At 43.2% G+C, this 62,891-nt stretch overlaps 2 protein-coding genes across 6 annotated transcripts; one reads left to right on the forward strand and one right to left on the reverse strand.

Moving 5' to 3' along the window:
* The first annotated feature begins 7,515 nt into the window (after positions 1–7,515).
* Positions 7,516–26,970, forward strand: lingo1b (leucine rich repeat and Ig domain containing 1b). The gene is made up of 2 exons (XM_086193684.1): positions 7,516–7,794; positions 23,516–26,970. Exons 1-2 carry the CDS (start codon positions 7,783–7,785, stop codon positions 25,373–25,375), a joined length of 1,872 nt encoding a protein of 623 aa, XP_086049810.1. The 5' UTR covers positions 7,516–7,782; the 3' UTR covers positions 25,376–26,970.
* Positions 26,971–49,456: 22,486 nt separating this feature from the next.
* LOC147269061 (uncharacterized) lies at positions 49,457–58,616 on the reverse strand. Of its 5 annotated transcripts, XM_086193704.1 has the most exons (6): positions 57,926–58,381; positions 57,653–57,806; positions 57,129–57,517; positions 53,706–53,897; positions 50,387–50,460; positions 49,457–49,751 (listed from the first exon to the last, which is right to left on the reverse strand). In XM_086193704.1, exons 1-3 carry the CDS (start codon positions 58,009–58,011, stop codon positions 57,359–57,361), a joined length of 399 nt encoding a protein of 132 aa, XP_086049830.1. In that variant the 5' UTR covers positions 58,012–58,381; the 3' UTR covers positions 49,457–49,751; positions 50,387–50,460; positions 53,706–53,897; positions 57,129–57,358. The 5 variants fall into 5 exon arrangements, 3 of the variants coding, with proteins under 3 accessions (XP_086049830.1, XP_086049822.1, XP_086049838.1); XM_086193696.1 differs by having other exon boundaries at positions 49,457–50,460; XM_086193712.1 differs by lacking the exons at positions 49,457–49,751; positions 50,387–50,460 and adding an exon at positions 50,948–50,968.
* Between the last annotated feature and the right edge of the window lie 4,275 nt (positions 58,617–62,891).

Raw genomic sequence — 62,891 nt, forward strand, 5'->3', positions numbered from 1 at the left:
ATATAAGACATTAGACTGTGAACGTTTAATTAAATCATAAATTATTCTGACAAATGCTCATTGCACTGTTTGTGCAAGTCTGCAGCAATGGCTGCTGTTATGTAAACACTGAATAAATTAGCCCTGCATGCCTGGCTGTCAGTTATCAATCTTTTTTTATGAGACATCCTCACTCGCCATCTCTTAAAACCTGAAGTGACCACGGTTCACTCCCGGAACACGAGCCTGCTAGCGTGGCGCTGATCACCATTTTTCATGCAGGTTCAACAATTACGTCTCTCTCTTCCTGGCTCACACTACCCCCGCAACTTCCTCCTGTCTGCTCCGTACTGACTGTTGGCACATGGTTGATTGTCATCACAAGGCGTTTTGTTCTCAAGTAGTCTATTTCTGGAAATGCCCTAATTAGCCAGAATGCTCGTCTTTGTTGTGAAAACATGTATTTGTGTTGGATGTCAAATAATCCTCTGATTAATGGAACCTGAAAAAGCAACATGACACCTGCATCATGTTCATGTCCAGCGCGTCCGTGACATCAGGCTCATGAATTCTCCACTGTGGTCATCAGCTTAATCGTAATACTTCACCCAGAAAGTGTCCTTTGGCCTTCAAGTACTCACAAATAGGTCCGCTCCCAAAACATTAATTCTCAAATGCATCACTTCTTTTGGACTCCAGAATACAGAAAGAGCCAGCTACGTGTATTTAGCTCGAAGCTAATAGTGCAAATTTGTCCAAAAGTTCAGCAGCACACAGTCCTCTATTATCCAACTCAGTAATCCACAAACACGTGGATTACTGAGTTAATAACGAACACATTATAACCCTTCTGGTTCACAGCAGCCTGCTGACACACACTTGTTCTCTGTACAGATAGACTTTTAGGGTGAAATACTGCTTTAGAATGCATATTTTACCCTAAAACCATCTGTAGGCAAACCTGCCATCTCATCCATGTTATTTCTTTTTGTTGATGTTGTTGTTGTTTCAGTGTTTTGGTGTTTAAGTTAGGTTAATGTGATATTTGGACGACGAGTGAGTTAAAAACAAAAGCGGCCAGTGGTGCCTCATAACAAGCAAAGCTGTACAAAATGGCTGGTTCAACTCAATTTCCTGACACACTGAATGCCAGGGAGGGAGTCTCAGCACCGTGGAGATTTTGTCACTGTCTGCTTGCTGTCACTGAGACCTTACAGCAGCATTTGTGACATTTAACGTCCATGTGGGGGGGGGGGGGGGGGGGGTATGGTAGCTAAGGCAACAGGAAACCAAAGATGTTTTCCACTTTTGGACATTCATATAATCATATATATATATATACATATATACATATATACATATACATATATATATAAGTGAGCGGGAAGGAGGAACGTGTATTATTCTGTCAATTTTGAAGCATAGAGACATTTTTTGGTCATTTTGGCATTTCTAATACATTCAGCTACATTAATGCTCAGCCTGAGGGTTCACAAAGCATGTTGTTGATTAGCTTGATATTAATTGGGTGAAATTGCTTTTTGTTTTTCAGATATTCATCTTTATGTGATTTTTATTGGAAAAAATATATACTTTTGTGCATGATTGGGGTTTTAAAAGTGTAAAGTACAGTAACCACAAGTTTACTCAATCACAACCTATTTTGAGATATGTAGAGTAGAACAAGTATCACACAAACTTCTTAAACATCCATCCATCCATTTTCTATACTGCTCATTCGTTAAGCATCGCGGGGGGTGGAGCCTATCCATCGCGGGGGGTGGAGCCTATCCCAGCTGACACTGGGTGAGAGGCGGGGTTCGCCCTGGACGGGTCACCAGTCCATCACAGGCCCATCAGAAGCAATTAGAGGTTCAGTATCTTGCTCAAGGACACTTGGACATGGTCACAGGGGGAAGTGAGGATCGAACCAGCAACCCTTCAGTTGCTAGACGGTGACTCTACCACTGAGCCATGCCGCCCCATTTCTTAACCATAGGCAAGTAAATGTTATTTATATATATATATATATATATATATATATATATATATATATATATATATATATGTATATATATATATATATATATATATATGTATATAAAACTGCTTATGTACTAATTTTCAATCATTTTCAATGAAGTATAACCTCATAAAAATATGATTTGGTTTTGTAATTTGTAATTTTTGAATCAAAGCTCTTAACTCAGAGTGTAAATGTGGTGATTGTCCCTGATGAGTACACAAATGGATCATTATCTTTCAGTATAATTCTGAATTGTTCACATTTGGTTTGTAGCTTGAGCATTTGATTCCTGAAAAAAAAAAAAACACACACACACACACACACACACACACACACACACACTCACACACAAAAAAAAAGACTCATCAGTCTAATATACAGTATATATCTTTTTAAATCAGGCTTTTTTTTTTTCCAGCTCACTCCGAGCCTGTACATCAGTGCCGGGGGATGAACATACAGCCAGTCGCAGACACCAACTATGCCTAACATTATGTAGGCTATTGTAAAATCAATGGTGAGGTGAACTGTAGAGCCCTCCCCCATCGGACCAACAAATAGAGAACTAATGTACATCAGGTGTGACTGACAGCCCAGCCTCTGGGACTGTGGGTTTACACAGGGAGAACCTGGTACTGTGTGTGCGCTCACCCTAGGAGAGGAAGAGTGGGTTTAGTGGTCCCAGTGATGGGTACGTTAGAGGGTTAGCGTGTTCCGGTGTCACAAGGAGAGCTTCTCTGTCACTGATACACTACGCTGTCGTCCGTGTTGGACTGTGATGGAGCCAGAGTTCCCCATCAATTTGGAAGGTACCACAAGATCAGACTGACAACTTTTACGCGATTAGGGTTCTATTTGTATTCACATCTTTGATTTTTGGTCTTTCCTTCAATCTGATATTACATTAAAATCCTTTTTTTGTTACTGTCTCCTGTTGTGTTCCCTTTAGATTAAAGTAGAACAAGTAGATTTTTAATATCACTCTTCAACCCCAGGGCCTATTGTCAGCCCTCCTGTTGAAAATGACATCCCCACATTAAATAAAGTACATCAACACAACCACGACGGTTAAATCGATAATCTTGGCCTCAAAATATACGACAAATGTGAGATAACGAAGTGTCAGTATCGATAGAGTTGTTACTGTTTCAAAATAAATGCAGCTACAAAAAAACAATGAAATAAACAAACAAACTCACTATTCGGAGTAAAAACCACCTTGAAATGATGAGCAAGCGGCTCACTCCATCTTTGGAGATAATCCAGTCAACCAGAGCAATTTCACACTGGTTTTAGTACAGTTGGGGCCATTTGACCTTACTCAGGTATAAGCCTGCAAAACTAATTTCATTTCCCAACCAACCAAATATAAATCACTCCATTTGTTATGATACCATACAAAATGATGCAATACAGTATGATATGATACGATACACTTAATTTAGATGATTGATAACTCACGAGAATCATTACCTCCAAACAAAAAAGAGCCAACAGAGAGATGGGATGTTAAGTGATGACCTACTCCACTCACAAGCTTTTCTAACGGCCCTAACGGTTACAAATGATCACTAAAAGGCGGACATGCATCACAGTAAATAAATGGTGGATTCTTGGCAGCTTTCAGACAAGTTGTGCAGCAGCTTGCAAGCGCTTGAACTTGAACTTGTGCTGCATCCCTTGTGTGAAAAGGTCACATTTTGCAGATATTTTGAGGGAGAACCTACAGGAGTGAGCCGTCTCTGTGGAGCTGGACAGTCCTTTGTGTTAAATCACCCTGAGGTCTCTGAGAGGCCAATCTGTCTCTGAGACAAGTATAAATGTCTTATTCAGTTTGAGGTTGTGCAGGGACAGCGAGCGCTGATATCTTTGAGACATGCAGCGATGTGTCCATCGATTGTTTCTGAGATGTGAAAGGAGAGTGTCATCTGCACTGTAGTGACAGGAGAAGCCATAAGTGTAGACAGAATTAGTGTAGCAAGACAAAAGCAAAGGCCTCAGGACAGGACCCTGAGGGACACTGGGAGAAGGATTTTCAGGTCAAGTGTATCAAAAGTGGCAGACAAGTCAAAAAGAACAAGGGAGGAGGCCTGGCAGGGCCTCTGTAACAGCAAAGAATCATCACAGCAGACTTTCAAACTGATTTAAGCTGTCTCAGTAGACTGAGGAGCCTCAAAACTGGATTGACGGACAAAGTCTAGAGGGTCATTTGAGGAGAGATATAGCTAGTTGGTTGGAAAGTGCACACTCAAGGGTTTTGGAAAGAGATAAGATAAAGATACAGATCTGTTGTTCTGTATAGCAGTAGGGTTAAGGCAGACTTTCTTGAGGAAAGGCTACTCTGACAGTCTGACAGCCAGAATGAGACCAGCAGACAGAAAGGAACTGAAGAGCGTGGTGAGGAAGGGAGAGATGGCAGAGGAAATGGTTTGGAGAAGAGAGGAAAGGATAAGGTCAAGAGGGCAAGTGTTGCTTAGTTGGGTCTGACACTTTTAAGCACTTCCTCAAAGACGAGGATGGAGAAGGAGCCCTGCCCAGACAGTAGGGATGCAGGTTTGGAGCATGGATTCTCAGTGGCTGAATGATGGCTGGAAGAGCTTTTATTTGTCTTCTTAGCAGAATCTATGATGAAATAATAAGCTGAGACAGAAGACAGGTGGGTTGAGGAGGGTGGAAAACGTTTTAATTAGGTCAGAGGCAGACGACTGAATTCCAGAACAGAAGAAGTTGACAGAGCAGAGGTGAAGTTGCAGAGGAGATGGAGGTAGTAGGCAGTCAGATTCTCAGGGTGCTAGGATTTCTTCCACTTCCTCTCAGCGGTGCAAAGCTCTGACCTATTGGTTTGCAGAGATTCACACAAGCAAGGAGTGTAAGGAGTAGATCCAGCAGGCTCAGTGGTGAGTGGGCAGAGAGAGTCCAGGGAGGAGGAGAGAGAGAGGAAAGTAGAGGAGGTTTCCTCAGTGGACACGAGAGACAACTGCTGAGGAGAGGACAGCAGAAGAGAGCCAGCTCAGCGAGGGAGCTCATAGGTTACACCCTGTAGTGATGACGTGAGTTGATATTAAGTGAGAAGGTGAAGAAGTGGCCACAGCCTCGGTTTCAACACTTAGTCATCCATTTAGGAATTCTGGTAAATGATGAATTAATGGACAAAACGGAAAAATGCATACACACACACACACACACACACACATGCACTCACACGCACTCGCTTGGGATCACACCCAGATTTGCTCTCGTCAAGCCTTACAAACAGTACTGTATTTAATGTTTGTGAGATAGTTTCCCCAGTCTGTAATGGAAGTAAAACAACCACTAGCAGTCCTCAGAGTGTACTTGTTTATTTTTCATGGACATATCTTTATGCGATGTGTGTTTATAACACACACGTATCCTCTACATTAACTCATGGGCTACCTCCTCCTTGTCATCATAACTGAACATGACAGAAACAAGTCAAAATGACTCTTATGACCCTGAAGGCTTTCACGTGTAGTGGTGAGTGCAACCTGCTGAAGCCACTCGTGCTGTCTGTGAACAGCTTGGCGCTCCTTCGGTTGTATAAAAAAAAAAAAATGCCGCAGAAGAGTTCGTTGTCATATCCTCGCTTATAAGGCCAGCGTAAACTCATTAAAACGGATTGTCGCTGTGACTGTTTTAGCTTTGTCGCTGTGGTCGGAGTTGTCTTACCTCTGGAATAGATTTGCAGTAATTTTTACAACTAAACCTGAAATGTCACAGCAGAAATGGAGACTCATCTTGATCATGTCCACATGCCTACGTGCACTGACTTGCTGCCACAGATATTAACATTGATCAGCATTGCCTGAGAAGGACGAGTATTTATTGGCATCGGATTGAACAAATGGATCACCAACTTAACCACAAAGATGCTGACTCATCTCAAGAAATGGAACAAGAAAAGAAAATAGGTCTGAGTCATGAACTGTGACAACCCCGTCATGTACTGTATAAATGTCCGGATATGTACAAGATCCAAGAGGCACAAGCCGCCATTAATGTTGAAGGGACTGATGACATCAGCAGCCATAGTAATTATTAATTTCAGAGTCGACGTCGGTATATAACAGAGGAGGCAGTGCACGGGTGGGAAATTGGATCCTCAATGCCAGCGAGGAGTTGAAGCTGCTGTTTTTAATGCTGTGACGCGTCTCTGGTGAACCGACTCTCAATGTAAATGAAGACGTCATGAATCAGCTGTCTCTTCTTGTCTAAGTGGCCACAGAGGGACAGTAGCTTTCAAAATATCAAAATAATTAGAGGACATATCCTCAGCATCACTTCCCTTCCGCACACCTGTCACCTGCTTTTATTTTGCACATGCAGTGTAACTCCTCTCTTTCACATGAGCCTGTAGTTGATCAATGAGCAGTAAATTTCTTTTATTTGTATTGAGGTAGAGTTCTTCCTATTATCTGACTGCCTGAATAAATTCCTTCCCGTCTGTATATTTTATTGCGCAGCAGCAGTGTGCCACCAATAGCTGTCTTCAGCTCTGCGAGTCGCTGTTTGTCTCACTGATGGAGTACAAAAAGTGGATTTTCTTGTTGAGATAATTCGTCCTAGAAGTAATAAAAGTATACATGCTGCACTTACAAAGCCGCACTATCATTAATTCGCAGTTGTGGCTCTATACACATGTAAGTCAAATATCAATTCTCCTTTCGCTCTGTTTTGTTCTGAAGGTCTTTGCTCTTCTATAATTTTGATAAAATGTATGTGTATTTTTTTTGCCTTCGGTCAACATCATCACATGCTCCTCTCAGTGGCCAGGAGCCCTTCATGTTCACCACCACTCCTCTAAATCCTCGGCCCCCTAATCTCCCGTAAACACTCCCTGAGTGTGGCGCTTCCTTGGCGCTGCCAGGATGCGAGTGCCAGCCCTATACACCCATTAGCACTGTTAAGCCTCTGCTTCCCACCACAACCCCCACTCCACATCAAATGGGAGTTTCTCTCATGATTACCTTACTGTGTACAACGGGTGGCGTTAATCCTCAACTCTGGCAGGGAATCTTAAAGGAAAAGTATTTATCCATCCTCACCCAGCAGAGTTCCCTGCCATTACCAGCGCAGGTTGGAAAAAATTGCATAAATTGAATCTCATTTGCTGTAGAGCTTCAGCGCTCCCTCCACCCCTTCATAACCTCCCGTCACTTTTTTTTTCTTATCTTCTGCTTTACTGGCGCATTCACACTTCTCCCTCTCTAACCTCCTTTCCTCTATCACTGCACACCAGTCTGTTATTCTTCCTCCCTGCGTTCCATGTCTACCATATCACACCGGTCCTGCCATAAATAGCAAAACTACAGAGCACAAACATCAGAAGATGCTGCTCCCGGAGCAATCAGATAATGTTTCCCTGTATCTCTTTCCAACTCTGCTTGCTGCCTCTGCTCTGTGCCTCTCATTCTTCTAGTGCACTGCTGCAGCTCCTCCTTCCACCTCTCATCAGCCGCCCCTCCCTCATCCTCTCGGTCTCTGCTAGGTGCAGCATGTATGTGAGCGTGTGTGAGCCAGTCGAGCCGCCTGTGTGTTTACATGTCAGCCTATCAGTGCTGCTGGATTTAGCGCATCTGGAGAGGACGCAGGCATCTCTCAGATGCCCCACTGACAAGGGATTCTCATCGCTGCATATATCCCTCTTTCCCATTTGAATCTAGCCCTCCTTGTGTCCTGCATCCCTGTCTCCGTGCTTTTAGAGGCATTTTGAATTTCCTTGGCAACATGGAGCTGCCTGAATTAGAATTCTCTGCATGACAGTCCTGGTAAGTACTCTGTCTCTATGGTGGGCTTTGAGCACTGAGGCATTGGATCAGATTTATTATGGTGCAGTGCTGGGGCCATGGGATAGCCAGGGACCAAATTAATCTCAGGAATAAAATTGTATGGTAGATAACCGTAGGGATAGCAAGAAAATAATTATACTCTGAGGGGGCTCCAGATCTTATTTATGCTTTGTCATCCAGATGGGTTTCATCTTGTTCTGTGCTGTGCAATAAAGGCTTTGCACTGTGATTTGATCTGTATGTGTAGCGTAAGCATTTAGTGTCATATTTATCTTGGATATCTTTCACGCTGTCTGTATAACTACAGCTATTTAATATTGCATGTGTGAACAAGAGGGCATGCAAGCACACACGCCTATGTCCTGCCTTTTTTTTTTTTTCTTTTTTTTAATCACAGCTTAAGGTGTCAGGCTGGGCAGGAGAGTGGCTGTTTTGTGTTGCTCTCGCTGAGTGTTGTGCCAGGGTGGTTGTTGATGCTTCCTAAACTGCCATCTCATTAACATTCGTGCTCCTTCAAGACTTCCAGACTTATTTATTCCCTTGTACCTTTTTATCGGGGGTTTATATCCAGCACTGATCCGTGAACCTACATGCAGGTGTCTGCTGTGCCACAGCTCGGATAGATGGGTGGCAGCGGCAGAGAGGATAGACTTTATTTATGTGTGATGATTGATGCAGGCCAAATGAGTGATGTCTCATGCTTTAATTTCTATTGCCTGTTATATTTGCATAATCGTAATCATGGCTGCAACGCTCCAGCAGACAGACAGCTTTGAGGTGGCTCTTCCTTTCTTTTCTTTTTCTTTTCTTTTTTTTTTAAACATTGCAATAACAACCTCTGCAAGCAACAGACCCCTGACAGCCTCTGAGAGAAGGGTCTGCTCACCATGTCAGAAATGTCTTCCCATTGTGATGGCTGAAAGGATTTTTCTGTAAGTCATTTATGAAAGTCGATGCACGCACGTGTCTTCTGCTCAACACTAATTAAATGGACTACAATGAGCGCTGGATTCTTACGACTGATTCCGATTACATAGTGACACAGCCTTATACTGGCAGTATGAAAAACAGCAACAGTTTGCCCAGTAACAAGCACAAGTTGGTGATTATGCAAAGTGCAGACCATTTAGTTGTCTATTTCAGGCTGCATATAAAGATAAATATGGTGTACCACTATCATTCATATATATATATATAAAAGCGCAGTGGCTCTGCGCTCGATTATGCCACCTGCACTGTCGATTCACTGAGCTGTGCCTCCTACATGTGAAGCTAACTCCTCGCAACGAGGCTAATGCCTCGAATACACCTGAAATGGAAGATCCTCCACCATCCTCCAGATCTGGCGAGTGGAACTGCTTTGGTTTTCGTGCTAAGTATGACTCTGATGGCGAGCGCGGCGTGGACAAAAATACAACGGTATGTCGCAAGTGTTACACAATGATAAACTACAGCTGTGGAAATACAACAAACATGACAACACATTAACGCCGACATCACCCCGATGCGAAAATAGGTAGAACCAAACAAAAACAAGGAACTACAACAACACAAACTTTAAGCGGGGCATTTGGAGAGCCAGTAGTCATTTTAATAAACCACACATACAAAAGGCAAGGAAAGTTCTTTTTTTTTGTACAATCAAAGAATAGTCACGCTTCCGTCAGCGCAGTTTTGCTGTGCAGTTTTCAAGTATCACATTATCCATGAAATGTTATAACTTGAAAAACTCCTTCAATATTGCAAAAAGGTTTTTACACTTGCTTTAGGTGGTTTTGGCCTCTTCCCCCCCAAAAGAAGCTGACAAAGCCAATCTTCGGCTCACGTCACTAACTAGCTGTTTTGGCCATGTTCCAGATATTCCCAAACTTTGCAGATGTGATAAAAAGTAATTCCTCCACACTTTTCTCCATTTTCCACAGTGAGATATCATGCTGTCTGTACTGTCACCTTTGAACAAAAACACACGTAGCATAAGCTCATTTTTCATTCCAAGCCATTTCCTTTTTTGCAGCGCTTCTAAAATCCACTTCCAATTTGCTTGAAAGTTCCGCTTGAAGCCACTCATCGACGGCTGTGGCCACATGTAAACACGGCAGTCACAGGTCAGATTATCTCTCAACCTACAGCTTGTTGGCTCCTTTTCAGTGCAGTCAAACAAACCTCATGTGCTATTTGGTTCAGATCTAACTCTGACAAATGTAACCAAAGGAAAATGAAATCCAGCCTCGAATGGAGATCGTTAAAGCCGCACTTATATGACAGAGTTTTAAGCTGTCCCCTGTTTAAATTAGATCATAATGAAACGAACAAATCATGTGATAATGTACTTGATTGTATTATATTTGTGGAGACATTCAAGGGCAGTGCAAGTGTAGTAAAATGAAAGCCATACATGGCCTTGTGCTGTGTACACAGCTTTTTTTTTAATGTCAGATTTCACTGCGTCTCACCAGGAGTAACAGCAGTGATTTACAAAGAATCGTTACAGCTTGTCTGAAGTCTTTTCATGCTGTCTTACTGAGTATTTTTCTCGTTAAAAACGGCACAACATTTTATGCACACGGTGGTTCATTTTTTGATGTTCCGGGAAATGGTGCAGTGATAGAATTTAGGGAGCAAAAGTGAATGAGAAACATCCAAGGTGTGACTATTAAAGCTCTCTTTCTGGAACACAATCCATCTGCGGTGTATTGTGTAACATCAGCCGTCTCGGAAGGGAAATGGTTAAAGTGATTGTGGTGAAGATTGCCAGACCACGTGTTTTACACTGCTGGTTGGCGATGATGACAGAGGGAGGCAGATCTGTCACAGGATAGTCAAATTTGCCTTCTTCAAATGTATTCAGAAGGTCACAGTGCAGCAGCCTTTCTCATTTAAATGGAGTAATGACAGCTCATATGCACGCTATGAAAGTGGAGGGGCCAGTAAGATGGAGGACTGAGGTTGCTTCATGTTCGTGCTCCCAGCTGGTTTCATGCTCCATCATAGCAGAGTTGATCAAAATGAAATTTGCTACAATTCAGTTTGTCTATCACACCCTTTTGCAGGATTGGTACATATTTCTTGCTGTCACCACTGGCCTGGTTTCTCATAGCAGGAAAAATGTTCATGATTAATATTCGTTTTATTTCCATATTCTTAAGGATTGACGTACCAGCTAATTAAATTTTTCCAATAGAATCTTGATACTATGATTATCAACCCGAACAAAGCTTTCATACACGGCACGATACCACATTCAGAATGATGAAAAGTAATTTGGACACAATACTCACCTGAATGGTTCAAGTTTCCTTTGTGCGGTGTGGAAAAAGGCGCTCACTCTAACATTACGCCTCTACTACGACGGCTGGCAGAGGGACTTCGTATGAGAAATCCGTCGTCATGGAATCTGGGAAGTGCTGCAAGAGGCTGAATTGGCTTCAGTGTGGCGTTCGGCCTTTTCTTTTAAACTCCCGTCCAAAACATTTTTTATTCCTTGATGGTAAGAAAAGGATAAGGGTTTGTATAATTTCCATCTTCTCCTCCTTGACTTTCACCAGGAACAGCTATTAATGAAGAATGGAGCCTCTTTTATAGTGTTTTTGTTACACTTTGTCAGTGAGCCAAGAAACAGATTTGCATAGCAAGCCTACACATGGTTTGCAAGTTTCATTCTATTCCAAAAAAAAAACAAAAAAAACAAACACCACACCATTATGTGGATTATGATGAGTGAGCTGCTCGAACGTCCTTTGTCATGAATTAGACTGATGGCGTTAATTATGAGCTGGGAACAGACAGAGTATGACTTGAATATCAACGTTGTGCATTTGTGAAAATGGCATCATTAAAGCAATTGTGTTACTGGGCCAGACAGACACGAGTAAATTAGGACAGTTTCTGTCTCACTTATTGTACAAAAAAAACAAACCTCTAGATGCTGAATTAAACACCTTTAAGCGCCGGCTGATCTCAGGGAATGAGCAGTCCTGTCTGCAGCTCTCTGCAGTTTTTTCGGCCTCTTCCAGTTAATTGTTTCGGCCTGCTTGATTCCCTCTGGCTCTCGCTGACCCCCTCCGTATACAACCACGGGCACCTCCAAAGCTTCCAGCGCAGAATATCCCACACATTGTTTGTACTCTACCTTCAAAGTATAAAGTGTAGCAGGAGCTGGTATCTTTTGGAGAGGAAAGCCCAAGGTAAAAGCAGTCGAATATCTAGGAACTGAAACACACTCTACAGCAGCTGGAAGACCAAGCTGGCAATAGAATAGAAGTGATTACCGCGCGCTGAGAGTTTCCATTAAAATTCAAATACACCATCAAAGTTTTTCTTTTGTATGACCAAGAAGTACTGGGGCATCAGGTTGTGATCATGTTGCTCTCACATGTGGAGTTGGCAGTGGTTTTGCTGTACTGCAGCCCACTCAGCCATGAACACTTCCTCTTCTCGTACTGTATGACCAGGCCTTGTGATGGAACATAGCTCTTCATTCCCTGCAGCCACTCACTTAAACTACATATTCAATATTACAATGGTCATTATTTTACATTATAATGAATCATCTTAAAGCGCAGTATGTTACATTCTCTCCGCTGCAGCCTGCTCCCTGCTCCCTTGTAACAGATGTGATCTTTTCATTTATCCACATTCACTTTAGCGGAAGGCTAAACTTACAGTTGCGGCTGTAAAACACCGGATTTATTTATTGGACCGTAACACGATGTCTGCCTCATGACTTGTATCACTGTCAGGATTTGGTCTGATAATATTTTGAAAGCCTTGACAAGCTGCCCCATTAAATTATTTATCTATATTTAAGTTAGCAGACGGCTAACTGGAAGTAGCCTTCTCAGTCGTGGTTACTGTGGCTGTAAAAGGGTGGATAAATTGTTTTGGCCATCACACAATCTCTCAAATATGACTTGTTTTGCTATCAGTATTTTTGCGCCATTTGGTCTGAAAACATTTGAAAAGTCAAGAGGAGCTTAACGCTTAAAAAGTTTATCCACATTCAAGTTAGCGGAGGGCTAACTGGAAGTCTCTGGTAAACATGCTCTGCCATAGCAAGTCCATGTACTGGGAATAGAAACTGAACTAGTGGCGATGAGCCTTATGAGCTTAAATGTAAGACATAACTTTATATGAAAAAATGATGCAGTACAGCTTAGTTTCCCTGCTGTTGTTTATTAGGACGCTTTTAAGATGTTACCTCGGTAGCAACTCCTCCTCCCAGGGTCCAATAAGATAACGGATGTCCTCTAAACTACACAAATTCATCAATATAGCGACGACAGCATCATAGATAGATCGATACATGGACTGATAGATTATATGCCTTGTTTTACAGCCGTGAATGTGTGGGATTCTTAGTTCATAGTATCAAGAGTGACAGATCTGGAGAGTGAATGAGAATAAGTCAATGTATGCAGCTTGATACAAAGATCGAGGTAAACAGTAAAAAAGAAAAAAATGTCAATAATTTATAACATGCTTTCAAATAGTACAAAAAATTAAGTTGTAAAAATGTTTTATTCAAGCGTGGATGACACCCACATTTTTAATCTTAAGTCTTCAGGGTGCGACACATAGGTGTCAGCTCGGAACTCTTGACTGCTTTTGATTTTCTTTTCACTTCCCGGCATTTTTCCTACCGTGACTTCAAAAAGGAATCACGCTTGCAAATTGAGATGTTTCATTTGTCTTTTAAAATAATATTTTACCCCTTTTAGTTTAAGTCAGCATCTCTGAAAAAGAAAACATTTCAATTCTTGTATGCCACATTTATCTGCACGGATGGTCGACGACTGAGATGCTCTGCTGAAGATTGTGCGCAGACACTTGACATTGCTGTATTGACAATTTCTAAAAATTTGAAAAAGCGCAGGCCTCAAAGTGCAAACCAGTTCAAGTCTGTCAATATTTAGTGCAGCACCCTGATGAAATACGACAAAGAAGAGGTGAATAAAAGTGTCATGGGCAGTAGCCTTCACCTTTCTGTGTGAAACAGGCCTGAGAGAGACCTATAAATCCACCCTTTCCACACAGCGCTCCTCTTTTTTTTTTTACTATGTTCACCTAAATCGCCATGAATTCTGAGTAAATCCAGTGTCTTTCACTCCTAACTTAAAAACACAGTTAACTTAGCAACTGGATAAAATGACTCAATTCCCTTCTCTCCCAGTAAATGGTGCCCTCTGGATAAAATCCACAGTTACAATAACATTTGGCAGTTTGGGTTTGACAGTGAAGAGTGTAGCAACACTCTCAATATCATAAAGTCTCAATGCAGTCCCGGGATTATTGCAGTATTTAAAAACTGTCTCACCTCGGTCCGGAAATGTTGAGGCAGCAATTTGTGAGCTAATGCTCATCCGGTCAGGATAAGGTGAGTGCCGCCCACTAAAAGGCTCCATTGAATTGTTTTAGTGCTCTACAGAAGATATAAAGGATCAAAGATGATTAGCTGAGTCTTGTTCACTGACTAATCAGGAGATGAAATGGGCCGTCTGATCTTGAGGCTGCTTATTTCCAGATCACTAGTACGGAGGATGAGCTTATGAGAATGGTGCAATTCTTACTAATAAGCTGTTGGCCCGCACCCTTGAAGGAAGGAGTGGTGGTGTTGGGGGGGGGGGGGGTTGAAAATAGCACTGGACCCTGCAGGAATAAGGCTCCAGCAAACTGTCTTTAAAAGCACTTGGTTGCGCCAAGGTGAGGCCGGTTGAGCCCAACGTGGAGAGAGTTAGAGACATCATGTAGATTTGGGATTAAACAAGTAGGACATAAAGCCTACAATCGATTTCACCACCTGAGGTTAGAAGATAATCTAAGATAAATGGCCGGCCTAATGGAGGCGTGCATTAACCACAGCTGCTGGTGGTGCTGGAGTGCAGCTCTCTTAGGATCAGTCGCTGTTTCACTTTTCTTGGCACAGTTGTGAATATTTGCCTTTTGCAGTGGTTCCTAAACTTAAGTCCTGACACTTTCAACCTCTTGCTGTTTACCTCTGCCTACACAGTTGATGCAAGCACCACCAGTGGCTAGGCTAATGCCGCAAACATTAACGCCAGCTCTGTCTTACCCTGAGCTGATGGTTTGGAATTCAGCTATCGATCGGCACCACGACTGCTCCCATGGGTGTGCAGCCAGAGCCTTTCAACTCTTCATTCATATCTTAGCAAGTTAGCCAACATACTGGGTGCCTTTTATTTTCTGAACCCGGAGGAAAATAAACATAGGCCTTGATGGGTGAATGTCCCCAGAAGACCCGCCTCTTTCTCTTGACTGAGATGGATCAGGGTCAGAGCCAATCTGAGGTAGGAGTGGGTCTTGGCAGAATGTGGGTGGGAAAAACCTATTTTTACTGAAGATATTGAGAAGCTACTACAGATGTTTTGGAGTACCCCGGGGGTACACATACCCTGGTTTGAGAATCATGGGCCTGAAGATGCTCACATCAAACTGAAAACTGTTCCGTTGGATGCCACACACTGTGACTACAGTCAAGCCATCAACCTACAAGTTGAACACGATGTAGTTACATTATATCATATCTAGTGTTCTTCTGATGATTCATTCTTCTGTGCTGTTTATGCCCGACAACACAGCTGTTACCTTTTACAAAGACTCCCCCTTGTTTTCCCTAGTTAAATTGTCAGACACACGTCTTCTGGGTTCAGCGTACATACCCCCCTTGTGGCGGCGGTTATTGTGCTTCAGTATCTGTCTGAATTCTATTAAGATGCACAAAGGCATTTTTGTTCAGGCCCGTTATTTGAACAAATTCTTGTATCTCAGCTACACATCTCCTAAAGATCCTCCAAAACCTGATATTACAGTGAATTTTAAGCCTTGAAATTGTTTTTCAACACTGCTGGAATGTGTGCTTAAAGACCTGGTGGGTGAATGTAAATATATTTCTGTTAAATTCCCCCTCTCGCTACCTTACCGTGTGCCAATGCAATCTTGTCTGCAATAATATACAGCCGCTGCTGTCATAGAGATCCCCACAATGCCACAGAGCTCTTTATACCTTTTCACCTCTTAAGCTTCCTTGAACAGCTTCCTGAGGAGACCAAAACATCATTTTGCAGATCCCTGCAGGAAGGTAGTTTTCAGTGAAACGTGGTGCAGCAAATCTTTGGGCTTTGGAACACTCATTATGCAGTATAGGGTGCTCAGAGCAGATCTGGCGTAATGTTCCTCTTATGGAATGTTTTACTATCAGTCACTGGTCTGTTTTCAGTGTATAACTATTTTCAGTGTATAACCCTCTAACCACCTATTTCAATAGGTGGTTAGAGGGTTGTACACGTCTTGCAAATCAATACTGTCCTCTACATCTTCACCGTTGGGTGAAGAATTCCTTCAGAAAGACACCCCTGTGCATAATAATCCTGCACACAAATGACCAGACTCCTCTAATTTCTCTTGACACCATCTTCAAAGTAAGTATTGAGCATTGTCTGAGTAGAAACGTCTGGGGCATACATATATGCCAGCTCTGGCTGACAGCCATGCTAGCTAGAAGACGGTGCTGTCCAAAAAAAGAAAGATCAATAGTTGATTGACCTCATGCAGGTGAGTCTCTGCATCTCAATAAGGGAAGTGGGAGTATTTTGTCCGTCTCAAATCATTTGATGGTGCACATCATCAGGCCATGCAGTATTATTTGAGTTTTGCAGGGGTTAGTCCCTTTAGTGCATGCTTCAGTGGAGGGATACTTTTTATGGGATTTCTCATACAGTATGTGACTGTTGGTTCTTGTTCAGAATGTAGATTAGTAGGCGAAGCTTGCTGCAGTACAGTTCTGAAGTGTGCAGCTGCACTTTTTATAGACTCTACCGCCTGATTAAATATTAAAGAAAGATTATGCGTTATTGTAGCAGTATGACTTTTGATATAATTGTAATTGCATGTGTATCTGCTGTTACATACATACTCTACGGCATCCATCTATATATTTTCACGCCAGCAGTGATGCAGTCTAATGTATCTTCGACACACTTGGCACACTCACTGCAGGTTTAATTCAGTCTCCTTACAGAAACTCTTGACATTCACTCAAGTCTTGTTCGCTGTGATTTCTTCGTTTGTTTGCTTTTTGACTTTTAAATGTTTGCTTAAATTTTTCAGTGGAACACAAACACACCGGTGGAAACAGTCACTATCTCTTAAATCCTGCACACATTTACTTTGCTACTACGTTTCAGCTGTAGTTTTTTAAGCTCAGCTGTATCAGTTAAAGTTTTGATGCTGGCGTGTAGAACCAAGACAAATGTGCGTTCAGACAATCGACCAACGATTACAACAACTGCTGCACAGATGACATGATTGATCACAGTCAATATGGAGTATTTTTAGCTATAAAGAAGAAAAATTAGACATTTGTGCCTAAACTGTGGACATATCTGTCAAAACAAAACCCTAAATCATTCCAGGTATCAGGTGATGTTCTCTCAGAGCGGAGCTGCGTTCATGATTTATTACAGTAGTCAAAGGACGGTACTGAAAGCCATGTGAACAACACACTTATGAAGTCGTCTCACGTGTCAGCACAATGCATTTGTTTGCTTGTGCTGTACTTTTGGTGACTTAATGAGTCCCTAGCACATTTTCAGCTGTGTTTCTGGTGGCAAAAGTGGGTGTTTTAGTGAGATGTTGCTTCATTTTAAGCTTATTAATCCTATCAATTATTTATTTCATTCTATCCCAAAAAATGTTTCTTTCCCAACACCCCCCACGCACACATACACACACACACCTCAAGAGGTTACTTATGAATCGATAATTGTGCATAAATCTTTGCACGTTATCACATCGCTGATGTTTCATGTAGCCTAAATACATTCTATCAGTGAATAACAAGTTTAGAAAAAAATGATGATAAATCAAGTTTTCTAAAACACAAAACTACATTAACAATGCATGATGCAGCTAAACCAGGGATTGACTTTTTATTCACACTGTTTTCATGGCGCTAATTGCTATTATCATGCAACCAAAATAAGGGTAATTTTTATGGTAATTTCAGGTGTTTCCATGAGATCAGTTCATTGGGACTGAAAAATGATGCTGATTGGTAAGCAATTAATTAAAACATTTCCTGTCTTACATTCATGTTGATACTTCAGATTCAAGTATTCTTGTTCTTTGGTCTGCCTCCAGTGTAAAGAAAGGGTTCAATAATCTTTCTTGCCCAATTTGACTTCGCTTTATGAATCCCAACAGAAATGTCACCACAATGCAGCAAAATGAAACATTAAGCAAACACTACTGAAGGGCATGTATGCATTGATGCATATACATGAGCTCATTTGTCTTCATGCTGCATTCAGACATTCAGTGACCCAGTCGCAGCTCACACCTCCATCTTGAATCAAGCAGAGTGCAAGAGCACTGAGAGAAGAGAGAGAGATGATGCTGAGATTCCAGGCAGCCAGAAAGTCATGGCGAGCAGAGATGTGCTTTTGAGAGAGGACAGCGACAGGAAGAGAGAGGTCCGTAGAGAAAATGCAAGCAGTCATACAGTCGAAGAGCAGGAGGGAAATGTTGCCCACTCATACTCGTCTCCTGCACAATAAAGAGGAAAGAAACAGCCATACGGGTGCAAGGTACAGGTTTAGGAGCAATACATCAAGATCTTCAACCTTTCCCATTATCCTGTCTCTACTTTTCCAACATCACAAGACTTTAAAACCCATTTTTAATATGCAAGTTTATGGAAAACTGAGTCAACAGAGCACGAACTTCCTTTATTTCAGAATTTTAGCTCAAGGTCAAAACAATGTGTTGGTAGACTGAGTAGTTCTGAGCTGTAAGGCCAGATTACACAGATAGTAGCCCTGCCCTTACAACACTGAATCATAAATCATGCATGACACAAGTGCAAGAAAATCACCACAGCATTTGTTGTTGCTTGTGTTCGATTAGCGGGAGCGTCTTGTTCTCATTCATATTTCTGATTTCACACGCGATAAACACGTCACCTGTTTTCAGCGTTGAATATCTTTGTAATATTATGTTGCCCTCTGAGCCTTTTTTTTGTTGTTGCCACAATGGAGCTCACTCTATTTAGAGGGGTTTTGTCTTGAATTCAATGAAAAAAGTCATACTTCATCATCCCTTTGGAAGAGCTTGATACGAGCTATTGTAATGTCACGTAATTAGTTTGAGACAGAATAGAGTGGGAGGTCACAGGGGAGCGACGGATTTACATTTTTGCTTTCATTCCATCTGTTTTTTTAATTTTATTTTTCTATTTTTTTTTTTTTAACAATGCCCCATACACACTGGACTCAAGCCCAACGTTTCTGATGTATGAAGGCAACTGAATTTAACAGTTCAGCAAGAAGTGAAAAAGGAAACTGCAATTAGTGTTCCACTGGAACGCCTCAATCCAAGCGGCCACAGTCCCAAGGCTTTAATTCAGTGTGAGGGAGGCATTACTGGTGCTCGAAGAGCACAATCAGCCTGATCTTCACCATCTACAGAAATTCTTTTTAAGCGACAATAGTTGGCAGACAGCTTAAGAGATGGCTTCCTAAAAGCACTGTACAGACAATCACAAGTGTTCTTTTCAGGTGACCTTTTCAGTGCCAATTCATAAATCCAGCTTGATGAGTATTTGAATGGAGACTATTTACCACTTAAAATCAGGTTACATCAGGGTTTCAAGGATTCATAAAGTAATTTCCCAGTTGTCAGGCAATATCTTTTACACTACTATGTTTTTTTCCCAGCCTCCGGCCTTTAGATTATCCTACAGGTAGAGCTGTGATATAAATCACTAGACTGATGGGAGAGATTGATCCAGATTGTTTTAGCAAGTTAAAGGGCCCTGGAGCCAAAATCAAATAGGAGTTTAAAGTCCTCTGACGACCAACCCCCCCCCCCCCCCCCCCCCCCGCCATTTATCACCTCCTGGCAGCAACCACTGTACTACTTCGCTGCAAGGTCAACAGCTCCGCCATGGCGGGCAGTCACCACTGTATGGGTTGTGTTTAGTTTTCTGATGTTTTTCTGGAACCATTTAAAGTTTTACTGTGTCACTCAATTTTATTACGTTTCATCCATCCATCCATCTATTTTCTACTGCTTATCCTGTTAAGGGTCGCGGGGGTGGAGCCTATCTCAGCAGTCTTCAGGTGAGAGGTGGGGTTCACCCTGGACAGGTCACCAGTCCATCACAGGACCAACACATAGTGACAGACAACCATTCACACTCACAGTCACACCTACAGTCAATTTAGAGTATCAATCAGCCTCGTCCCCTCTTGATGTCTTTGGACTGTGGGAGGAAGCTGGAGTACCAGAGAGAACCCACACAGGAACAGGGAGAACATGGAGACTCCACACAGAAAGAGCCTGTGCACCACCGAGCCACCCTGTCTCATTTATAGAGGTATTAATTTTCAGTGTACGTTGTTCCAAAGTGCAGTTCAGACACTGTTTGAGCCAGTCTGCATTTATGTTGAATGTACTAAACCTGTGACTGATGATGTAATCAACGCATGGCACTGCCCGCATTCAAGGGTGCACTTGATTAATCACACTCAGTTGTGTATTCAGACAGGATGTTCAAGTTCTGGTTATGTTAAAGGACACTAACTCTAATCTTTGGTTGTTGCACCGGACATTTTAATGTGTTGTCCAATAGAATGCACAGAATCTTCACAATAGCTGTTTAGATCCTTCAACAACAGTCCGCAATACAACAGTGAAATCAGTTCATCTCCAGAGTCATAAGAGCAATGTATCTCCTTCAAGAATAGCTACCGTAGCCTTTTAGCAAATATGCAGAGCGTGAGCCAGAGGCTGTAGCTTGCTATGACTGAAAACCCTGCTAGCTTCAGGGCTAACCAGATAATTTCAGATTGCAAGAAAACCTTAGAGCTTGGTTTGCCTTTTGAAGAGTTTTAGCCTTCACTCACCATCAGTACACTGTACTGTACAAATTCGTGTCTGTGTCGGCCGGGGGTGTCCATAATGTTATTTTAGACCAAAGAAGAAATCTCCACTTCAAATACATACCGATAACCATCACACACACTCTTAAACAGTCTTGCTCATGCTGCTGCAGCACAGCAAAGTCCGGATGTGTGTTTTCATCTCTGAAAACCCCCAGCCAGACCAGTTGCTACACCTACTGCTGTCATTCTGTTGTCCCGAACCTGAAGCACCTGTGGTGTCGGTTCAATAGAATGGCAAGCACTGTCAGAAATTTGGAATGAACTTGATACCAGTTTTGTTGACCTCCTTTGTCTTATCTTTCAAAGGCAAAAGTGGTGGCGGAATATTGCTGTCATTGTTTGGGACATGTCCCCTGTTCACGTGTTAAATGTGCAATCTGGATTACAGCCACTTTCAAGAGGTGGGGAAATTTCAACGGGAAGCAAACGTGCGTGTAGAGAATACATCATCAGTCTGTGCATACTCATCTCCTCCCATGTTTTTGAACCAAACTTCAACCCTCCTATGAATGCAAATGCACGAGTAGGATAAGAACATTTTTCACTCCTTTAGGAGACAAAATGCAGTTTTAGCCATGTAAATTTGTTCCCTTTGTGCGTGTACAACATTTTTTCCTCCATGTTGCCCGTGCAAATTTGCGCTGATGTGTTAAAACGTCTTCTGCCTCAGAATTCAGAAGTGCAGCATAGTAGTCATGATGAATTGTTTCCCACAGTCTGAGAATACACTCTGTGTGCCTTGTGACCACACTCAACCTGACCTCCCCAGGGCCCTGAGCATGATGATCCAGCATCTCCTCTCCTGACAAACCCAAGCATAGCACCTGTGAATTATACATAACAGGACTATCTTTAGTTTCATAAGCTGTAGCTGGGTCAGCCTTTCTGATACATCCTCAAATATAAAATACTATTTACACGAGGGCTTGGCTGAATACTAGATGACAGAGTTGTAACTAACATTTGACCCAGACGCTAGATCAGCTTACTACTGTCTTGTTTAAAAATTTTGTCCACTTTTGAGGTGTGCCATCATGCCCATGTCTCATCTAGCCTCACACATGGTGTAGTCAAAGTCAAAGCTCACAACTCTGCAAAGGTGAACATGTCTATGTGCCCACAGTTCTATGCTCCAACACCCCCATCATAAATCAAGCTTCCATGAAAAGCAGCCATCTGAACAAGCACTTTGGACCAATCAGTATAGATGGGAACGTGGCCTCGAATCCAGGTCAAAATTTGAAGGGGTCTTGCTCACAATGCCTCTTTATCAAATTTTGTTGAAATGCATGCTGTGGTATCTGCCTTTTTGTGCATTTGGTTTTTCAAATGGTAGCAATTGTGCCACCTATGGACAGATCCTGGTCAAAATGACAAGCGTTCTTTCCCTTCACATGCTACACACCTCCAGCAAATATGGTGCGAATCGGGGCAGTACTTTTGCATAATCCTGCTTCCTGATGTGCACACAGACAACAACAAAAAAACTCATAGAAATGTTTGAACACAGGGCTGCAGGAACATAGGGATGATTCCCTGCTTAAGGGAAAAGCAAAGACATGGACAAACCAGGAGATGCGCTGCAAACTAGCAAATCTACTTCATGTTGCTTTTATTTTCCTGACATCTTGGAGAGAACAAAGTTTTATATGATTGTTTTTCCCCCAATTTGATTTATCTGCAGTTTTGTGTGCAACAGCCAGGTTCAAGGTCTTTATATATCATTTTACAACAGAGTAAGCATAGGGTCAATATATGCTACACACACACACAAATGATATGACCAGATTGATACATATTTTATATTTATGTCTGATTCTAATAATAGAGCACAGAGGGTGAGTTCAGGAGTCTCACAGCCTCAAGAGAAAAGCTGCTCTGTGTCCTGGCGGTCGGGCAGCTGATAGAAACCTCTGTAACTCTTGCCAGAGGGAGCAGGGTGAACAGGCTGTGGCTGGGATGGGTTTTGGCTTTAAAAGGACCACTGTATTTACAGCTCTCCCTCTCTCTAAGAAGAAATAAGTAATATTCAAATACCCATTTGTACCTTCGATTATGGCCACTTGGAGCATCAATGACCCCCCCCCCCCCCGAACCAACAGACTGTGCCAGGGGGATACTGCACGACTGCATAAGTTGTGTTGATTTTTATCTGTCATTTTGGTGGCTGTAATTTGATATATAAAAATGGAATGGGACAAAATACATCTGTCAGTAAAACTCAGTATATGTCAACAGCGCCACAAACTACTGCCATCAAAATCAAGTGACCATTAGAAGAAATCAACTCCTCCCAAACAGATTTAGTTTAAAAAAAGGAATATTTGGGGAAAATGGAATAATATGAGGAAGATTTATCTCAGGCCTGTTGTATTGTTCTCACTCCAAAACCTGTCAGTGGTTTTAAAATCTTTGGCTGATGATGGCCGGGGCAGTCGAAGGGCGGTATGGCCCAGGAGGTAGAATGACTGTCTTCAAGCTCTAATTAGTCCTAATAAGCTAGTTTGCACCTTGCATGACAGTCTTCATTGTGTGTGTGTGTGTGTGTGTGTGTGTGTGTGTGTGTGTGTGTGTGTGTGTGTGTGTGTGTGTGAATGAAGCAACTCTGAAAAGGGTTTTAAGTGCAGTGAAGGTGGATTCTGGTCTAATCTGTCACTGTCTGATCTAAAATCTACTGAAATGCCATTTGGCATTTTGTAGCATCTTTCCACACCATCTCTTCTTTTCCTGTGTCTCCACAGGTAAGCAGTAGGATGGTGTCGGGGGAGGCAGGAGGGCACAGCTACTTGGTGGCATGCTGGCAGCCCATCCTGATCCTAATGCTCGGCACCGTCCTCTCTGGCTCCACCACCGGTTGCCCCTCCCGATGTGACTGCAACGCCCAGGAGCGGTCAGTCGTGTGTCATCGACGGAGGTTGGCTACGCTTCCTGAGGGCATACCCACTGAAACCAGGCTTCTGGACCTCAGCAAGAACCGACTGAAAGCTCTGGGGCCTGAGGAATTCATCAACTACCCTCAGCTGGAGGAGCTGCAACTGAATGAGAACATTATTTCATCCATTGAGTCTGGGGCTTTTAGCAACCTTATGAATCTAAGGACTCTAGGTTTGCGCAACAACCAGCTGAAGCTCATTCAGCTGGGGGTGTTCACAGGCCTGACCAACCTCACCCAGTTGGATATTAGTGAAAACAAAATCGTCATTCTGCTCGACTATATGTTCCAGGAGCTCTACAACCTGAGGGCTCTGGAAGTTGGTGACAACGACTTAGTATTCATCTCACCGCGATCATTTCATGGCCTCAGCAATCTTGAAAGTCTCAACATTGAGGGATGCAAGCTTGGCGCAGTGCCCACTGACGCCCTCAGCCATCTGCATAACCTGCTGTCACTTCGATTACGGTATCTTAACGTCACTGTCATAAGGGATTATTCCTTTAAGAGGCTGTATAGGCTCAGAGTGCTAGAGATTTCAAATATGCCTGCCCTGGACACCATGACCCAAAAATGCTTGTTTGGGCTCAACCTGACATCATTATCCATCACAAACTGTAACCTTACTGCCATCCCCTATGAAGCCATCAGTCACCTGAGATTTCTTCGGTTTCTGAACCTGTCTTTCAACCCCATTAATACTGTCGAAGGGAACCAGCTGTACAACCTGCAGAAGCTCCAAGCATTTCATTTGGCTGGTGGGAGATTAACTGCTATTGAACCCTACTCTTTCCGAGGGCTCAACCATCTCCATGTTCTCAATGTTTCAAGCAACAGCTTGAGCACCCTGGAGGAGTCCGTCTTTCACTCAGTGGGAAACCTGGAGACCCTGGCTTTGTATGACAACCCCTTGGCCTGTGACTGTCGCTTGCTCTGGGTTTTCCGTCGCCGATGGAGGCTCAACTTTAACAGACAGCAGCCCCTATGTCACTCACCTGAGAATGTGCAAGGAAAAGAGTTCAAGGACTTCCCGGACATCCTCCCCTCGAAGAACTTCATCTGCCAGAAATCAAAGATTGTTGATAATAAGGTTCTAGAAAGCCATGTGGATGAAGGAACTACGGTCCATTTTGCTTGCCAAGCTGAGGGTGATCCAGTCCCTGTTATAATATGGCTTTCTCCTAAGAAAGAATACATCACTACCAAAACTGCAGGCTCAAGACTTTCTGTATCTAGCGAGGGCACATTGGAGGTTCGATATGCCCAAATCCAAGACAACGGCACCTATTTGTGCATTGCTGGCAATGCAGCAGGCAATGACACCAAAGCTGCTCACCTTTTTGTACATAGCTACTCCCCCAATTGGCCCCATCAACCAAACAAGACATTTGCTTTCATTTCCAACCAGCCGAGTGATGAAGGTGCAAATGTGACACGGGCCACGGTTCCATTTCCATTTGATGTAAAGACACTTATCATCGCAACCACCATGGGATTTATCTCTTTCCTGGGAGTTGTCCTCTTCTGTCTTGTCATTCTGTTTCTGTGGAGTAGAGGGAAAGACAATACAAAGTCAAGTATAGAGGTTGAATATGTGCCACGTAAAGAGGAAACGGAGGAAACCAGCCCAACTGAGGCGCCAATACAATTCAACATGAAAATCATGTGAACCACGTAAGATGGCCATCTGAGCTTTCCCGTCAGGATGCATCCAGTACTATCCTTTCTCCGAATACGTACTCAGTTTATGAGTGATAGAAAATTGCACAGCAGCAAATGCATCTTGACACTATACCCCAGACTTTTTTTCTTTCTTTTTTTTTAAACTCCTGGGATTGAATCTTTAAAAACAAATGTTGAATTTCAAAATTTCTGTAAATGTGTTTTGGCAATAGTGATTTGGCATGTTAACATGCACACGACAACTGGATGCGTGGATGTAACCAACATTAAGATTGAACAACAGCACAGGTCACATCAATGCGATTCCCTGATAGTTTACCTTCGAGTTCGATTGCAGGAAGTGAGGCTGTGGTTGAGAGGAATCTTCTTTTCCACCACTAAATGGATTTACAAAGCACAATAACCCATTATGTTCGCTGACAGCAGGTTTCCCATTTTCTTTCATTTCATCAGAAGCAGAAATTAAAGAGATAAGAACTGAATATCATAAATGTGTCATTTGAAGTCATAATATTTATTACGTTTTTTTTGAGTCACCCCATTACAGGATCTTAACTTTTAAGACTAAGATCATACCAGCCAGCCAGCCGTTGTCATACAAAGACACACGTTTTAATTTCATGGTTTGTGAATTTGACACATTCAGAATCAGTGCAGCTCGCTGCCCTCCGTGTGTCATCGAGAAATGTTGAACTTTTACAGTATCTCTTGGGTTTCTATCGGCCCATTTCACCACTCATGTTCAAAAGTTTCAAACTCCGGTCTCTAAACTGGTTTTGTTAGGATTATTGGATTCATTAAAGACCATATTTGGAACTCTTCCTTAATCTGGTTACATCAAAATGAATAGAATGCATGTTAACACGCTGAATAAGAAAAATAAGACAGTCCTACAGTACAGTATGTGCTCCTTTATGCCAACAAAGGAAGTTTGTCATTAAATGTATTGACTCGTTCAGCTATACATATTTTTATTTCTGTATTTTATTCTTTTTTTTAACATTATGCTATTGCACAATAGTAATGCTTTTTAATGGCTGTGGGTTTTGAACATATTATAATCTAAAGAGCAGCTAAAATATTCAGCAAACGTATTTTTGATGTAAACCAAAAGAGAGACTAAGGTTATTGCTCAGAGTCTGTAAGAGTACCCCGAAAAATTGTCATCAATTTGAAACTAAGTTGAGTTCCTTGTATTTGGTAGCTCAATGAGCTTGAACACAAGCCCTGAGGTCACTGGTGACAAAATGGTGACGTTAATAATTTGTTGCCTTAAGTACGTGTTTGTCCACCTTTCAGCTGAGCAATACCCAGTTTTCATGTGTAAAAAGGAGTTTTATGCCTCATGAGGATTTGTTGTCTTCTTAATTTCACAGTCTACTCTGAAGAAAATGTGTTCCAACTCTTAAAATACTTGTTTTAAATGGGATGGGTGGATGGAAATTCTATTAAATAAATAACATTTTATACTTGGGGTGCTTATTTTATTCTAATCCACTATAAAAATGAATGTAAAGACATTTTCATCCTTAAGAGAGATGATCTTGTGTGCAGCATAGGCATAAAAAGCTCTACACAAAAGGAATAGCCCTCAAATTAATCATCTTACTGCAGGATTTTCATGTCGGCGCAGTTCTAAACTTGTGTATGGCATCCTGACCTAGAGTTAAAGCCTACGCGTATCTAAAGTCCGAGGGAGATATAGAGTATGTAATTGTGTGCTCTAAACCACAGTGGCCTGTCAGAGGAAGATAATGTTGCACCGTGTCCCAAGCATTCCACCACTATGACTGTTAATGTTCACTGCACTCCGCTCGTTTCACAGCTCTCCTTTACTTCAGCGGGGCTCTATGAGCATGATGCTGCGGAGGCGTGTGACTAAGATCAGCCAAATGTATAGATGCACTAAAATCAGGTCTCAACCTCTCTGGGAGTACTGACCATCACTGTCAACAGTGAAAATATGACACCTGTGGCAGCTCATGTCACAGAAATATCATAAACTGTCAAATAAATCATTCAGTGACGAGTTAAAGTATAACTCGTGTTTTCTGTGGCGTGAGTGTCTGGTTTGAACAAAAGCCAGCAGTGATACTCTTCAAGTCAAGTGGGGATACTAGAGGCTGAAGAAGTTTTTTTTGTTGTTTGTTTCAAATAAAGAAAAAAAAGCATTAAAGGAAGTCCATGGAGGGGAGTGGAAAAAGGTCCGAGGTAAAATCCTTTAGATAACAAACAGCTGTTTCTGCTACAGGAGTCTTCATCAGCGTGTTAACGCATTTAAAACTTCTACCAATTCTGAAATTAACCTTCTAAATGACAAAACAATAAACCTATGAAAGGCCGCAATAATCTTTATATTTCTGCCTCTTTTTCAGGCTACAAATTCACTGTGGTTGTATGTCACAGTGACCTTTGACCAACAAAATGTTTCCAAATAATTTCTTCCTTCAGACCTGGAGAGGAATTAGGCCTGAGGGTGGAAGTGGCTACGTTTACATGGACCACAATATTCTGATGGTAACACAAAGATGATAATCATCTGAATAAGACGCTCTTGTGTAAACTGCATTTTCTGACCAGCTCCACCATAATAGGATCGTCGTAGAATGAGTTAATAATATGGTTTAGATGCGGTTATTATGATCATAGTTGCTTCTATGTTCTGTGAACACGTTTTTATTAAGAAACACTTAAAGAAACGTGTTTTGCTTTACGACACATGGCCCAGGTTCCAGCGAGTGTTACCAACTCATTATGACCAAGAAAACACTCCAAATGAATATGAATGGAATTCTCTATACTCACCTCATGCAAACACCTTTATCAAAATATAGTTTTATTTAGAATAAGTTCAATATTAGTCTGATTCCTGCCGTCCATGAAAAGGTAACGTCAACACATGACAGTGACACAAAACGATAATTCTTTACTTTGGTTAAATTTTGCTAAATGTTTGGTTGTAGTGACGAGAGAGAGTTAAAAAAGAAAATGATCCTGTAACTGGCAGCTTGACCCTTGAATGTAAATCTCACACTACAAGGACACATCGCGCTGCAGCGCCGTCACAATAAGATCACTAATAAAATGTCAATAAGAAAGTTCAGACATCAGCTCGAGTGTGGACACCCGCTATTGTACTTTAACTAGATTTCTCACCTGGAGAATCAATGTGCTGAGCCACAGCTCAACAGGCAATATCTCTCCTGCTGTTGCCTCGATAATAACAGGATTTTGACTCGTATAACTCGGGTTATTTCTCACCAGCAAAAGTCAAACCTCTCCTTATCAACAATCTCTGGAGCAATGAGAGCTGCATGAACAAATCACATCACACAAAGTAATCTTTGACGTGGGGGGGGGGGCTTATTATATGAAATAAACTTGAGATTTTGTGAAATTACATGACAAATCTACAGTGTAACGTTTGTTGCGCAACTGTTGACAGAGGGTACATGATTTGTCCTAAAAGTGAAACAGCCATCTGTCTTGAACACAAAAGAAACACGAACAACTCTCCATCCATCCATCCATCCATCCATTTACTTCTGCTTATCCTGTTCGGTGTCACCGGGGGGTGGAGTCTATCCCAGCAGCCTTCAGGTGAGAGGCGGGGTTCACCCTGGACAGGTCACCAGTCCATCACAGGACCGACACATAGAGACAGACAACCATTCACACTCACAGTCACACCTACAGTCAATTTAGAGTATCAATCAGCCTCGTCCCCTCTTGATGTCTTTGGACTGTGGGAGGAAGCTGGAGTACCAGAGAGAACCCACACAGGAACAGGGAGAACATGGAGACTCACACAGAAAGATCCTGTGATGGAGCCAGGACTGGAACCTGGAACCTTCTTGCTGTGAGGCCACAGTGCTAACCACTGCACCACCATGCTGCGCTAACAGCTGTCATTAAATAATAATAATGCTATGAAATAAACTTTTCTAAAAGCAATTGAAAACAGAAGCAATACAAAGAGATACTGTCAGAGGGCAAAATGGATGTCTGCTTAAACATCATCAGTGTTAGCACGCTCCATGAAAAAACCTCGACTGCACCACAGTACAATTTCTGCAACATAGAGATGCGGCTGGAACGCCAGTGAAATCGTCTTTTAAATTTGTCCATTGATTATAAAAGTCATATGTATTTTCAAAAGATTTAATTCTAAATTATTCTTCATTTGTACATTCTATCATTACTGTGCAGGTTTTGATGCTTTCCAAAAGCTGTTTTGGGATTAAAAAGTGACAATTTATTCTTTTGTTGTGTCCACCTCTTGAACTCGCCTCATATTTCTGAGAATGAGCCGCTGACAAAGGTTTCGCTTTTGATAAATAAAACGCAATAACCGAAAAATAGAACCAGTGTCTCGCTGCGCAGGGAAATTGCATTTGTGTGGTATGAAGCTGAACTACTCGGCAGTAATTGTGTCCCACCAGGCCCTGTCAAGTCTTTTCAGCTGCAAGTTTTGTTAATGTTCCTAGAAGGTTATTGTACAGAAGGATACATGGTGCACGGTAGTTTCACGTCCCATATATTCAAGCCCTCACCAAAACCAGCTCACACAACGCCCATTTAGCTCATTACAAGGGAAATCTCTCTGCATTTCACGATAGATGGAGTTCGTGTCTGTGGCGAATTCCCACGCATACTGAGCGTGCGCTATGAGCACGCCGTGTGTAGCAGACACTTCCTCTTCTAACATTCTAAATGTTATCAGACCAAATAAAACAAACTCTGTTACTGAAAGGAGTCATTTCCCAGGGCTTGTGGGACGCTCAAAATAATTGATCCACTTTTATCATTTAACACGATGATCACTATCACTATCATTAGCAACTTTTTTAAAACATAAAATGCACCAAAAACATTCTTGACATGCTCTCACTTAAGATTTTGTGAGACCTTTATCCTTGTGATGAATGCAATTTCTGAAAATGTCCTTAATAAAAAAAAAAAGTTCAGAGGGTGTTTATTGTTTCAAATAACCTTAAAATAATCTCGTTTCTGGTGAACTGTTTTGTCCTTATGGGAAGGTTACCTGAACTTCAGATGAAGACATTTTCCTCCAGTCACCATTGCAACTTGTGGGTAATGTTAGCAAGTGTTGTTGGAATGTTCCTGAAAGTGAAGCATGACAGGTGAGCTCCTCATCCTAGAATGCTGCCCCCTGCTGATTAGGAGTGTGGAGCATGAGGCGGTAGCTGCTTCGCTTATCTAGTTCAGATTGAGCACCATGGAGGAACATCAGCACATCAGCACCATGGTGCGCTGCTATTTTAGAACACCAGAAAACTTTGTTCCACTGACCAATAGGAGGCTGGTCTTTGGTCAGTGGTGTCACGTGTGAGGAGCTGTTTAAAGGAAGCATCAATCACATGAACAGATGTGTGACTTTGAAATGTGGATCTAATGATGCCAGACAACCTGGAAACACTGGCCTGCACCTCCTCCCAGGCCTGCTGCACCTCCCCCCAGGCCTGCTGCACCTCCTCCCAGGCCTGCTGCACCTCCCCCCAGGCCTGCTGCACCTCTGATAGCTTTAGTGGATTCCTGCTGCTCCCTTATATTAAAATAAGACGTGCACCCTCACCTGGTGCACCAGGAGGCCAGTTTCTACAGATGAGAAGTGATGATGATGAGAGTGAGTTTAAATGCGTCTGTTACTATAATAGCAACATGCCAAGTCCTGGAGCATCCTGTTCTTTAGAGGGAAGGACACAAGGCCCTCTGATTGGTTTGAGTGATGTCACGCCCAAATCACACCTATGAATATTAGGTGATTTAATGATTTCCTGTTTGCACTGTGGTTTGCGCTTTGATAAAATGCCCTCTAAATACTTAAATGAAGCTGAACATGCCACAAAGGCACGGCGCACACTTAGCGTTGTCCGTCAAACGCCTGGCTCCATAGATCGCTTAAATAGGGCCCAAAGTCTGATGTGTTTATCAAATTTCAGACAGGCTGAAGACAAAACCATAATTCATTATAATGACTCTTTTGTTTGTCATCACAGTCCATTGGAGCCGAAACAGGATCATAAAAACTCTCTGAGCACTTGGTGGTGTTAAGTGTTCAAAGGACACACTTTATACAGAACGCTTCCAGTTTAAGACTTCCACCTCATAAAGTGACAAATATTGAGCAGACAAACCCTGCTGAGCAGTAATCCCTGAAACGTCCAAATCAACTTTGAAATAAAAACTGGCAAAGTTTAAAAAAGAAGTGGGTACGGATGGATGCAGCACATTTTAGTTTTTAATCAGTCAGAAGCAACTTTTGACAAAAGAAGAACAAACTGGAGCTACGCCACATCGCGCTAGACTGACAAGTCTAACAGCAAATCATTGAGAGGAAAATACATTTATTTAAATAAGTTTGCTCCATTTGTTCGCTATTCTAAATCTGACGAAGATCTGGCCTGTTTTAAAATCTGAGTCATGATGTTCTGAATTCATTTAGACCAACTTGATGTACAGTTTTAGGGCTCTGAAACCAATCTGTCGAGAGATATTTTCCGGCCATCAAGAATGGTTTCAGTCATGTGAAAGAAAGGAGGGAAAAAAAATGGAACATTTTCACCATAGCTTGTAGGAGAAGAGATTAAGATGAATAATACTCCCAAGATATAACCTAAGGGGAGAAAACTAGAGGCACCTCGCAAGTAAATAATGAAGGAGAAGAAATACACACGCCTGAGGACGAAACACTTTCTCTCTGACAGGTAACAAGGGAACTACAGTACATCTGGGGGTTATTATAGAGATGGCTAAAAAAAAAAAAAATCCTTCAATCTACATTCTAGTCTAAAGAAGGCATTAATGATGAAGGACCCAAATACTGCTGAAGTATCAGGCCAAGTGTTCAGAAACCTAATCTTTTGATCTGTTTGGTTAATCTTTTAATCTGTTGGATCTTTAAGGACCAATTTACTCTTGTCAGTCCCTATGTCTTGAATCTAGATTAAATCTACATATGATTGAAAACATACATTTGCATTAGCCAGATAAGAAATCCAATTTGCACCTCTTCATGCTTGATGTAACTGGGTGGGCCCTGACAGGCTGCAGGCCCCGCGACGGAGGAAATTCACCTAAACATGTCAAAGAAATGAGACGAGGTAGCTAGCAGCAGAATGTTTGCTGTTTGTTGTTCTAGTAATGGTTTAACAGCACAGCTAACAACCGATCAGCTGCCTTCATAACACAGGGATGACTCACATGCACGGACTACAAACTCACTGAACGCGGCTCTCCGTTTTCAGTCCAGCCGCTTTACCGGACATATTGCCATTGACAAATACAGGCCCGGCTTCAGGAGCGTGACAAAGCATGCAAATCATGCACAGCTGAATTTTTGCACCCTTGATAAATGAGCTCATACCTCCACCGAGGTGAACTTTTGGCACCTAGCATGTTGCACTCAGGCCCTGATTAAAGCAGCGAGCACTCCCGTGTGTGGCTGCTCCACGGAACAAGAGGCAGGTGAAACTGAAAATATTTGGATTCAGTGTGCGAGACGAACTATACACAGTGCTGTCCATCAGGTGAAGACGACTCAGTGTCACTCTGATGTAAATCAATTCAGGTGTGTCACATTAGGCTTATTACCTGTAACCACTAGTTGGCGCTATGACTGTGACTTCAGTTCAGCTCATAGATGTCTTCAGATCGGGACTCCCATCAAACGTGTGAGGTTTTTTCTGTCCATGTGGAGTCTGGTTACCACAGCGTCCTGTTCCATGGTGAAATATCAAAATTGGCCACCTCGCCATGGTAACGACATTTAATGACAATGCCAGAGTCTTCACACGAACAAGTCACCACCCTCTGAAAGTGTTTCAGACCAAACTGGAGATGATCTGATCTCCACTAGAAGAGGAGCATCGTAGTTTAAAAAAAGCCATGTCCTGCAGCCTCCTGGTGGCTTTATGACTTACCTGTAAACATCCATCCATTTTTTACTGCTTATCCTGTTAATCAAACTTAATATCAAATCAAATCAAACTTTATTTATATAGCACCTTTCATACAATAAAATTGCAACACAAAGTGCTTCACAAAAATAAAAACAATCAACAGCAAATACAATACAAAGCAATAAAACCTATGGGAGCCATCCACACTGGGAGGTGCCACAGCCCACAACCACAGGGAGCGCCGCCACTGAGACCCCCCGACCCAGACAGACCGGGTACACCCCACATATAATGCAGAGCCCCCCAGCTCTCCAGGCCTGGACAATCCCAAGGACGACGCCCCCGGGGGCGGACCAGACACACCTCCCAGTGTGGAGGGCCCCCACGAGGAAACACTGGAGCTAAAAACTAAAAGACTAAAAAGTAAAAGACTAAAAGATAGTAGAGTATGAAAGAACAGGAATTAAAATAATATTAAAATATAGAAAATCTAAAAGTTTAAGAGCTAATGAAAAAGTAGAATAAAATAATTAAAAGATAAAACAACAATAAAATATAGTGATAAAATTAAAGGATAAAAGAGACTAAAGCAGTTAAATCAGTTAAAAGCTAAACTAAAAAGATGAGTCTTGAGCCTCCTTTTAAAAACATCAACAGTCTCTGCGGTCCTGATGTTCTCTGGCAGGCTGTTCCGTAGCTTTGGGCCATAATGGCTGAAAGCAGCCTCCCCGGGCCCATGGCCATGGGTTTTGTTCCAACTCTAGGAACGACTAAAAGGCCGGTGCCAGAGGACCTCAGGGTCCACAAAGGCTGATACGATAAAAGCAGTTCAGATAAATAAGATGGGCCAAGACCATTAAGACACTTAAAAACTACTAAAAGAATCTTAAAATCGATCCTGAAACACACGAGGAGCCAATGCAGTGATTTTAAAACCGGTGTAATGTGCTCCCGCCCTCTGTTGAGGGTCATGGGGGGGCTGGAGTCTATCCCAGGAGAGGCGGGGTTCACCCTGGACAGGTCACCAGTCCATCACAGGGCCAACACATAGAGACAGACAACCATTCACACTCACAGTCACACCTACGGTCAATTTAGAGTATCAATCAGCCTCGTCCCCTCTTGATGTCTTTGGACTGTGGGAGGAAGCTGGAGTACCAGAGAGAACCCACACAGGAACAGGGAGAACATGGAGACTCACACAGAAAGATCCTGTGATGGAGCCGGGACGGGAACCTGGAACCTTCTTGTTGTGAGGCGACAGTGCTGACCACTGCACCACCGTGCCACTACCTGCAAACATATATCCCATAATCCTCTATTTTTTGGTTTACTTCCTGCATTTGAGTCAAACTGTAATTGAACTACACCAAGCTTCTCTTAAAAATGCACCGGTAGTTTTGTCCTGCACCAGAGTTCTGCTGGTGGCTGAGCTGCAGCAGGTTTAACACGGACTAATGTTGGGCTGCCAACAAACCTGTAAGTCTCATTGTAACCTGTCAGGTGACCTTGGAAGATATTAACAGGTGTGGACAGAAAAAAAGAAAATGCAGCAGAGAGATAGCTGTGCCGAATTGTCTCTGAATGTAAATTAACCAATATGATAGCTTATATTTATTCAGTGTATTTATATTTTATGATACAGACTTCTGCTATTCATTTTGCCATGGAGTCAGAAGTAAACACATCATCAAGAACAAGAGCTTTGTCAGGCACTTTTAGCATTAGGCTCTGTCATTACCATCTATAACTGTTGACAGTGAGATTCTTCTGACAGAATGAGGTCACGCGCGCGCGCACACACACAAAAAAAAAGACGGTTGTAATTGGAAATTCCACTGAGACACAATAGCGTTCATGCCGGGGTTTTTGCAAAGCATCGGCGCGGAGTGTGGAATACTGATTGTAGTTACGACAAGAGAACTGCCAGTCTCAGGTTCTCCTGTCCAAAAGAACACTGTGACCTTGACCACATTTTTTCATGTTACAATCAGAGCAAGAAAGAGTGGAGTGACACGTCATTACACCCGACAAGGACTTCTATGCAGCCACAAGACACCAATGAGTGCACATGGCGAGCGGGTGGATTTGCAGATAATACAAACAATGTTATTTGACAAGAGTGTGAATCACCGGCTGGCAGACTGATGCTGCCACTCCTTACAGCTCATTTTATGGCAGAAAAAATTTTAATGTCAGACGTATGCAAATGAGTGAATACTGACTGCAAGGAGTACACTGCTCAAAGAAGGCAATGTAAACTTTGTGTAAGTGTGTGTGTGTGTGTGTGAGAACATATTGGACTTGTGTAAAGGGCCATCTGGAGCTGGATTGGCCAGCTGGCCTTGTATGGGCAATAAATTCATTTATCTCAGCAGTCTGTCCAACAGATTGATTAACTTGGACTTAAATTATTACCTTTACCATGATGTGAGAATTAATTGACTGAATTAATTTCATAAGTTTTATTTCATAGCAAAACACAAAGTTACTGAAAAGATCAATTACTGAGCTCCTTAGATTGGCAAATTAAGATGTAGACTCAGTAGAACTTAAAAAAAAATGCTTTTGTCTTAACCTGCACCCAAGGCTCTGAGACCTATATGGGTTCGGTACCAGGTGTTATTATGGGTCAGTCTGGTAGCGGCAGGTCTCATGCTTGTTAATGGTTATGTGTAGGACCAGAAAAGCCTGGAAACACTCTGAAAACTGTAGTGATCTGTGGCTTCTTCAGAAACCGCTCGAGTCACAGGTGGTGACGTCGTCTCAAAGCACTGATGTTTGCCACGGCGGGACTCGGAGTCGTGATGTGCTCTGTGGTAAAGCAGCAGAGTTGACAAGGACTGAATTTCATCGCAGTACAGCTCAAAACAGCAAACAGTCAAAGTTCCCTTTGCAGCTTTTTAAAGTACACACAAGTTGAAAAGGGGCTAGGAAACACGCCATCTTTTTAAGGCTCTTAGCTGCCTCTTAGAAATAATAAGGGGGTCAGCACTGCTGAAAAACAGAAGATTTGGATTCATGTTTAAAACCAAGTTTCTTGGCATTGACAAAATCCATTGACAGAAAACATATCTAGGTATATATCATTGTCTGGATACAATATTTTTTCCTTATCCCACAACCTTAGTTAGGGGCTGACATGTCCCAGTTCTGAGTGGGTCCACGGCTCTTTTTTCTCTTGATAAACAGTCTGGTTCAGTCCTGAGAGCAGCATTTCTGAGTTCTTGGGCTGCGGCATGAATCTTTAGCCCGGGGTGGTCGGCGTCATACAGTAATCTAGGTAATGTCTCATTTAGATGTAGTACTACAGTATGTACACAGCATCATGTCCCAATGGTAATCTGTTTATAGGCTACTATACAGGCTCTTCAAGCACCAATGCAATGTGTACAATTCCAACTTCTACTATGCACTTTATGCCACATTCTTATCTTTACAAACTGACTGCAAACAGTCAACACGTTTTATTAAAGTCTCTCTCCTCAACTAAGCAGCTTGTGTCTTTCATCAGATTTCTACATCAAACTGGATAATATAATTTGGTCCTTTGCCATGAGTATATGATGAGAACTCTGCCTCAGCTAAATGTTTTGCTTGCATTTTGAGACATCCTTTCTAGACAGAGGTGAAAATGTAATATTCTACGTGCTTTGTGGGGGGAAAGAAACCCATTCCAAAGAAGCTCCGAACTCCCAAAGGCACAAGTCCACCACACGAAGCCAGGGAATAAAATTTAGATCTGAGAGAAGCAGTGTGTGTGTGGGTGTTGGAGGAGGCGTGTGGTGTGTGGACCATGGGAATGGCCTCGTCTGGTGATTTTTCTTTCACACCTCTCTCTGGTTAAGGCCTCGCATTTTAGCATATGACTAAGGTTTGCTCATGTTCCTCAGATGGTTGCTGAAGCATTCATCTCTTTATCGACTTTAATTTGTGAGGAGATAATTTTATCCTGACATACCTGGAGACGGTTCTTACTGTGGTGCTTATAGAGAGAATAGTTTAGGAAACAGCTTCATGTTTAATATGGTCGCCTTAGTCCTGGATGTGATGAAGACCATGGATGGTGATGAAGCTATGATTTTGACTTGGAAAAAGATGTGGTGTAGGAAGGAGTGGTTGCTGCAGAGCATGATTCAGGTTGGTTATGTGTGAGTTGGGAGAATGTGTAACACAGTTTGATGCTAATATATCAAAAAATGACCACCAGCAGATTAGGTAGGCAGACAGGGGGGAGCGAGAGATCCCAGGTGGAGGGATGGTGGACAGCCTGAGGACAGGGTTGTCTGCCTGGCTTGGAGACAACTGGCCTCAGAGTGGACCACAAAGGAGGAGCTGCTCCAGAATGCAACCCCGGCACAGGGCGAGAGAGCGGAACATCTCTGGAGGCTGGCAGGGCAGGCGTCAGTGTCGACAGGCCAAGGAACCCTGGTGCAGCTGTAGCAGCAGGGGGCTGCTGCAACTCAGACGAGCGTGACAGATGCAGCCCTTTAGGCTTTGGAGAACTCAAGAGCTGCCACACCACCTCTGGCGATAAGGTCATACAGGGGAGACTGAAGACCAGTTGGGTTTAAATATCTTACAAAACTTGGAGTAGCAGTAGACGGCAGTGGGTCGGGAGCGAGCTGGATGTCTGCAGGGACACTGAGCTACTGAGCTGTGAAGGAGCAGTGGTGTGGGGAGCCATGATGACCTGGACTCAGCAGTAGCAGGCTTTAGCCTAGCCTTCGAGATGCAGGTTGAGGTAGAAGCTCAGAAAATAGGTTGAGGGGAAGAATAAAGGAAAGCTGCCAGTGTCGCTGCCAGTCCTGGCACCAATTCTCCATTTCCATTTCAGAATCCTGATAACGATTATTTTGTACTGTATTTTAGGGTAAAGAAAGTAAAGGAAAAAACAAAATGCAGACACCAGAGCAGCTGTCGGAACACAGCTGAGGTTCTTTTCAATGAACAGCAAAATTAGTAATCACACCAGTACACAAATTTTAAGATATACAATCCTTGAAAATAAATAGATAAATTAAAAACAAGGGTCAGGCGAACAACCCGGAGGAAAGATCTGGGGAATCTAACATATGAATAGAGAACTGATGAGGGGAAAAAACAACTATGAGTACACATAAAGTCATTAAGTGGACCCAGGAGAAGCACATCACCACAAATGCAATGTATTTATAATCACCACTACACAGTGCGCAACTGTAAATTTGCTATCTAAAAGTGAATAAACAAGCCATGCACCCAGAATCTCTGTTCAATCACTTTAATGTCACATCTCGTGATTTTCAGTTTTGAAGCCTGCGTAACAGGAAGTTGCTTCCTGGTTCTACTTCTTTGAAATTGTCTCCTTGCTTTACAAATTGTGGTAGAGATTCTATGAACCCAGGGGGAGTGAAGTTGAAATACAACGTAAGTGTGATTTGAAGGAGAGGAGAAATGTTTTAAAGATGAGCAGAGGAAAATCTATTTACATAATTGTATTACTTGTGGAGTATCTATATTTTTATAACCCAATAGTTCTGGTATCCATGTGTGAAGGCACTAGCTGGCTGGCTCAGTGTAACAGGCTTCACAGCGGGCATATTGGGTGTGGGTCAGATGTCTGTGGGTTGCTAATGATTAATGACTTCCATCTCTGTCATTATGGGCCTACGGTCCCTGACAGAAGCTGTCTGTCAGCCTCGGCCTGCTGATTTGGCTGCAGAATTAGCTCCAAATATGTTCTCATACTAACACACAGGGAAGAAAATCCCAAAGCAACATTACTGGAGGTTGCTGACTTGACTCACTCTTTCCTGGGATAAAAATACACCGAGTGCGTGAGTCTCACATTCTCATTTAATCCTTGAATCAGGGAGTTCATGCAAAACAACAGGTTCTGACTATTTTTTGTTTGTTTGCCTTGATCGTTTTTCCATACGTATGTCTCATTGTACACTGAAAAGAAATCTGAGCAGGAGGAAGGTTCATAATTTTGGAGGCTACTCATACAAACGCAATAGAGGATTCTCATGTTGTCATATTTCCTCATAATCGCTCACACCTTCAAATGGATACCTGACAAGTAGGACAGTTTTTATAGCAGCAGTATGAATTGTCACTTTGTGCTGAATTTGGCAGCCTCTCTGGCCTAAAGTGGCAGAGTGAGGACTGTGTTTCTCCTGTGCACCACTTACACTTACAGTGATTGTCCTGGCTCAGGCTACCTGGAGCGCAAATATATGTTTTGGTACTAAATGAAAGAATGGATGTTTCTTATCGGTGACTGTGCCGGATAAAAACTAAATAAATAATATGACAATGGTGAGATGTGCGACGTTTAGGCGAGGAGATGTTTTGTTGTATTATTGTAAGCCTGCAAGTGACGGATGAAATTCTGTTGCTCCGTACAAATCATTTTTGTCGGGTAAGTTTGCCAGGTTGACCCACTATGAAGAAACAGCTAATTTGGGTGGTGGCAGTTGAAAATTCCTCTTAGTTACGGCATGGCTCAGGGGTAGAGTGGCCGTCTAGCAACCGAAGGGTTGCTGGTTCGATCCCCGATCCCGGTGACCATGTCGAAGTGTCCTTGAGCAAGATACTGAACCCATAATTGCTCCTGATGAGTAGGTTGGCGGCATGCATGGTAGCCTCCACCGTGAGTGTGTGTGTGAATGGGTGAATGAGACGACACTGTAAAGCGCTTTGAGTGCCGCTAAGGTAGAAAAGCGCTATATAAATTGAGTCCATTTACCATTTTACTATATCATGCTTGCAGAAAATGATACTGTAGACCCAGACCAAAACTTTGGGTTGCAGCTTAATGATTAGGGTAAGTTTTCTCCCTTTCACCAGGGTGCAGGGAGAAAAGGGTGAGAAAAGGGTGACTTTTGCAAGTAAAACATAACTGACAGCAAATTACTAAAAAACAAACAGTGCGCTCCGATGTCGTAATACAGAACCGCTGGCGCTGATCCATTCTGACGTAAGTCTAAGTCTCGATGGTGTAACTTGATCACTCGGCAACTCACTCGGTCCATGTTTCCACTGGCCAAAAAACCCGCCAACAAGTGTTTTTGGTTTTTTTTCCTGCAGTGGTAGACACAGGTATTTCTCAGCTCGGCTCTGATCAGCATTGATGGGAACACAAAACCGTGATGAAAGCAATAATTAGGACCAGCTTCAGTCTTGGACGCACACGGCGAGCGGTCAGATCTCCAGTGTCATCACTGATGCGATGAAAGCTTGTCATCTTAACTAGTAACTCTCACAGTGGTCATCTTTGCCTCAAATGCAACCCATCTGTATTCAAGTAACGGTGCTCTAATATCATTCAGTCAGCGCAGAGTTAGAAAGCTAAAAAATAGAACAGACACCATCTCTGTCCTCCAAGCTGCATTTACAACAGCTGCCAAAGATGGTGCACGAGCTCAAGAGGCTACAGCACCGCACTCTTCTTCCCAGTGGGTTGACATGAGGCACCAGAGAAGAGAACACTGAGGCAACTCCTCCACTACTGGCAATAGGAATAGGATCAATTGGCTATTTAAAGCAGGTCAAACCACATTTGAAAAACCTGCAAGTATGCTGGTGTGTGCTGCGGGAAAGCAACATCAGTCAACATTCGCCAGCTGTCCTGTCGCCAAACATTCCACCAGTGTTACTATCATACCAGAGGACAGCAGATGTAGATAGCCTTTTGTTGAGGAAAGGAAAAGAAAAAAAAATCCCCAATGTACAGCTGACCCATATTTTTTGAAATAGAATAACCTCGTGCTGTGGCTCATGGGTTTTAAAATGAACAGCATGTCCCAGTAGAGCAACTGCCTAGTAACCAAAGGGTTGATCTCTCCCAGTGACCATGTCAAAGACTGAACCCATAATTGGTCCCACCAAGTCTTCCAGATTAACACGACCTGACAGGTTGTATGTTCCCACCCTCGATTACGACCCAGTGGAGTGTTTTCTAAATTAGCGCCCCCACCGGTGGGGCATTTCAGCGTGATCGTGTGAAGGTACTCTAAGATCCGTGCTGAAAACATACGATGGTAGCAGGGGGGTTTGGCTCGGTCAGTGGCGATGACATGGAAGACCCAGGAGGGCTGAGCCAGATGTGGGATCGCAGAAGAGAAACAGGAAATCCATTTTCCATCTGATATTCTACGATCACTTAGACAGCGCTGTGTTTATTTTTTAGGTTTAGGCACAACAGCACAACTTGGTTAGGGACAGGAAATGTAGTTTAGGTTCAAGTTGAGATGACAATATAATGGCATCGAGTAACGGCGCTGTCATAAACTGCTTGGACAAACGACTCTTTAGGTCTGCTCCCGATGAGCGGTTTAACACTTTCGCGCGAGGTTTTAGGCTTAGGCTTGACGGCCGCCACCATCAGTGTGTGAGAATCAATGAGGAAACGTGAACGTAGCTAAAATGCAATTGAAGTCGGGTCCAGTCATGAATTAGTCCACATGCAGTGGCAGCACGTACCTGACAGATCTTAATAGCACATGTGGCCCTGAATCCTCCATTTTGAATCTATTTTAGTCTGTTCATCCTAGTTATATTGTTTACAGGCATAAAGAGTCATTGTTTTTACTGTTTTGTTATGTTTTAAGAAAACATCATATTTTATTTAAAAAAAAGCAAATGTGTCACAGAGCTGTTGGGTTTGTGGGATTTAAAAACAAGAGATTGATGTACATTTGATCTTTTATTTTGACAAAAACTCAAAGTCTACAGAATAGTATCAACAGTGTCCTTTCATACCCTCCTGGTGGAATTATATTCATGAGTTTCTCTTCTATGAGACTGTGATGGTTTTGAGTACCACAGCGAGTTAGACTCTACAATGTCACTGCAGCCGGGAGAGTGAGGTTCCGTGTAGCTGTTGTAATTTTCATTCACTCTCACAGTAATACTGACATGCTGGGCTAAATTCATGCTCTTCTAACATACCATTTATGCCAATCTCCCAGAGAGGGTTTTTTTTTTTTTTTTTTTTTAAATCTTAGGCTCAAGAACTCCCCAGTAACCTAAAAAACAAGGGTTACACACGACTAAGAATTGAAGAAACGCTTGTGTTCCGGTGCGATGAGACGGTTGGGTTCGTCAAGAATCCAGCCCTCCCTTTATGTTTTAGATGAGAAGAAAAAAAGGGCGACTCAATATAAAATCACCTTGACATTTTTATTTTTTTTTATTTTTTTTTAGAAATGAGAACAGCTGTCAAACTGGCCAACGCTGAACCTTTTCTCCACATGAAACAACAATCTAGTATGCTGTTGTTAAATATAACAGCTTCTAAATAGGGCAAGGCTGTGTTGGAAAGTTATGTGCAACCTCTGACTATTAGTCTCTGGGTATTTTATGAAGGGTTTGGCACCAGGCAGAAGGCTAATTAACCAAATTCAGTGAATTAATGGTCTATCTGTAACCTCCAGATTTCTGGATGGTGCCCGGCTGCTTTAGAATCCTCTAACTGCCAGCAAGAAATACCTCCGAGAGCAAACAGTCACCATGATAAATCTCTACTCTAGATTCTTCCATTCAGGCAATGTGTGATAAGGATTTATTCAGAGATGTAAGTTTATAACCAAAACAAAACAATGACGACACAATTCATTTTTTTTCTATTGTCAAGTGGCACACACACAAACGTCATTTTTCATAATTTCCATCCATCCATTTTCTTCCACTTATCCTGTTAAGAGTCACGGGGTGGGGTGGGGGGGTGGGAGGTGAGAGGTGGGGTTCACCCTGGACAGGTCACCAGTCCATCACAGGACCAACACATAGAGACAGACAACCATTCACACTCACAGCCACACCTACGGTCAATTTAGAGTATCAATCAGCCTCGTCCCCTCTTGATGTCTTTGGACTGTGGGAGGAAGCTGGAGTACCAGAGAGAACCCACACAGGAACAGGGAGAACATGCAGACTCACACAGAAAGAGCCTGTGATGGAGCCGGGACTGGAACCTGGAACTTTCTTGTTGTGAGGCGACAGTGCTGACCACTGCACCACCGTGCCGCCCTCTTCGTAATTTACACATCAAATTTAAATAAAATATGACAGACAAAACTTTAGAGACATCACTCCCAGATGACTACTAAAAGACATCAACACCTCCCTTAAACAAATTCAATTAAACCAAAAATTAGGCAGCACTCCAGCTCACTACTCAAAGGAATAAACAAATGTAAACCTTGGACCCAATGTTTTTCTTAATTTTCTCTTGTCCTCCATCCATCCATTTTCTTCCACTTCTTTACCCAGAGAGAACCCACACAGTAACAGTGAGAACATGCAAACTCCACACAGAAAGATCCTGTGCTGGAGCCGGGACTGGAACCTGGAACCTTCTTGTTGTGAGGTGACGGTGCTGACCACTGCACCACCGTGCCACCTTGTATTGCTTCCTATTAAAAAAAAAATCAAAGAAAATGATATAAATTCTGTAGCGGAGTAAACTCTGTTCCTAGCATATTTGAGGACTCGCTTTGATATTAAACTGAATGGAAGTTGCTTATTTATATTTCTTTGAAAATGAAGTGAAGAAAAACAAATAGATATGACAAACCTACTGTGTCTGCTGCTGTAGCTTGTAGTGTCTGCTGCGCTACGACCTGTTGGGTGCCTTATGGTTTTCATCACTGTCCAAACGAAAGTTGTCATCAGGGAAATTAAAAACTAACAAAAAACCCTGCAAATAAATAGATGTCAGCATGGAGTCGTGTGGTTTCAGTATTCAGTGTCAGTTCTGTAAAATGACGCTAAAACTTGCGGGACTCTGAAAAGGATGCAGACTGAGTTTGGCTAAGAAGAGCGTCACACTCGATGGTAATGTGTGCGTGTTTTGCCGAGCAACAAAGCGTTGCGTGGGTGCAGTTTGCTCCACGGTGTGTTCAAACTGAGCGCCCTTTGTGTTAATATGAGAGTGTGCGATTGCAGCCTCAATTGAAGTGTTGTCTACAGTCGAATAAACACAGTATTTCAGTTAAGATCGATGTTCTGGTTAAGGCAATAAAAACTGTGTTAATAAGTGCAGCAGCTGGGGGAATAGTCCTGTTTAAATGTTGGCTGGTTAGTTCCATGTTTCGATTAAGCCTCCATTTGCTCGTGGGACATGGCGCACGTGATGGTGGACCCGCCCCACTTCTGGCTTGTTGCAAGGCAGCCTCTCAACTCTTCCAGTTCACTTTCACAACTCATACCTAAACAAAAATACAAAGGTAACATGCAGTAACGTAAATACCAAAAAAAAAAAAACTTATAGACCCTCTAAGTTGTCATAGCAACATCCTATTAGCAGCAGGTGCACCAGTCCCATCCGCCAAAGGTCTGAGGAGTTTTTCTGTCTATGAATTGAACATGTGCAGGTGTAGTTATGCTTTGTCGGAGGTCATTTTCCATTAACATATCTGCATGATCCAACAGGCCGGGTAACCAGACAAGGGAATGGCAGGTGTTTACATGACCCCAACATAGTTGGAATGATATCATTTTCCAATTAGTACAGGAACATGGTGTACATGTGAATGCTGTCATAGTTCCTACATCTGTATTGGTGATTGTTTGTCAGGGAACGCACTCAGTACTCCTTCTTGGTCTGTACTGAAGTACAAACTGCGCTGTTTTCAAATAGCAGCAAATCTTAGCAGAGTCAGTTCCTCACTGCACATTATTACTGCCTCTAAAGGTCCATCTCATCTGGAAATCAAATATTTTTTCAAGCAATGTAGACTTAATATTTTGAGTGTACGCTAATACACTTGAAATAACCTCATCTAATAAGGAATAATGAGGCTTTCTGCTTCCATCTCAAGCTGACATTTAATGCTTTTGGTGAACTTTTGTCCAGGGCCACATAATTAAATTGAATGCACCAACTCTTATATCACGTGTACTTTTAAAGCTAACTTGTTTGATTAGCACACGCATGTTCCATTAGAGATGAAGGGTACGCGAGCCTCTCTGTGTGGACTGACAGTAGAGATGACGACCTACCGCAGTGTTCAGAGAAAGAAGATGTGTGATTTGGCATGATTAAAAGATCACCCCTCACTATACTATTAAATCCATCTGCAGATTGCAGAGGCTGTTCAGACTTTAATAAGCTATTAAAGGTATGTATATATCCATTCAAGCCTTACAGTAACCATGGTAACACACATCAGTCTGTCAGCAGGTGAGCGTTGAGTCTGATCAATTGGAAGGTGGAGTACTCTATGTCTGGTTCATGTCGTCTGTTCTGAAGTATCACCTCTCAGTAGCATCTCTTTTTCAGTTTTCTGTTTGTCAGTAGGTATAAAACACAGCCAGACAGTTCTAAGTTCTGCATGACTTGGTGTGAGCCTCAGGAGGAGGATCCTGCCGGTACCACCACACATAACAACAGAGCAAAGTACCCAGCAGATGATTCAATCACGACCCAGGGCCACTTGTTTGACATTCATCCTCAGAGAGACAATTTCAGGGACCCTGGATCTCACAGGGCAGGATACTGAGCCCTAATTGCTCCTGATGGCCCTGCGACAGGCCGACGACCGGTCCAGGGTGAACCCTGCCTCCAGGCCCCCCCGTGATCCTTAACGGATGAACCGGATAGAAAATGGATGGATGGATGGATCTCACAGGAAGTAAGGAGAGCAAACAGGGAAGACAGCCTTCGTGAACTGGCTGCCCTTATGTGTGTTTTGCATAAACAAGCAGAAAAAGATAAAAGATGTGGATGAGGTCACTCACAGCTGAGAAGCCAGAGTGAACCTGGTTAATATATTTAGCATCAAGAGCTGGCATAGAGCTTGAAATAAAAGTTTTATTATCGGTGTCAAACTAGGCTAATGCTAGTTACTTCTGCAAGTGATAGACAGATAGATAGATAGATAGATAGATAGATAGATAGATAGATAGATAGATAGATAGATAGATAGACAGACAGACAGATAGATAGATAGATAGACAGATAGATAGATAGATAGATAGATAGATAGATAGATAGATAGATAGACAGATAGATAGATAGATAGATAGACAGGTAGATCGATATGAATGATTCAGAATGTTATAGATCCCTTTGTCAGGTGAAGAGCAGCATTTCAACCTGAAAGTTGCTCAGTTCAACCAAAGGCTGATGCACTGGCTATGGGGGGGGGGGGGGGGGGGGGATCCTGCTGGATTGCACCAGTGACTCTCTTCCTATGCCACCACTGCCTCATATCACGATAGTATCACTATAGCACCACAATATCAATGGCCCATACATCATCATTGGTATGAAAAAATTACAATGGCTGATATTTACAATTTGAGTGTAGAACGCTCCTGAATTAGACTGCAAATATGCCTGATTATGAAGTTGGCACCCGGTGTCTGTGGGTCAATACAGCAGTGGCGGTGCCGAATGAGTCAACAAAATGGTCAGATCAATTAGTCACCTGTCAGTTCACACAAATACATGCCCACAGTTCTTGGTTTGTTGTTTAAAGAGTAAACACAAACCTCTGGTTTACTCGAACAATGTTGCATGTAGAAGTTTGCTATTGGGTGATTATTTCAGCATGTGTTCTCCACTACTCTGCTCTTGCTTACTGCTGTTTTCAAAGACCCCTCACCACAGCAAAAAAATAACAAACATTAAGCTAGCAAACGAGCAGCAACTTACACGCTAGAAATAGCAAGTTTAGACTAGAGTGACCATTTTTTTGATACTGTAATCCAAAAACCAGGACACTCGGCTGGCAGTGGGATACTCAAATGATACTTGAAGTTTGTTCAAAGATGCTTTATAATTTCAATGCCTTTGAAGTGTATTTCGTCATCGTCGTCGTCCTTCGCTTTATCCGGTGGGTTCGGGTCGCGGGGGCAGCAGCCTCAGCAAGGAAGCCTAGACTGCCCTCTCCCCAGCCACTTCAACCAGCTCTTCCGGGGGAATCCCGAGGCGTTCCCAGGCCAGCCGAGAGATATAATCCCTCCAGCATGTCCTGGGTCAGCCTCGGGGCCTCCTCCTGGTTGGGCACGCCTGGAACACCTCCCGAGGGAGGCGTCCTCACAAGATACCCGAACCACCTCAACTGACTCCTCTCGACATGGAGGAGCAGCGGCTCTACTCTGAGCCCCTCCCAAATGACTTAGCTTCTCATCCTCTCTCTAAGGGAGAGCCCAGCCACCCTGTGGAGGAAACCCATTTCGGCCGCTTGTATTCACGATCTTGTTCTTGCAGTCATTATCCAAAGCTCATGACCATAAGTGAGGGTTGGAACGTAGATTGACTGGTAAATAAAGAGCTTTGCCTTTTGGCTAAGCTCCCTCTTCACCACAACAGACTGGTTTAGCACCCGCACCACTGTGGACACCGCCCCAATCCGCCAGTCAATCTCCCGCTCCATCTTACTGTCACTCATGTACAAGACCCCGAGATACTTAAACTCCTCCACCTGAGGTAAGGACCCCCCCCCCCCCCCCCCCCCCCCCCCACCTGGAGTGGGCAAACCACCCTTTTCTGGCTGAGGACCATGGCCTCAGACTTGGAGGTGCTGACTCTCATCCTAGCCGCTTCACATTTGGCTGCAAACTGTCCCAGCAAGAGCTGGAGGTTGTGGCCCGATGGCACTAAGAGGACCATGTCATCCGCAAACAGCAGAGATGACATCCTCCCGCCACTGAACTCGACCCCCTCCACCACCTGGCTGCGCCGAGAAATTCTGTCCATAAAAGTTATGAAAAGAACCGGTGACAAAGGGCAGCCTTGGTGGAGTCCAACCCTCACTGTGAACAAGTCCGACTTACTACCGGCCACGGGGACCAGACTCTCACTCTTGCAGTAGAATGACCGAATGGCCCTTTGTAAAAGGGAACACGGTCATAAGCCTTCTCCAGGTCCACAAAACACATGTGGACTGGTTGGGCAAACTCCCATGCCCCCTCCAGCACCCTAGCAAGGGTGAAGAGCTGATCCACGGTTCCATGGCCGGGACGAAAACCTAAAGTGTACTTCCTCTGTTCAAATAGAAAATTGTTATTTTACAAAAAATACCATCTATAACCAAAGACACAAATTCAGACTTGAAAACAGGACGTTTAGTCACCATAGTTTAGATGACGAATCGAATCGTAAAATAAAGCAGACCTGCTTGGTTATTTCGGTAAAAAGTTATCTGATGTAAATGAATACTTTCTGAACGCAAATATTGGCTTCCAGACCTACAACAGAGTGTTTCGTTGTTTTGCCATGTTATCTGAAGCATATGACTAGAGGTGAGGAAGCACCAGTGAATTTCTGCACTGATCAGTTTCACACGTTATGTTGGTGTTTTCTAGCTTTTTATCATTCTGCAGCTCGCTAGTCATTTAGCCAACTGTCCCTTGTCAGTGGCCCTGGAATATGCTCCCTCTCAGGGTTCTGCTAGTCTCCTTTAAAAATGTCACTTAAATGTCAGCTTCACCTTTAAGGTCAAACCTTCCAATTATACAGGGATCTCAACCTGGACTGCTTTCATCAGATGTGGAGAAACTAGTCTGACCCCTGAATACACACACACACACACACACATACACACACACACACACACACACACACACACACACACACACCTCTTTGAAGCAATCAGGGGATGCTTGAGCTCACTCGGTCATCTCTTGATTGTGTCTACTGTAAATAATAACAGATTCTAATAGCAATTAGGGGCTGCAGCGACTTACAATCCACTGAGACTCAGCGGTTCACTTTGCACCGCAGCCAAGTTGACAAATGGGGCTTTTCAGCCGATTTGAACCATCAACATTCATGCGGCTGCCCTACCAAGTAAAATATGCAGACAAGGAATCCAGCTCAATGATTGACGAACTCATTATCGCTGAATCCTGCATGCACGAGTGTTGAGCAGGGATGACTTGCCAGTTGCAGAGAGTGTTAAATTTAAGGAGAATGCCACAAGTGTTAACACTCCGATAACTGCTGAAATAACAGAAAGGACACAGTGAGAGGAGGGAAATCATTACAAGCATCTGAAGGCAGTGCAGGGAGACGGTGCCAGCTCCAGTTTCACTTTAATGTACAGCTTCATTGGTGCTCCATTGAAGAGGAAAAAAAAAAACACTTTCATTAACACAAGTGAGAGGATAGCCAGCATCCCAGAGAAAAGGCCCTCATTACAGTGGCTATTAAAATGTGTTTATTTTTTTGTCATCTGATTGCAATTGAATAGCACTTGACCACATACTACACTCGGTATTGATACAGTATGTGTCTCCAGTGTCCAGTGCTTTGGACTCGTATGTACTTCGGTCTGTTGGCAAAGCTGCAGGAGTGACATCATCACACTCTGAAGGTGTGCTACATTCAAAACAAATCAGAAAGTCATTCTCTCACAGTGATGCGTTCAGGTTCAGTAGCAGACAGAAACACTTCGATAGTTGCTCAATGTTAGGCCCCTTCCTCACTTCCTCCACTTGACACTTCTCGACAGGGTCCACATAACCAGGAAAATCAACGACAAGGCAGCACCAACCAAAAAGACAAAAGCAGAAAAAAACAGTCCAGTCAGGTCAGAACACAAAGAAGCTCACTGGGAACAAACAATGGGAAAACACAAGGGAATGATTATTGTTGCTGTGGCAACTAAAGGAGAACATGACTAGAACCTAATCAGGAACAAGACCCACTTGAGACCCATTAGAGCGATAGAGCTGGCACTGACCAGGACTGATGAAATGACTAGACACAAATGATTACAGGAGGGAAACATACAAAGACAGGAAGTAAAACCAAGCAAAACACAAGAGGGAAGTGTATTTCAAAATAAAAGAGGAACTAAAGAGGGTCAACCGAGTATTAGACAAAGGAATACACACAAATAAAGATGCTAAGAGGAAAAAATACCTGACAGTGACAGCCCACAAACAATAGTGTATTACTTAGTCATTATGTAACTTTTCCATTACACAACATTAAATTGCAAACCTCTCCTCATAAGTCACTTATAGTCACCCGGGAGCTAAAGCCTTAAACAAGCAGTTCGTTTCTTCTGCTTCTGAATCCCTAAAGTTCCAGGTTGGATGAAAAGTAGATCAGGCTCAGCCGTCGTCCACACCTGCTGAGGCCTTGTCTGTGGTGGGGTCTCTTTCCATGAGCGTCACGGTGTTGTGCTGTACACCTTCCTGTCATCTTTGATGCCATGAAAAAAACAAAATAATGAGAATATTTACAGCCTCTCCAAGAAAGCATTTCTACTGTTTTATTTTTTTTCTTCGAGGGATTAGCAACTGTAGTGTCATTACTGTAAAGTGTGTGATTACTGGGTGATTAAATAATTGCAAAAAGTTGATGAATAATCAATCCTGCCACTACAATCAGGCTGGATGGAGAGATGAATCTAACAGGAAGTGGAAGCCTGGAAGCCCGGTGCAACGTAAACAGCCACGACATCATAAAAAGAAAACAAGGCAGGTGGACTTCTCCTCCTCCTCCTCCCTCCATCATAGAGCTGCCTCTTGCATTAAATACCTGCAGGTACAGGTACTTCTCCGATACTCTCACGAGGAGCATCAACACAGTCAGGAAGGCCAAAGAAGAACACCAGCCTCTGCACTACAGTTCCTCGAGTCCCGCATCACTGTGTCGTTCGGTAAGCGCTCTGCTGCAGGCAGACAGTCCCTGCAGCGGGTGTTACAGCCTGCAGAGAAAATCCTTGGCATCAGTCTACCCACTATCTGTGAAATGTACATCAGTAGGTGCGGGAAAAAAGGGCCTCCCGATCAAGGGGGAGTGTTTGCCCAACCCTTTCATCCAGGAGGGCTCTACGCACAGTATCAGGACCTGAACCAGGAGACTGAAGGGCATATTCGTCCCAGATGCTGTGAAAAACGCTCGGCTGCTATCATTGAACAATGGCTGCAATCACAGAACAGTTGCTGCTATTGTTATTATTAAGCTGTATACATCAGGGTATTACAGCATTTGGAGTCCCATAAGCTACTGTGCTATCTTTTAAAAATTCCACCCATGCTGACACTTCAGTGTACTCAGCAGCGCACAGGGAGACAGACACCACCGAAGCTGCCAAAGAGGAGGAAAAGAGCTGCAGGTTTTTTTTTGGCTACAATAAAGCGCATCACGAGGGCAGGTGAAAAATAGAAATGAATAATTACTGGTACAGATGAGATGCAGTAAAAGGTATTGAATGCACACACAGTAGTTTTAAGGGACGGGTGATGATCAGAGTGCAAGGCAAGGCGAGTCCATTCATGACACGATAAATTCCCCAAGTGTTACAGCACCGTGGCCCCTGGACGCCCATTGCTGCTGAATGTATGATAGTCAGAGATAAACCACAAGCAGGGATACCTGATGGCATCATCACAACTTGACAGCTGTCCATAAAAGACATCTACACCCAACTCAAAGTGATATATTCCTCACAAGATGAAAGGTGTTGAAACGGTGGTTACGCACTTCATCTATGAATGACTTCATGCTAGTGGTGGGCCGTCAGCGCCAGCAAGGCCTTCTCTGCTGGCCTTAACATACTATTTTTTTTTTGTAACAAATGTAAATAAAATCCATCCATCCATCGTCATCTTCCGCTTATTCCTACACATTAAGGGTCGCGGGGGGGGTGGAGCCTATCCCAGCGTCAACGGGCGAGAGGCGGGGTTCACCCTGGACAGGTCGCCAGTCCATCGCAGGGCCAACATAGAGAGACGAACAACCATTCACACTCACATTCATACCTACGGTCAATTTAGAGTATCAATCAGCCTCGTCCCCTCTTAATGTCTTTGGACTGTGGGAGGAAGCTGGAGTACCCGGAGAGAACCCACGCAGACACGGGGAGAACATGGAGACTCACACAGAAAGATCCCGTACCAGAGCCGGGACTGAACCCGGAACCTTCTTGCTGTGAGGCCACAGTGCTGACCACTGCACCACCGTGCAGCCCTGTTAATAAAATCATTCTCCATAATCTGTTCTCTTCATGTCATCATATATCCACTTGGTTGCGCAGCTTCCAGCGTTGTATATTACGGTAGAGTTTTTATCCAATCATATTTCAGCTAGCTTGTGTTGTCAGGTTTAGTGAAATCTGCCTAAGGCCTACAGAATCAACAGAGCAGGCTCCTGTGTGCTGTGAGTGAACGGACACAGTCTGTTGCGAAAGCCAATCAGAGCTTGAGTCTGTGACACCAAGGCCAGTACGCGTCCTGGGATTTGTTAAGCACTCATGAGAGCCTGAAAGGTGGCACTTTGCAAAATATTGGAACTAAATCTGGAGATCTGTGAGCTACCAACAGCTATATATATAAAACGCTGTATTTTTTAACTCACGATGGCCGAAGGCAGACAGACAGACAGACAGATTACTTTATTGATCCCTTTTGGACATTCCGCCAGGGAAATTGCTGTCTGTCTGATATATATAAAATGCTGTATTTTTTTTAACCCACGATGGCCGAAGGAAGAGAAGAGATAGATCTGAAGCTGTTGAAGTCCTCTTGAAAAAAGAAAGGAGCATGGATGAGTGCAGGTGAGTGCAAGCTTCTATATTTATTGTTAATGGTTATTCATTGTATTTCTTTAGTATTAAATCAATGGAAATGAAATAAAAATACTAAAAATGAAAAAATAAATTCTGATCATTTGTAATTTATAATTAAAACAACGTAGCGTCTTTGGCGTGAACATGTTCAATTGTTTTGCTGTTGCACATTCTCAAAAACAAAGGCAAATAATCCGTTTACTTTCATTTTCATCGTAGCAGCCTTTGGGTGAGAGGAGGGGTTCCCCCTGGACGGGTCGCCAGTCCATTGCAGGAATGATTGAACCCGGAACCTTCTTGCTGTGAGGCAACAGTGCTGACCACTGCACCACCGTGCAGGTGATGTCATGTGTAGGTGTTATTCTCTATGGATTCTCGAGCCGTGGTGTCATATTGATAGAATGATGAGGTGGATTGATTTAGGCAGGACTCATCAGGACGTCACTGAGGGCCTACGCGTGAAATGCATGGCCCGCCACTCCATTATGCTAATGAGGGCTACCTGTGCATACAAAAAATTCCTCGACTGACATCTCAGTGAGAGCTTTATCATGTCGTGTGTCCCTAAAGCAGAAGAAGAAAGGGACAAGCGCTTTAAAGACGTGTCCAAAAAACTGCAACGTAAAAAAAAAAAAAAAAAACGCACACGCAAAAAGACCATGAAGATTTCTGGAACAATCTTCTGGTTCTACCACGCCTCCAGCAACAGACACTTTCTGAATGCTGCCAAATGAAACTGCAGTAGTCACTGCTAGATTATTCACAGATTGCCTTTTCATTTATTAATTTGTGAAACTAATCAATGAATATTTAAGGAAGGAAAGACTATCAGGTGGGAGATAAATAAAGAAACAACAGATGCATCAGATTCCACCTGCTCACGCTGCAGACGTCTGGCTTGTGAAGGATTCGTCACGACTGTGGAGAAGAAGATCCCTTCTTTTCTTCTCCCAGGTGAAGCCGGAACTGTCAGATCAATTCACAGCCCTTGATTTTGCAGTTAACCGAATGCGATTCCGAACTGAGCTTTCATGTTTGACCTCAGGTCGCAGTGCCGGAGTCTTCCCTGACGGAGCACAGGAAACAACATGGTCAAGGACTGCGGGCAGGCGTTGGCAGGTGGAGATCCCTGTGTACTTCAAAGAAGAGAGAGGTTGAAGATAACTCCCAGTATTCCTGTATCCATTGTACTACAAGTGTACCACATTTATCGTACGTGAGGAGGACTGTACTCATAATGCTCAAGGACTACTCTCCTAAACACTCATAATACTTTGATGCACCATATCATCCGGCAAAGCTTTAACCCCTTGATGCCTGAATTGATTTACAATTATATAAAAAAAATTATTTGTGTTTTTGCATTCAAGCTGATGCTACATTAAGTGGAGATTGTTACTTTGTGTATAGATATAATGTTAGGTATTGTGCAAACTAGCGACCACAGGCACGAATGGTAAAAATGGTAGAACGTTTACTGAAATTGCAGATTCCTCGGTAGGCGTCGACTGTGCACAAACCAGCATTGGGGGAGTGCATGCGTTATGTCAGCTGCGGTCGAGTGGAAGCGGGGTGTCGAGAATTCATGGCACTCAGCATCAAGGGGTTAACAATGAGACTTATTACCTTCCTAATGGATGCTCCTGATGAGAGTTGTGAACCAGAGGACTCGTAGCATGCTTTAACAGTATCATATAAATATTGAGTGAATTGAAATGATGCGTCTTTAACAATTCTATATCCTAATTATTCATCATTATGACGTTTTATTGCTCGTGGTCATTAGGTTCTTTACTTTTTCATGAATTTAATGAATATAGGACTCATCGATGATCGTCTAAGCGCATGTAATGGTCAAATTTAAAAAATGAGAATTTGTCTGCTTTGGGAATAAAATATAAATGATAAATAATATATTTATGCAAAGTTAAACACAATGACCTAACCAATTTTCTCAGTCTTTCTTTTCACTGGCAGATGAATGCAATCAACATCTGCAGAAGCCATTGCATTAACAGTTTCATGGAGTACGGCTGTACATGGACATGAGGCGTGGAATGAAGGTGTGCCCAGTAATATCTTACAGGAACAGGGATTGATGAGTAAATGAAGCAGTACTGAGAATTCAAACAGAATGACACAGGAAAGAGTCCCAAAGCCAAGAAGTTAGCAGCACCGTTGGACGTCTGGTTCCCTCGCCTCAAAGTCAAGGTTCACTCTTGACGCTCGTGAATTTCTAAGGGGATTATGTCTTTTGTCAAAACTGCAGTTGCAAATAAGTGGCAGAATAACAGTCCAGAGGGTGCTGCTGATATTAAACATCATGAACGTGACGAAAGTTCTGATGACGTCTTGTGTCCGTAGTGTTGTTCGTTGGATCCGTAACCAAATCCAGAAAAGTGGCGTTCATTTGTGGAGATTGTCTTTCTGAACTGTTAAGTAATCTTGTTAACACACCATGACCCATGACGATGCATTCCAATGCTATTTTATGCGTTAGCCTACCAAAATACCTCATTTCTGCAGGGACCTCATTAGCCAGTAAGGCAAGTAGAGTGTTTGATAAATGTAAAATGTTACTGGAGAAGAAAACTAGCTGTCAATCAACCTTGTAACTCACGCAACGATCCTGAGAAATGATTGAGGATGAGTGTTTCCTTCTGCTGCTTGTTGAGGTGTGTGCACTGCAGGCAGCCTTCACGTATCGTAAGTCTGGTGTGTAGTCAAGAGCATCCAGAACTGATTTCAACACATCATTAGTTTATCAACATGCTGATTGAGTGCACCAGACAGTATCACGCAAGCACAGTCAAAGCCTCATAATGCTGTGTGTATCATGTAGTCTCATATGAACACCAGGTCCATTCATACCATAAGCTAAATCAAAATGTTCTGCGGGTGATGGAGCCGTTTCCGACAGAGACGCCGAAACGAGTCCCTCTACGGCTCCATTAACCCACCTTCTACAGCCTCCCTCCACATTGACGTGGAGACAAAGACAGGCTTTTCCGCTGCCCGTCATATTGTAATATTTGAACACCATAATTATTCATGTCTGCATGAGACAAGTATATCGTTTAATACGTGAAATGAGAGGCACATAGATGCGTGTAACTAGAAGACCATTAATGGAATCATCTAGAGGCCTTTGACTACACGAGTGAAGGAAGAGGGGTTTTTATTAGAAGAAAAATAGGAGGCTGAAATGTTCTTTAGTATAACATACTTTAGTAGTAAAGCGTGCAACAATGCTGTAAATAAAACTACGCAGTTAGAGGGCCGTGTTTGCCGTACTGAACCTCTGCCATCGTAAGCTTTAACCGTAATTAAGGCAACAGCTTGTCACAGTTTATTCAATGTTAAAAAAAAATGCTGGATGTAAATGAAACAATTGGTTGTTAATTTAAAGTAGTAATTTAAGAACAAGGCCTCCGCATTTAAGTTTTTAATGAATTTGTTTTTGGTCAAATTTGCTTCAGCATAATTATTATTTTTTTCCATTCTTATAATTATTTAATGAAAATTTCTAAAGTTATTTTTCACAATGAATGTCCAGCAACACAGAAGAACCCCTGAGGTGAGAACCTCAAACAAAATGCCAGATATCGCCTTGATTCTCAGTAGAAAATGAATGTGACAGCACTGTAGTCTGGTTGTTTCATTTTAGGAAAACTAAAGATCTGGGGCCTCATGTATCAATATTTGCGTGGATCTCATACTAAAAACTTGCGGTCGCAAGAAGAGAGTGAGTTGCGTACGCAAAAAAAAAATCCCAATCAGCGTGGAATTGAGCGCAGATGTCGGAGGACCGGGCCCGCCCCCGTTACGCCCACCTATAAATACACAAATTCATTTAAATAGGGTCTCCGCTGTTGCCGATCGCAAAATAATGTCAAAGAAAAAGAGGTTCACGCCGTGCGAGCTGGTAGTGAAGGTGGAGGAGAGACAGCAGAGTTTGTTTGGCAGCCTGTCCAGTGGTGTCAGGATAAACAAACGTGAGTGGATAAGAAGTGCAAGAGGGTGAAGGCGGTGGGCTCGGAGCAACGCACCCCCGCGAGATGAAAAGAAAGTGGTTGGACCTGTTATTGGCTAAAGTTCAACACTGCGCTATCACTAAATGCAGTAACTACAAGAATCAATTGGCTTCAATGTAAATTTAAATAACAATATGGAAAATGGCACTAACAGGACCTGAAGCAGCTGCCCTCCGGAGGAGTGCCAGCCAGACAGGTGGGGGTCAGGGAGAGGGGCACCTGATGGAGTTTGAGCAGAGGGTGGCGGCAGTCACGGGCAGCACCTCTGTGGGGGGTTGTCGCTGCCACCCACGCTGACTCCGAGAGCCTGGAGGGTCAGTGGCAACTCCATGTCTTACGCAACATTTCCACCTGCTTTGCCACAGAGTAAAGGCAACAAATACACAGAATCAGACACTTGAATAAACCAATATGTTTAACAGAAATTGATCCGTCAGCCATGCCGCCGACGTGCAGCACCCCTGCCGGCTCCCGCGCCAGCCCGTCCACCGGCTCAGAGTCGTCCGCCAGGACCAGCGGCATTCGGACCAGCCTGTCCCCCGGCCCCAGCACCAGGCCGACAAGCGGCGGACGGTCCTCCAGCCCACCCGGACCCAGCGGCGCATCCTCCGGCCCACACGGATCCAGAGGGAGGGTCCTCACACAGGAGGTCCTGCAGTCGCAGGAGGACATTATTAGGGGAATAACAGGGATCAATGAGCGGCTCGACCACCTGATAAATGTTCTGCAACGTTTCGTGGACAAAATAAATGAATCTGGCTTCATGAATCGTGTAATCGCTTCTTACCCTTACACATTGAGGAAGTGAAATTCTGGCTTTTGAGGACGGCTGTCCGGCTGGGATCGGCGTCCATCCCTCCAGCCTCTGCGCATCCATGATCTGCACATTGATGGAGTAGGAACCCTTACGATGAACGTAAGCGTGTTCCTCTGGGACGGCGCTTTTATGGCAACATGAGTGCAGTCATTAGAGAATTAGACATTAGAGAATCCGGCTATTGCTGCAAATTGCACTTTAATATTGACCTATTCAACCGCACTGTAAGGGAATTTAATGTACCTGTGGGAGAGGCGGATGATCAGGTCCACCACCCAGGGCATGGTCCGGCTGAGGGTCGACTGACTCACCCCGGAACGGTCCGCCATCTCCCGCTGGAAGGCTTTTTTTGTGCCGGATGTATGTGCGGTTATCAAATGTCAGTCACCAAACACCGCCACAGGGTGTCACCAATGGACCAAAGTGCAGTTAACGCAAAAATCGGCTTCCGCCCACTTCTACGGCACCTCCCGAGTTGGCGTGAAACAGCGCAAGAATCAACGAACTTTTCGCGTTGATACATCTGAACGTGACCGTCGATCCTGGCGTACGCAAGTTTTTTTTCTTGCGTAAACCATGTTGATACATGAGGCCCCTTGTCTGCAAACGTCTCAGTAAAAAGGCTTATGTCACGGTCCCTGTCTCGTGTTTCTTGTTTTGTTGTGAAGTCAGTGTCCTGTCTTCCTGTGCTCCTCCCTGTGATTGCCTCACCTGGCTGATTGGACCACCTGTGCCTCGTTTTCCCTCGTATATTTAACCTCCATGTTTCCCTTTGTCCATCGCTGCGTCCGAATTGCCGAGTAGTTCGGATCGTAGGTCTCAGTGTAGGTCGTAAGCTGTCCGAAACCACAACTGGCGCGAGTTGCGACCTACTTCAAAACCTAAATTCCAGCCTAAACACGCCCACATTGTAGGTCGGTTCAGGTGCATCCTACGGAGATACCTGTGCCCCACAATGCACCGCGGACTTCTTCTTCGTCCCCTAAAAACTTGTAGACCTGCAAGCCAAGTTTGCGCCACCAACAGTCTCCCATTCTTATGCAACACCAACATTTATAGTCATTGTTGATGACTTATAGGAGCGTTAATGTGCTTAATAATAGAGAATGAGTGAAAGGTGCGTTCAGAGTGGAGTGCAGTACGACAACCAGGCCAGCAGGTGGGGCTTTCATTGGTGCTGTCTACCTATTTGCGGTATCTGTGCTCTGCCAGCAGAGGTCGTGCTTCACCACCAGTCTTCTACGGTGTCTGAATGGTACCGCCGTGTTTAGGCTGTTGCGGTAGGTCGTAGCGGTAGGACGTAGGTTGCCACTTGGCAATTCGGACGCAGCCCATGTCAGGTCATTGATGTTGAAAGTGTCACTAATGTTGTCACTGTCGTCGTTGTCATCAGTTTCACTTCTATTGTCATTGTCCAGTCTTGGGCCTCCAGTCTCAAGTCCCCCGCCTCCAGCCTCCGGTCTCCCCCTCACATCTGTACAAGTCTTGTAAAATAAACACCTTTTTTGTGAACTCTCCTCGTTCCCCATCTGCCATTGGGTCTACTTCCCCCCCAGCTCAGACCGTAACAGCTTAGGCTGACCATTAAAAAGGCCAGATTGTTTTCTGTGGGACTAAGAAGACAAATGTCACAACTTCTCAATTAAAAAAACACCTGGTTTTATCAGCTGAACAACACCTGCAAATACGCCAGCGTTTCCCCTCTGGCTCCTGATAGTCTGGGATATATATAGATAATGGCGCGTAGCTATTCAAAGCATGTTTACACGTGCAGATAATGTGAACAAGGTTTGACATCTGCCTCATTTTGAGCAAAGAAAAATGCACTTATTATTTGCCGTTATGTGCACTGGGACCTGAACACTTCATTCCATTTCCTATGGTGTTCAACATCATCCAGAATAACAATATAATATCCTTATCCCTTTGAATTGCTGCTGACCAGTTTAATTCATTCAAGGCTCTCCTGTAGCCTTTTCAAAACTGACACTTAGGGCAGGATAACATGCTGAGTAACAAAGTACTCGCCTCAAGATGATTCCATTTCAGTGACAGGGGCTTCAGTTTAATAAAATGCCACGCGCAGTCTCCCGATCAGAAGACAGCAGAGCAGCTCTGAGAGCAGCGCCAACAGTTTGCAGCGTGAATATCTGTGATGCTGTCAACTCAGCCGTCTCCAGCACGGCCACTGAGGAGTCCTGAATGAAGGCTGTCTTTCAAGCACTCACAAATAGGTGTCTTGAGCTCACATACACATCTTTTCCCCTGCTACTTTTAAGACAGAAGGCAGAAAGAGCCAAGCACCTATATTCAGCTTGAAGCGAATGGAGACTGACTACTAACAGTGGCAGAGATATCCAACTCCTGCAATATGAGCCAAAAAATTTAAAAAAAACCAAACGAACAGTAACTTTTCTGGTTTTGCGCTATCATGAACAAGTGAGTTGGTTCCATTGAATGAGCAAGAAGGTCATAGTTTATTTTTAACCCAACTCAAAGTTTTATTGATTACAGAGCATCTAGCAGGATAAAAAAAACAGAATGATGTGCTTGAGAGTTTGTAAACTGCAGTTTTTGGGCAGTTCTGCGACTGCTGTGTTGCTGTATTGGTTACTAGCCATCAGTCAGTATTAATTTCAAGGCTTCAGTGAAATGTACATGGCTGGCTCTTTCTGCATTCTGGAATGACAAAGAAGTAACGCTTTAGGGAAAAGATGCCTATTTATGATTACCTGAAAGGCAAACTACACTTGGGTTAAGTATTGCTTTGATGTGAGTCTGCGACACACAAAATGTCGTCCTTTTTTATGTTTTAGAAATCTGTAAATTCCTCACAGCTTGATGCTACATTTATGACAGGTGTCTCCTTTACCCAACTCTAGATATTCAGCTGGCTGGGTGCTTTAGGCTGATACAGTTACTTCAGCACACTTTGCACCTGTTTATGGAAAGTATTCTGTCAGATTTCAGAAAAAACTCTGCCTCGTGGTCAGTTTAACATCCTAGAACATGACCAAGTGTCTCTTGTCACAGCTGCTGACAGGCTGTCAGTCACCCTGGACTATACAGAAAGTGGTACCAGTGTAATGCGGTGTCACATTGTCCTCGATTTCCATCACAACCGTCAATTTCTATAACTGTTATAGGCAACCTTGGATGAGGTTGCAGGAATGTACAGCTATTTTTTTACTGCCTTGCTATATGATGCAGCTTAAAAAACATTATTTCAAGGGACACAATGCAAACCAACTCAGGGGTCCTAACATATTTATGGTCAGATCACCTCCACACTGATTCTTGGATACGAAAAACGGGTGAGTTAAATAGAGAGAGAGCACGGGGAGAGGGATTTTAAGTCCACCCAGGGACCTGCTAAGTTCCTTTCCTTTGTCACCATAAGCCACAACACTTCCACAAGTTCCTCTACAATCACAACATTGGTGCTTAGCACAATCAAACTCACTCTTGGTGATCTCATGACCTTTTCTCTTTTGCTTTTGCCACTGTGCTTTTACAATCAACAAGCTGGTAAATCCTTTACAGTTTGAAGTGTGGCTTCTTTTGTTCGCACTCATTAGCTGTGCAGGCATGTGGAAACAGGCGTATAGGCAATGACCCTAATGATTTTGTCCTGTTTTGACGGAGATAAAAGAGGAATCACAGCAGGGGAAATGCTGAACAGACACTCTTTAAGCCCTCCAGCTATGTGAAATCCAAGCATTGCTCTTTTTATCACAATATAACAGGAGATCATAATCTGTCAGCGGGAGCAGAGCTGCTGCTATAAGATGATGACACTTGACTGCACAACATGCCGATGGGTTTTAATCATACAGTCTATAGCACAGATGACGGGAATGGAGAGACAGATAATTTAGATTGAAGTAACCAGAGAGGTCCAGAGCTGAGCCTGAGGATCAGTTTTGGACCAATTCATGCATGTTTGAATGAACCAGTATCTGGTAATATGAAGCTGATTCTTTTCTTGGTATTTCTCAGCTTGTCTCTTGGTGATGATGAGTTGTCCTCATGGGCATGCACAGATGCACTGGCCCCTCTCAGGTCTTTTCTGGTATACAGCAGCTTCATGCTCTCAAGGGAGGATGGTGCACAAGTCGAGCTGTGCTCACCTGCGTTCTAGCTGCCTACATCCTTCTGCTTTCTCCATTCCCCTGAAGGAGCTTTCTCCTCATTTGCAGTGCTCCACGAGCAATACGGCTGCTGCTAAATGCCTTGCAGGCATTATCATCATGATGCCTGCTCATGCCAGAAGAATCTGAACCAGCACCTGGCCCGAGGCGGATCTGTTTATGACAAGCAGACTCTTCCTACCCTGGCAACTATGGCCCAGTGTCATTTAGCTAGCATTCATGGCTCCCAGTTCAGTTCAGTTTCCAACTTTCCGTCAACAGCTTTCCAAGGCACCATTTTTGGGCAGGTAAGGAGACACCCTTTGTGTGCCCTCCCCTCACTGACCAGTCACACCAGTTTGTGGCTCAGGCGGCTGGAACACAAAACAATGTCAGTCTGCTGTCCTCTGCTGTCCTTCATGGCTACTAAGACTAGATAAAACTAAATATCTGGAGTCTCACCACTGCATCATTGGTTTGTTCGGGATGGTGCTGGAAGATGGCTCCTTCTTAGATCCGATGTCCAAAATCCCCCGCTAGGCCTCTTGAACCACTTCTCCAGACTTCCACAGCTCATCTGAATTCAGTAACTGAAGAGGCAGAAAAGGTGTGGAGCTACACTTTCTGGAACAGCTGCACTTCAAGTTCCCCACGAGGTGTCAATCTTCAAATACAGGTTCCCCGATCCGCACGGATTAGCTGAAGAAAATGCCGACTCTTGGGAGGAGAGCTCAAGTCATGCAGTTACAACATATTTACTGCAAGAGAGGATCACAGTAAAAGCCTGTGCAGGGCACAGGAGCACATGATGATGAATTAAATATTGACTCCTGCTTCTATGGCCGCGAAATACAACAAAGGCAACTGAATCATCTTGTTTTCTGCAGATGGCATCAATTTCAGGAGTTCTAACTGTTGCTGTTGTACTGTTGGACCATACATTACATTATTGTAAGTCTTAGGATGAATGTTCATTGTTTATTTTCTTTACTGTTACTATCTTTAGAAAAATGTCAGATATTTACAATTTGTCGGTTGGCTCGGTGTGGTCTCAAAAAATAGAAGGACAAAACATCCTT

Source organism: Aulostomus chinensis, chromosome 2, assembly GCF_037954235.1.
Source record: "Aulostomus chinensis isolate RoL2024-O1b breed Wild chromosome 2, RoL_Achi_v1.0, whole genome shotgun sequence".
Lineage (NCBI taxonomy): Eukaryota > Metazoa > Chordata > Actinopteri > Syngnathiformes > Aulostomidae > Aulostomus > Aulostomus chinensis.

Coding starts and splice junctions, on each gene's coding strand:
- LOC147269061 (XM_086193704.1), bottom strand. CDS start 58,011: ATGGCGGACCGTTCCGGGGTGAGTCAGTCGACCCTCAGCCGGACCATG. Junction 57,807..57,925: donor ATCATCCGCCTCTCCCACAG/GTACATTAAATT, acceptor TTGCCATAAAAG/CGCCGTCCCAGAGGAACACG. Junction 57,518..57,652: donor CACTTCCTCAATGTGTAAGG/GTAAGAAGCGAT, acceptor CTGCGACTGCAG/GACCTCCTGTGTGAGGACCC.